At 31.6% G+C, this 72,089-nt stretch overlaps 2 protein-coding genes across 2 annotated transcripts; both read left to right on the top strand.

The window, feature by feature from the left end:
- The first annotated feature begins 13,937 nt into the window (after positions 1-13,937).
- Positions 13,938-16,210, top strand: LOC134694443 (chorion peroxidase-like). The gene is made up of 2 exons (XM_063555455.1): positions 13,938-14,227; positions 16,006-16,210. Exons 1-2 carry the CDS (start codon positions 13,938-13,940, stop codon positions 16,208-16,210), a joined length of 495 nt encoding a protein of 164 aa, XP_063411525.1.
- A 13,790-nt stretch (positions 16,211-30,000) lies between these two features.
- On the top strand, positions 30,001-46,704 carry LOC134695087 (uncharacterized). Its single transcript, XM_063556279.1, has 10 exons — positions 30,001-30,051; positions 31,700-31,813; positions 38,543-38,638; positions 39,616-39,738; positions 40,334-40,441; positions 41,932-42,096; positions 42,656-42,802; positions 44,576-44,623; positions 45,078-45,119; positions 46,137-46,704. The coding sequence occupies exons 2-6, from the start codon at positions 31,708-31,710 to the stop codon at positions 42,084-42,086; spliced, it is 588 nt and encodes a 195-aa protein (XP_063412349.1). The 5' UTR covers positions 30,001-30,051; positions 31,700-31,707; the 3' UTR covers positions 42,087-42,096; positions 42,656-42,802; positions 44,576-44,623; positions 45,078-45,119; positions 46,137-46,704.
- Positions 46,705-72,089: the final 25,385 nt, after the last annotated feature.

Raw genomic sequence — 72,089 nt, 5'->3', positions numbered from 1 at the left:
TACAGATTCATTGATTAAATTCAGGGTATTTGCATAATATATTTATTCATTTTTATTAAGAATTTCTGTGAAAGAAGCTTACAACAATAACACTCAAAACGTTTGAGGTTAACCTAGCCTTTATTTTAATACTAAGTGAGCAGTTTTCATACACTATACAACTGACATACTGTAGAACAATCGCTCAGGCACATATGTCTTAAAATCATGAGCAAGTATACTCACAAAATGTAACTTCAAATAAGTGAGGTGAAATCAAAGTGCAACATATGGAGCTGGAAGAAAATATGATGAAATTGTGAGACATGTTGTCAATGAGCCACAGAAAGAAGACAAAGCAAGCTCTTGTCACTACCTTGTTTGAAAGAAAGTTACTGTTTATTATAGTTTCTCTGTGATGTAAAACATGAAGCAATTTTATCAAATTATTTCAATCAAATATTGAAACGGAACTTTAGGTTGATTGCTGTCATAAGAGAAGAAGAATACATATGTTAGGTATTATAAATTGAATGTTAGGGTATGCAATCCAGTGGCAAATATCACATGCATATCAGAGCGAAATTCCCTGTAACGTATATACGAAAAAGAGGGATACACTGTTGGTAGTTAAATTGATATATGTGTGTAATACCAGTACATTAATTGTCAAACTGGTTTATTTGCTTCTTGTATTTGTATTTATACTAGACTGTTGTTGTTTCTTTATGTTATCATTTTTTAGGCCTTTTTAATAATGTATGATGCTCATTGTGAGCCCATTTTAGAGGAAATAAAACATCTACTTTTTCATCTGTCTCATTTCTTTTCCAAAAAATGATGTTTTATTTGTAAACGTAATAATTTTATTTGGTTACTTGTTTTAAATGGTAACACATTGAAAAAAATCTTCATTTAAACTCCCATGGATAAAACAGCATGGGTACTATTTAAACAGTGCTTGAAAATCAGTGTCGGTTGACTGTTCATAAAATCTATAAAAAAGAAGATGTGGTATGATTGCCAATGAGACAACTGTCCACAAGAAACCAAAATGACACAGACATTAACAACTATAGGTCATCGTACGGCCTTCAAAATGAGCAAGTCCATGCCGCATAGTCAGCTTTAAAAGGCTCCGATAAGACAATGTAAAACAATTCAAACGAGAAAACTAACGGCTTTATTTATATAACAAAAATGAACGAAAATCAAATATGTAACACATAAACAAACGACAACCGCTGAATTACAGGCTCCTGACCTGGGACAGGCACATACGTAGATAAAGTGGCGGGATTTAACATATTAGCGGGATCCCAACCCTCCCCCTAACCTGGGACAGTGGTATAACAGTACAACATAAGAACGAACTATAAAAATCAGTTGAAAAAGGCTTCACTCATCAGATGGACAAAAAGACAAGTTGACCTGGACGGGTACTTATACGTCCCGACACAAAAAGACACAATGAACAGATCTGACAGCTAGTTCAAAGCCACTAACAACTAATAGAAAAATCATGCAGTTGTATATTGAAATTTAAATAAATTTCACCAAACATCTCTCATCTATTAAAACTTTTATTAGATTTGACCCGATACTCAGAATTTGTTTTTGACAAACATGTTTTATAAGGCTGAGACACTAGTTAACTAGTTAACATAACAGACAGAAATCTGTTTAAGAACAATTTTGAGATATATTACTATCAATCGAGACTTATCAATATATATATGTACAGGTAATATGAATAAATTAGTATATCTACATTATTTTTTGTCAGAGTATACGACTGCGAAGTTTTTACGATTTTGCCTTTTCCAGAAACAACATTTTGTTTCTATTAATGTAACCAATTGAACACGTTCAACCTTAAAAATTCTATTGGAAACAGTTAGTGTAAGCTTGCATTATTTTTTTTAAGAAATAAATATGCAGTAATACATTACATGAGCACGCCAGAATATCCTCCAAATTTTGATGATTTTATTTATAAGAGGGAAGCCTCCTGATAGTCACAAAGAAAGTGTCGCCCGTTTTACATCCGAAAATTTAACATCTTAACACGACTAAACACGACAAAAAAAAAGAAACATATTTTTTTTATTTTGGTCTGATTTGATCTGAATGTTCTCAGAATAAGTCCCAATTGAACGCTTGAACGATGTCTTGTTTATCTTGAAATTGCTACACAGACTGAACACGATATTTCGAAACAGCATATGTAAGTCTGCAAAAAGACAAGAAATTTTCTTAGCGCAGCAAATTCATTCGATGAAGATATGATCAGACTACAATGACAGTTTCAGACTGAATGTCTGCAACTAGTGTGTTAATGTTTTGTTTTGAGCAATCAATAGTTTGGATGACCAGAATAAGCGTACTTACAATAACGTACTTAATTGTCTGTTCATGTACTGAACAGAACTTGTAAACTATCTGACTTACCTTGTTTAATTTCAGACTATTTAGATCATGCCATAATCAAAATAATCTGTTATCATTAAAATTCATTTATATGTAGGAAGTAGGATGTAAAATGTATACAAAGCATACACCTGTGTTAATAAGAAACATTTCAAATTCGTTTTTAGCGAAAAATAAAATATCTTTTTACGAACATTGAATATTCACAGAGGATTTAATGTATTTTTACAGATGAATAACCGAGAAATATTATTATAGATGCTGATTATGTATTAAAATATGTACCAGATGGATATAAACGTTATTAATACATAATGCCACATCCAGTATTTTGTCCTTCCTCCACATGATATAACATGGTGCTATATTTTTCTTCATTTAAAATCAAATTGTTTCTTTTAAAATCAATTTTGCTGTGTATGTTGAGGTGTCTTACAGGTTTAAAAGTAGTTATTTCTGTACAAAAATAGTCAGATATTAAAGACTTCAAGATATTTCTGTTAAAGTGATATTAATTGTATATATAATTCAATCAGATGTTAACTTTGGACATACTTAAAGAAATGGCATGTAGTTATCCTTAGAAATCCCCTATGATGATGATATAAAACCATATACCTACATTAAAAACTGTTTTCACAAAGTATGGAGTTGTTCAAACTTATCATGCTTGTTGCTTTGGCATGTTTTGTGTCTGCTGATATCGGTACGTATCTATTTTTTTCTTGATTTTTATCATTTATAATTATAAGCTTAGTGCCTTTGACAACTAGTTAACTATGTTTGAAAAACTAGCACAAACTTGTATTGCTACAATATTATGTACATTGGTAATACACACAACAAATCTGTTTTCTAATAACAATTTACTTTTGTACGACTGTTTGGTGCACATTCATAGTATTTCTGCTATGTCTCACAAAACAGGTAAAATCCAGGCGCTGTTTTGGCCTATTTTAAGTCAGGAGCCTCTGTCCTTGTTTTCCCTTTTTTTCTTTAAATGATTGGAGTTTAGTATAACCATGATAACGTCTTGTTTTACTGAACGAAAACATTTTTTTGTTTATGCGGAATTTTCCATCAAGAGTTGGTTGACCATTATGGAATAACCGTTTCACAGTTTATATCGAATATTTTTCTAAAGTCGTTGCTATAATCCGCGTCCCTTTTCATGAATGTGACCTACTGAATTGGACTATTTACCTAAACACATTTTGTTAGGAAGGAAAAGTTAAATTCAGCCATGGGCATAGATTTTCTAGATATTTGGATATTCCAATGGATGCTTTGGTAGTTAAACCTTAACTGACATGTGTTCGCTACTTTTAGTCTTTGTATATTTTGCCAGATGTTCGGAATCCTTTGGTTTGTTATTGTGGTATCATTTCATTATATAAATGTATTGCAGTTTTATTATATAAATGTATTGCACATATAATTTAAGCAATATTTGAACATTTTATTATATCCTTGTTATTTCTCTTGATTGCTTTAAAGAAAAGTTTTATCTCGAGTAAGATAATTCTTCAATTCATGCTCGTCATAAATAGTAACATGGAGAAACGTCATTTTTATAATATCTTTAAAAATATAATGTCTAACCATGATAAATATAAACAAAGCTTAGAGCATAGCATGAAAAAAAAAATCGATTTAAGATAAAAAAAAAAAAAAATATTTTAGTTTTACTTAAATTGAACTGACAAGACATGTAACCGATGCAATTATATTAATTAAACACAGCAAATATTTTTTGAAGAATAATCATTTGACAATAAGAAAATGTATTAACAATGGAAGAAAGACTTAATTTATGAAAATAAAAAAATGAAATAATGTATATACTTATCGAGCAGAAATGTTTAGTATTCATCATATTTATTTTCTTTACAGTTAACGTATACGCATCCAATGGTTACAGCGGCGGGCCTGACGATGACTGTGGTAATAAATCTTGATTTCTTTGTTTACATTATTGTGTTTTGTTTAAGCGTTGGGGAACATTCAAATCTGAGGACTTTTTCTAAGAATAAGCCAGTTCATGATATCTTCCAAATGTTCAAACCATTCTTCTGGAAATTGAACATTCACCGAAAACGTTCAAATACAACAGAAGCAATCAATTATATCTATTCACCAGTTTTAGAACAATAACCTTTTGAAATATGCGAGTGATACGTTTCAATTGATATGAGAGGGTAAGGATGGGGGTGGGGTTGCCGGGACTGTTATTCTTTAAACATTAAATTTTCACCGATTTGTTCTCTAATCTTCAAAAAATTAACCCTTTTTTTCTCTAACATGTCTTATCCTCAGAAAATTAGACCACGCGTTTTTCTAATCTTTATTGTTTGACCGTTATTCTCTTATCTTTTTTTTAAGGGCATTATTCTTTAATAATTTAACCCTATCTAAACTCTCATATGAGGTCACCGTAACCAAACTTGAAATAAAAAATCATTAACAAAAAAGTAAAATCACAAAAATACTGAACTCCGAGGAAAATTCGAGAGAAAAAGTCCCTAATAAAAGGACAAAATCAAATGATAAAATTCATCAAACGAAAGGACAACAATATTCTCAACCGAAGAGTTTGGTACCATTTGATTGAGCGATATAAATATATATTCAACCAGTTTTTTCCCTATTGTCAAATAAATGCAACAGTAGTATACCGCTGTTCAAAACTTATAAATCCATGGACAAAAAACAAAATCGGGGTAACAAACTTTAATTGAGTGCAACGCATTTGATATACGAGGAGAACAGCCTCACAACACAAAGTGTAAAACACACAGAAACGGACCAAGCATCAGACAAAATCCCACGAGCATAACAAATATAATATAAAAAAAAAATACATGAATTTGGAATAGACAAGTTCCGTGACACGTCATATCACAATGTGAATGTACACTCAAAAATAAGAGAAAACAAACGACGTAACGTAAAAATGTTACACACACAGGGCTATGTTCGAGGGAAATGCAAATTTTCGAGGGTAAGCAAATCATCATATCTTCGGAGGCCAAGGGACATAAACGGTCAATTATACTCCCTTTACATTGATCACTCCCTGATCATAAAATATTAGTTTATATTTTCAGAATTTTCGTATCCGCGAGATGTACACATTGTTTTACAATACACAAAAATAGTTAAATAGTTGCATAAACGTCTGAAATAAATCAAAACACACAAAAAGATTTACGCTATCGAAATTTAATTTAAAAAAAAAGAAAATGTTACGTACATTTAACTGATTATGTCAAACAGAAATAATATGGTTATGCAATACCTGAAATAAGTTCTGAAACTACTTAACTAAAAAAACGCAAAACAAATTTATCAAATTGAAACACCCATATACAAGTTTTTGATATAAACATCTGTATTTAAATTAGAAATATCTTTCGTCTACCCAACTAGCTCTTTCGTTGCATCAATTGTTTATCTACTAACATGTTATATTAAGAATACAATAATGTTTAATGAATGATTTTATCGTAAATAATTGATACACATTTGTTTCTTTATTAATTTCCTGTTGGTAATTGATATACCAATTAACCATTTCATTTGGAAATACAATGATTATATTTGATTTCACTTAGCCGCGCGTAACGTTGCACGATGTTTCCCCAGATTTTAGAAGGTAATGAGTAGATTTTTTCAATGACATGTAATCTGTCAATATATATAATCAGTGGAATAAAATGATATGTTATTCTAAATAGATAAATTGACTGTTCTCAATACACAAAATGACATATTTGATCATACTCTTGATAAAAAAAAATCACTTCATTTTTGTTTGAAATTTCAGCTGCGTGTAATTTGTATGCTAAGTACAGAACAGTTGATGGTTTGTGTAACAACCAGAAAAATCCAGCATTTGGAAAATCAAACTCTTTATATGCGAGATTTATTGATAAAAATGGAAACAAATTATTTGATTACGCGGACGGTAAGCAAATCAGTCTTTAATGTAATCTATTGTTGTTAACTTATATAATTCTTGTTTGTGTTTTTTTGTTTTTATCATTGGATGTTTTTTAACGACTCCTTTGTCTTAATTTTTATATGAATCATGCATGTAGTAACATTATACAATAATGTGACATAACAAAAATGGAAACGTATAATCACATTACTTGATATATAAACACGAATGCCAATGTTCTCATAATACAATCCCCTTCCTTTTTTACGACCTCCAAAATTATACTTTTTACCGGCTTAATAACAACATGAGCATCACTTCGAGTGCCACATTTGAAGCAGGATCTGTTCCGTCTCCAATAGCTCCTGACATCATCCATAGTTTTTGGTAGGGTCCGTATTTTTTTCCCCACCCGTATCTGCCACATTTTTTGTATGCATCATTGTCAATATAATGGAAATTGATGCGACTGTCGTATCAGTGAGAGTTTTAGTGCTATAAAACAGATCACCATTTTCTACATTTAAAAATATATGTACCAAGTCAGTGATATAACTGTTGGTGTTTATTAGTTTGTTGTGTTTTATCCTTTACTTTTGCCGTTTGATAAAGAAGTTTCCGTTTTGAATTTGAGTTCAATCTTTTTGTGATTTTACTTCATACTAAGTCTATAAAAATGTTGAAGTTTGTGCTGCTGAATATATACGGTTGATCAACAAATAGTTTCGTTTTCCTCCTTTAATTGAGAATAGAAATAAGGAGTGTGTCAAGGAAACAACAATCCGACCAAGGAGCAGGAATTTTCTTGACATGTACTACAAGAACCTTCAAGTTATTGAACTTCTTTTCGACAACCATTGATACATTTGTATTAAATCTTTTTATTTATCTAAACTATATTAATATGATGTCATATCTGAAAAAATACTACTACTCCATTTAACTGTCAGATATTGAACTGAAGCATCGTTAATCTTGTATCATCAGAATATTTGACTAAAACGAGAGTTGATATAAACGACTTAAAATTTGATAAATGTTTTTTTTTATAATTATATAGGTAAAGGATTACCCCGTGTTGCAAAAAATGGCGATGAATTACCAAACGCCCGTTTAATTTCACAAGCAATAATGGACGAAGATTTAGGACCACCTATACAAAGTGATAGAATCAGGTCTGCACAGGTTGTATCACATGGCCAACTAGTAGCACACGACATCATTAAAACGTATATACCATGTAAGAACTTAATAAGACTAGTGCTATGTCTTTTATATCTTTGTCTTTGACAACTAGAAACACATCTAATCAAATCTCACTTTCATTTAACATTACCAACTCTGAGTAGATACTAACAAAACGTACCTGATGCAAATATTTAATTGATGAGAAGTGAACTACCGAATTACACTATTTACCGGTTAAGTAATACAATGAGCAACAAGACGAGTACCACATGTGGAGCAGTATTGGCATACCCTTCTGGAGCACATAAGATCACTCCAAGTTTTAGTGTGGTTCGTGTTGCTTTGTCTGTAGTTTTTTGTTGTTGTGTCACGTGCACTATTATATGTATGTTTGTCTTTTTCATTTATATCCATGGCGTTGTCAGTTTATTTTCTATGTATGAGATTAACTGTACCTTAAGTATCTTTGGCCCTTCTCAAAGAAATTGATATTAATCTGCATGATATAACTTAAGGGAAGCGGTTTGCACAAATAATCGTGTTTTAGATGTCTATCTCGGTTTTACAGTTACACTGTTGGAAATTGTTGTCAATAATAGCAATTGAAAAACGAGCACAGAAATTAAATAATTGTGATAGATGAAAGTCATGCATTTCCATAACTTTTTATGACAAAGATATCGACTCATGTTCGATAAGAGAGTCCTTACGTTGTTTAATGTATTCACAACTGTATTGCAATCATATCAATATAGAAATTTGATAAGGGATAAACACGTAGCTATGATGAGTTTATTGTGTACGGTAGACGTCAATAATTATATCAAATTTTACAATGTTTTGGATTACCGTCATATACTGATATACTGGGAATCGTCCTGTATTCATGTGCATAACAATGAATGATTTGGACATTCGGAGAATAATTGTGAATACATTCAACAAAGGAGTAGGGGCATTAAGTCTTAGTTTGGTCAAAGAAAATAAAATGTTTGATAACCATTTCAAATTGGTACATAATGTTTAGAAATGCATCAGGTCAAGAAATATGAATAAAAAACATAATATTTTTTATTTGATGACGTCACAATTACGTCATAGTATGTACTGTGTTCACAAAAACTATGAAAAAATACAGAATTTATGCAGTTTTCTATCTTAATTTCCGTTGTGGAAACATCCTGTGCAGCCAAGAAACCAAATAATTTAACTGAAGTTTTATTATAACTATTGGCATAATCTCATCAAATATAAAGTGTTTCTTCGGTGCACACATACTTTTTCAACCTAAGATATACTTAAAATTTGATGAAAAAACAGGAAAAATCACCAAATGTAACATAATATGCAAATTAAGTCATTATTTGTTGCCATGGTAACTTGTTGGAAGTCAAATTTGTTTTGTTTTTTCTAAGTACCTTATACCTTAGTCAAGTTTTCAGTTATTTAAGAATATGTATGATAACTTTTAAATTTGCAGTAATTTTTTGGCCAAAGAAGGGCCTTATTGACCCAACTCAAAATGCAATGTCAGTATATGGCTTATCTAAGACAATTACATATTAGTAAAATTGAGAATGGAAATGGGGAACGTGTGAAAGAGACAACAACCCGACCAAATAAAAAAACAACAGCAGATGGTCACCAACAGGTTTTCAATGTAGCGAGGAATACCCGCACCCGGAGGCGTCCTTCAGCTGTACTACTTTTTGATAAATATTCCTAAAGTAATGAACTAGAGCAGATCTCGCTCGGACACACTAGTACACGTATGTGAGATTTAGTATCATTGTTAAGAAAGCCGGTTATTGCAACAACCAAAATTACTAGCTTTGTTATATAAATTCCGTATTTGTTCATATCAAGATAGAAACATTCCATGGGGACTTTAATTTTCATCAATTCCCTCACTAGGTTCATCCTTCACGCCGATACTTTACCATCACTACCGTAAATTATTGGACATAAAGTGCAAATCTACGAAAAAAGAAAAAGATGAATTTTAGCCACCTATGGATTATTTCTTTTTTTTTTTGCCATATCTCGATGTGTTTAATGATAAATAGTTGATCATAGGTACACATAGTCACTATGTATGTATGCTTTTTTTTCTAAGCATTTGCTGAAAATGACTGCTGTGAAAACCAAAACAAATATGAGTATGTATAGATAGAGCTTCCATTATTAAGTTTATATATTTACCATAATGGTATAATCAAACATAGTAGCATATTTTATCAGAATAGATTATTTAGAACATAATTTTAAAGCTACAGTAAATTCAGAGTTTTTTATGCTGTCTGTATGATTGCCAAAATGCCACGAGAAGTTGCACAAAAATTAAATATTAATTATCAAAAGCATGATAAGTACTTGTATGAAACATTTCCGAAATTGCAATTACTCATCTGTCATTTTTATGTATGGTTTTGAAACATCAATAATATTTACGCATCATTTTCAAATTCACAGTTATTTGTCTGTCAAGCCATCCTAAATGTTATGTTATGATTTTCGTATTTTTACTATCACCTACACTCACATTTATGAATTAACAGTTTACAAACTTTTGCATTTCTGAGATACTAAGGCATTCCTATCTCAGGAATAGATTATTCTAGCTTTATTTGGCAAAACTTGTAGGAATTTTGGTCCTCAACGCTCTTCAATTTAGTACTTTATTTGGCCTTATTAACGTTTTTGGATTCGAGCGTCACTGATGAGTCTTTTGTAAACGACACGCGAGTCTTGTGTAAATACAAAATGTAATCCTGGTATCTATTATGGGTTATTTGTGTCATGCATGTATTATAAGCCAATATATTATGTTTGTTCCTTTTAGTCGTGACATCTGCTTTTCACTTCAAATTCCTGAGAACGATCAAGATTTACCACCAGGGTGTTTAAACTTTGTAAGAGCAAAAGGCGAAATGGATAACAATGGAGGTAAGGACCTCGTTAAATACAGACTAAGCAACCTTGACTGCTTAAAAACTAAAAAAACCTGATTGATATAAAGAACTACTAGTAGATAAGTCATTAACATATAGATGGTTAATGCTACCGTTAAGATTGAAAAATTATTGAAAATCGTGTGTGTTTATAGTTTGGAAAAGGTTATTTATGTATTTGGTTTTCATGTTATATTTTTTATTCTCGTGGTGTTTTGGGTGATGCTTGGTCCGTTTCTGTGTGTGTGTTGCGTTTCTGTGTTATGTCGTTGTTCTCCTCTTATATTTAATGCGTTTCGCTCGGTTTTGGTTTGTTACCCCGATTTTGTTTTTTGTCCATGGATTTATGAGTTTTGAACAGCGGTATACTACTGTTGCCTTTATTTAACATTTTATTGATAATTGCCCAAATTTTTAAAAAGTGAAATAAAAAAAAAATGTATGAACTCTGAGGAAAATTCTAGAATGGAAAGTCCCTAATCAATTATCAAATTCCAAAGCAGGAAAACATTAAACGAACGGATACCAAACGTCATATGCCTGAATTGGTACAGGCATTTTCTGATGTAGAAAATTAATACATACTTCATTGGGACATGAATATATCGTGTTTTTACAACGGTTTGCCCTTTTTTGCGAATATTTCATTCCGAGCGATAGCCAAGAAGACACATACGGCAACTCTTTTCAATCAAAGCACTTTAGGTGGAGACATACATTTGCCATCAATAAACGCACTATTGAATTGACGTAAAACAACGGAACAAACTGAATTAGTGACATGTTTTAACTATTTCAAATAACGTTTTTAGATAGTGTTGGATTAATTTCAATGATAATTTACTTATATGTATTATACATATTAAAAAAATGGCTTATACGACATTTTTTATCGTTTGTTTACGTTTCCTTGTGTGGTGATTTTTGGTTTCACAAGCGTGTTAGTTCCAGTAAAATGCTTATATTCTTACGTCCTCGATCTATGACGTCGGGTACATCATTCATAAAAAGCATATGACATGGGAGTACGTTCGAAACAGCCCTGGTAATATTTTTATATGTTAACACAGCTGTATACTCATAGTGTTTGAAGGACGTCATGTTAGAATGGTTGATAAAATCTGAATTTAAGGCTTGCAAAACCTCTCTCTTATATGACAGTCATTATATGAACCGTTCTTATCGTTAATGCAGTACGGCAACAGATTAACCTCGCCACAGCCTTTGTCGATGCCAGTGTTGTTTATGGAAGTACCCCAGAGTTGACCAAATTGTTGCGTGTGCCTGGAAGTTGTGAGTATCTTCGTTTGTATATTTTAGTGAACTTTTATCAAACCATTTGTTATATTGTTTTTTTTTAGAAAATCAGAGGTAAATAAGACCACATCCGACTGTTATGCTCGTTACTCTTTAAAGATATAACAAGATGTGGTATGAGTGATAATGAGACAACTCTTCATTCAAGTCACAATTTATAAAAGTTAGCAAAAGTTTAAAGTATAGTCTTAACACGGAACATTGACTCACACCGAACAGTAAGCTATAAAGGGCATCACAATTAACAAATGTAAACGTTATTAGTGCAAAACAATATGATGACAACCTCAATTATTTATTTTCAAAACGTGACAATATTTATTGCATATCAATTGACTCCTTTGGGGTTGTTTTCATGAATTTCTATGACCTAACTACATATATGTATTGATAATTGGTATATCATAAAAAAGGATCCTGTCAGTAAAAAAAAAAGAAAACAAAGAACTCCAGGATATTATTCACACAGTATTCTTAAACCTTTCTTTCATTCAAAGAAACGATCGAAAAAAAACGTCATATTCCTGACTTCGAACAGACACTTTGCGAAGAAAGTGGTGTGATTAAACCTGGTTTGAAAAAATATTCCGTCGTAGTGTTTGATGAGACAAGTATAAAATAATATACTTATTATAATAGAAGGTTTGTACTGTTCTTCTCATCCAAACAAATGGATTTCTGATTTGCTTTTTTTCAGTTTTGTTAAAAACCGATGACAACCTTTTACCAACACCAGTGGGGGTAAACAATTGCTTTAATCCTGTTAAACCAAAGAAGTGTCCAGTCGCAGGTACTTCATATAGCTGATGTTTAAATTATCATTTGATGTGGTACATGTATCTTTATCGGTTTTTTTTTCCAGAAAATAATTTGACATGTAACAGTTAAAAATATATATTGGAAGTACTATGTTAATAAAATCCAAACTAAAATAATTAATATATTGGGATGTAGCTGTGATGCGTTAAAATTCAAAATTGTCCAAAAGACATATTGGTAAATATTTAATAATTATCTCATGATTTGCAGCCTATTTACATTTATATGATTACGCTTGTTTACATTAAAATGTTCACGTATGTTCAACAACATGATTAATCCATTCTCTTTCGAAAAGCTGATAGTTATAGTTATTTCGTAACACTGATATTCAATTTTACACATTGGTAAGATGTTAAACCTTCTTAAACAATTAATTGAAAATGCAGTGAAAAACAATTGTTAGTACCAAATATAGACTTAACAGTAAAAGTTATAATTTTCAAAGACAAATGCAAGTACACTATAAGACGTAGTTAAGATGAAAAACAACGTCAGTACCTAGAATCTTTGTTTTAATACCAGCGTGTGTTATTTGTGAAGTCACTACAGAATATTTATCTACAATGTCTTGGTATCTTCTAATGGACTGAAACGGTCGAGACGTTATTTCGCATAACCCTGGTTCATCAACTATTTGCTCAGACACTGGTGACGTATTATAAAGTTTGAGTATTAGCCGCAAGCTCTTGCATTCCAAATAGATTAATAAATAAATATCACAGGAGGAGGTGGTATTTTGAAAGAAAGAGGACATAAATAATTTCCCAGTTAGAAATCGTAAAATCAAATGATCGGGTGTCTTTCATTTTCTAATTTCTGATCAGCGTCTGTAGGAACTCTACCTCATACAGAAATAAGAAAAGGTAGACAAAATAAGGCGAACAGTTTGTAATGCCAATAATTTGTTGAAAAAGTCAACCTCCTTTGCAATTTGTGGGTACCGTAGCAAATGCATCAATGCTAACATGTACTTTTCGGAATCTACCTTAGCTGTAACATTTGTCATAAACTTATGCTGCATAAGAATTATATAGTAATTCTTTTTTGACTTTAGTAGTATATCTTTAATGATAAATACTTGATATTTGTAACTTGCAGGCGACAGTCGAGTAGCGGCAGTACCAATGCTTAACGTTCAACATTTAGCTTGGCACAGGGAACATAACCGTCTTGCTTCAGAATTGCACTTTATTAACCCGCATTGGAAAGATGAAACCGTTTTCCAGGAAGCCCGGAAGATAGTTATAGCTATGTTTCAACATATCACTTATAACGACTTCCTACCACTTATTATTGGTCAAGCTTCAATGGCGAGATTTGGGTTATTTTCGCGAGATGCGAATGAAGGCGTGTTCAGTGATTGTTATGACGCCGATATAAATCCACAGGTATTGGATGGTGTTAACGTTGCTGCACATCGTTTTGGTCACTCACAAGTAACAAACAATCAGAACTTAGTGGATGATAACTACAACACAGTGGCTATAAAAGTTGATGATGTATTTGATAATCCGCAACTTGTTCAGCTAAATAATGGAACCAATATACCATTAATAGCAAGAAATTTAGCGTGTTCAGCCAGTAACAGGATTGATAAGTAAGTTTAATGTAAAAAGGGTGTTTTCCTCCATCTTGGACTTGGAAATACCAAAGAACAAGGTATCGATCTTTAACACCAAGTAGTAAGTAAAAAATGTGAAAGAACTTACATTTCAATATAGAAAATGGCATGTTTTATTATATTTATGGTTGTATTGAAAAAACAGAAAAAAGTTTGTATGATTAAATTTTTTCCAACTTTGCCACATAAGGGGAGGCAACTCAAATGCAAGGGTAGATAATGCTGATTAATTATGTTCAACAACATAATGGAACCAATATACCTTTAATAGCAAGATATTTAGCGTGTACAACCAGTAACAAGATTGATAAGTAAGTTCACATGATGTTAATTACAAAGTATAAAATAGTGTAATAGCCTAAATACCTACTATTTGTTAAAATTATAAGATCCATTGGTTACACGTAGTTTTTATGGAAATGAAGTTGTAAACTTTCAGACGATTTGATCAAATTAACGCTTCAAATGACACAGGTTACATCTGTTAAGAACAATAGAACATCAGCATACCTTTGTGAAGTCAATCAGGCTTTAGGACAATAATTTCTATGTATATTGTGAAAGGGAAAATGTCTGTAAAAGGTGAATTTGTTTTTAATTTGTATTGCGTAGGAAGATCATAATCAAGAATCATTAAAACTCGGATACAAACGTGAGAATTCAGTTCGGTATCAGTCTTAAAACTTAACACGGTAAGACAAAATCACTTAATAATAGTTGCTTTTTCATGTCTTACACACGAAAAATGATATCATGTATTTCGAAGCCAAAACCAAGATGAAGGCAACAAAGGGATATTCCAACTCGTAAGTGAAAGAAAAAAACTGACAACACTATGACAACCGTATTAAAATCATGTTAAAGAAAACTAAAACAAAAATCCAAAACGTAAAATCGGTGGTTATTGTCAGAACTCCGACTCAATAATAGAATTAACTTAAATCCCCGAGAATAAGAAAAGCAAATACATTTAAACCCCGCTTCACTTTATACATACTTGTGTGTATTCTCTGTCCGTAAATATACTTTAAATTTAGAAGCTTTTGTGTGGTTTTTATTATTGCGACTGGGTGAGTATAGCATTGATAACTCGAGTGTTGCTATCTGTTACATATATCTGTATACATATTCTCAAGAAATGCCAATACTAAATGTAGTATTTAATATCCCATTATGTATCATGACATTTCTGCAAAACATGCAATATTAAATTGACGAAATTAATTTCTGAATTTACATCACTAATTTTCTGCAAATAACATGTTAAACCTCTTTTGTCATGTATTGACTTTTTTGGCTAAAAATACTTTTTGACACCAATGGTATGGGCTTGCAGAAATCTTTGGTATTACATAATAGCATGCAGTTAGGCCAATCAAAATGTGTGAAATAAGACATATTACAAAATTGCCAATGTCGGTTGTTTGTAAAGTTTGCTTCCAAAATGTTGTATGAAAACTAGAAAATCGTTGTAGAATGGCTTTTGGCCAAAACAAATTGTACATTTCTTTATTTCTGTGAAAATAATTTAAGTTCTTGGATAATCCAGAAATTTCAAAAGTTTTTATTTCACTGCTTTTTACAAAAATGTTCAAGTTCACATACAACATTTTGGAAGCATGTATTTGCCAAAATTTTCAAAGCCTGTTTGTGAGATATTTTTTTCTTAAAAAATTTGTAATGTACAACATTTTAGAAGCCCAGCGACGCAGTGTATATCTCCTTTATTGTTATTAAGTAGTTTGTCGTTACAGTTTTATTGTTGATGGGATGAGAAACAGATTAGAACGTATACCGGAACCACCAGGGTCTGATATTGTCGCCAGAAACATACAGAGAGGAAGAGAACAAGGAGTTTCGGGATACAACAAATGGCGGGAAACTTGTGGCCTCGAACCTATAAAATCATTCAAAGTGTTTGGAAAGTATTGGAAAGCACTCTCAGAATTGTATAAGTGAGCAAAGAATGTGAAATTAAGCGTAACTCGTTATTTTTTAATTCTAAACTATTCTCCACCTTTGTATTCTTATTGTTTTTGACTTAGTATGTGTGTTTGATAAGTGGTTGTACATGTTTTTGTGAAGGCACATTTGTGTTTTTGTGTATTGGCTAACAAATTATTTAGTAGTTTAGCACATCTTAGTATAGCACAAATTGTAGAAAATCTTTATGGTTAAGCAAATATTACGAGCAAAATCACAGTTGACAATACTTCAACTTTTATAACATGGTGTTACTAAAAAGGGCAGTAGCTTTGAAATTTATGTTTATATTTGATTTAAAACAATGTATTACATTTATCCAAACATATAAAAAGTCTATAATAAGCAGTTTAAAAGGGCATAGGCTCATTAATAATTAGCTTCGTTTCATGAGTATTAAAGTCTGAACACCCGATAGATTAACTATAGGTCTTAACTCCGAAGACCTTCGATGGTCGTATTAGCGATATACACATACATATATATATACATATTAATAGATTTCGAACTCGTGCAATTAGATTTTTCTAGATCTGTTTAATTTACAGTTAAAGTTAGAAGACATATCTGTTTAACATCGTTTTTACTTGTATTAGAATAATATTATGGGGATCGAATCAGTCAATTAAATGACTTACCTTTGAGTCATTTTTATTAGAGACATTCTTTTCCTTAAAATAATAAACACGCACAATTCATGCGTTATCCATCTCTTATTAAGGGGTTACATTGACGTTCACCTGAATACATCTTTAATGAGGTCGAATTATTTACTTTCAATTGAACTATTCATCGTCAACGATTCTTAGCTTATTTTTGCAAAGTCGGAACAGGCTGACTGCTAAAATCGAATTACTACTCTCTTTTTCACTTTAATATATGACTAAACAATAAAAATCACATTTTAGATTTTTCAAATATCTCGTAGCTAGAGACCCTTTAAAAAAATCTCACTTCAAGAATTAAAAACATAATTCAGTCTTCTTCTCTGGTTACACAAGGCTTTAAATTTCTTTCGTGAATTCATTACTTTGTATCTATGTAACAAGTAAAATCACAAAAATACTGAACTTAGAGGAAAATCAATTCGGAAATAAAATTGAGAATGGAAATGGGGAAGTGTCAAAGAGACAACAACCCGACCAAATAAAAAAGCATCAGCAGAAGGTCACCAACAGGTCGTCAATGTAGCGAGAAATTCCCGCACCCGGAGGCGTCCTTCAGCTGGCCCCTAAACAAATATATACTAGTTCAGTGATAATGAACGCCATACTAATTTGCAAATTGTACACAAGAAACCAAAATTAAAATAAAACAAGACTAACAAAGGCAAGAGGCTTCTGACTTGGGACAGGCGTAAAAATGCGGCGGGGTTAAACATGTTTGTGAGATCTCAACTCTCCCCTATGGAAAGTCCATAATCACGTGGCAAAATCAAATAACAAAACGCATCAGAAACGAATGGACAAGAACTGTCATATTCCTGACAGGTATTTTCAAATCTAGAAAATTGTGGATTAAACCCGGTTCTATAGCGCTAACCCTCTCACGTTAATGACAGTCTCATCAATTCCGTTATATTAAAATTAATGCGTTAAATAAACAGACACAAAAAATACAAAAGTCAAAATATGGGTACATCAGTCATCATCGTATAACAATTTTAAGAGGGACAATTAAACAGATTTAATGCAGGTTTGATTATCAAACTATTTGGACAATATTATACATGTGTTATATGTATGCGTTCAATTGTGTTGCCAATTATTCATTTATATAGTCTATCCACCATTTGCTTTCAGTCATCCTGACGATATTGATTTATTTGTGGGTGGTCTGTTAGAAAAAGACCCAGATTTTAATGTTGGACCAACATTCCAGTGTTTGTTGGGATTTCAATATCAACGAATGAAACAAGGCGACAGATTCTGGTATGAACGGCCGGACCAGGTCTTTTCTTTTACAAAAGGTAAACGTATACGGTTTTCTATTGATTTCAATAATACATAGATGTGATTTAACATACTTTCATTCAATTTAAAGGCAAACAAAATGAACAAGAGAGTTGAAAGATAACTGAATAAAATCTTAATCTCTATTTGTTTGGTTCAAACAGAAATTGCTCATGTATCAATTTGGACAATTAGAAATGTTTTGATTTGTAGATGGGGAGTTGATTTCCTTTTTAATCTCCTGACGATGTGCAATTATATCGGAAAAATTACATATCCCGGCTTAGTGCTTATAAAATCTAAGCCGTGAATGCCACAAATATACCCTGACTGAGACCTGTCATAGGTCAGTCTAAAATGCAAAAGCGTTTGGATAGAACTCTTTCATTTTTGTATTTTTAATGCTTCTCTATAATTTATACTTCTCTGTTCTTTTTTTTAACACCTCATCAGGATTTTTTATACAATTTTTTTAATCATTTATCTCTGTACTTTATCCTGTTAATATTGTTACTCTTTTTTTCTATTATTTATAAAAAAAAAAAAAGAAGATGTGGTATGATTGCCAATGAGACAACCATCCACAAAAGACCAAAATGACACAGACATTAACAACTATATTGTTTAAAACTCTTTACTCTCTACTTTTCACATCCCAAATCACACCTTCATACAAGACCAATACATTTATGATAAAATGAGTAAAACATAATCTAACCAGTGTTATTCTTTTTAAGTGTTTGTTTTTTCCAGAGCAACTACGATCTATAAAAGAACATGCACGTATATCTAAAATATTGTGTCGTAATCTAGGTTTAAATAGAATACAGAAAAACATGTTTCTTCTCCCGCAAAGAGAATGGTAAGTCAGTCAACATTAGAATATAGTGAAAACTTCACATTTCTGTTTCAAAAACATATCTGAATGACATTTAAGGAAGCTGGCTTGTCATGTTTGAGATTTGTCAGATTTTATCAATTTGAATGCCTTGATAAAATTTGCCCAGTGACCCCCATTTTTTCTTTTTGTAAATCTTTTACGTGTATAATGATACGCCATCTGTAAAAGTCTTTTAAAACTTTAATTACTTTTTAACAGTTTTAAGAATTTAAACTTGTCAATGATAAAGCTATGAAAAGTCAAGACAGAATATTTTCCCGCCAAAATTTAAATGGCTAATATCGAAAAAAACAAGCACATTGATTTTTTATATTTTTTTGCTCCATTTGGATTCCTTTATTAATCGCCTATCTAAATAAACTAGTGTTTTGAAAAGTTAACTACTTTGAAATTAAGAAGCGAACTCCCTTAAGAGCGTTTAGGAATCTTATCGCTTGCATAGATGTTGCCTTACAAAGAGAAATAAACAAAATCACAAAATGTTTGTGCAAATGCTATTATCATTTGAAGGTAGAAGGAGCAGATATTTGGAAATACAATCGTCTAAGTGTAACATGTGTAATACCACTATTTGATTTTGCCATATGATTAGGGACTTTCCGATTATATTTATTGATGTTCCACTAATATTCTTTTTTAAATTTGCACTTTTCAAAATTTTTTGCAGAATTTATCTTTGTTTAAATAAAATAACACTTGGCACGAGTAAAGTATTATCCTGTCCAGTACCATAGAAAAAAATGCACATACCATTTCATTGCATATGAGAAAATAACCATATATATATAGGAAGATGTGGTGTGAGTGCCAATGAGACAACTCTCCATCCAAATAACAACTTATAAAAGTAAACCATGATAGGTCAATGTACGGCCTCCAACACAGAGCATTGGCTCACAACGAAAAACTAGCTAGAAAAGGCCCCAAAATTACTAGACGTGTAAAAAAATTCAAGCGGGAAAACCAACGGGAAAAATCACTGGAAGTTAACCCATCAAATGTCTCCACTTTATTTAAACTGTGTACAAACTTTGGTAACCATGTAACCTCAAGTTTACAAAATATCCTGAAGAAACTCCAAATAACAAATTAATGGTGCAGAGATAAGTATATAAGTATTGTTGTTCTTTTTCAGTTTTACTTCTAACGAATCAAAGAAGTTCTTACATTTTAAGCCATTTCTTTTATACAATTTTTTTTTAATCAAGGTCATATATCTTAAAATAATATAATAAGAAGATGTGTCATTATTGCCATTGAGACAACTGTCCACAAGAGCCCAAATGACACAGAAATTAACAACTATAGGTCACCTTACGGCCTAGCTAATATCAACTGTTTAAGGCCACAAAACGACAACTTTAAGGCAATTCATATGAGAAAACTAACGGCCTTATTTGTACAAAATAAAGATGATTATTTTTTGTATTTTTTTTTCTTCATATTTTCGTTGCTGCTAGGAACAGGATTATTCCATGTGACGAGCTACCAGACATAGACTTATCGTTATGGAAAGAGCAATTAAGTTATTCCTACATGGTATATGAGAATAATAATCTGGCATTCTCTGATTATAATATACATGACATATTGAAATAAATATTATGTTTGTTCATAGTTTATTATATCTGCAAAATTACTAATTACAATGTAACTATACAGAAGTCGGTTCACACAAAAAAAAAACTTAAAATTAAGATTGATCTTAAGTCTTGAAAAATTCTTTTTTGTGAAACCGACTTCTGACTGTCAAATTTATTGGGCACACGTGTAAAGCAATAGTCAATGTCAGTCAACAAATAGTTTTTATGCAATCTAGATACCTTGTAACGTCATTAAAAATTTGTATAGATAAAGCATTAAAAATTCAAGTGGATTTCAAAATCAAGACAAATATTATGCATAAAAACAGTTGGTATTTGACCATTTCCGATGATCAAAAACAGTTGTTTTGGATTTCCTCTGTTATAATTTTGGTCAGAATTTAGTATATTTTTTTCAGTTATCCCAACGATGAAGACTTTCTCAAAATACATTTACATCAAAAACATTGTCGTTTTATCAAAAGAGGCATCACGATTATCAAGTTAGTGTACTTTTCCTTCCTTGTGTGTGTGTGTGTGTCTTTTAATGTTTTTAAAAATACTGTCCTATTAAATAACTCATCTTAGATACTAAATTTAGTATATACGCCAGACGCGCGTTTCGTCTACAGAATACTCATCAGTGACGCTCGAATCCAAAAAAGTTAAAAAGGCCAAATAAATTACGAAATTGAAGAGCATTTAGGACCAAAATTTCTAAAAGGTTTGCCAAATACAGCTGAGGTAATCTATGCCCGAGGTAGAAAAGCCTAAGTATTTCACAAAATTCTAAAATTTGTAAACAGTAAATTAATAAATATAACCATATCAATGACAATTCATGACAGCACAAAAAAGGGCTACTGGGCTTGTGATACCCTCGGGAAAATAAATCTCCACTAGCAGTGGCAATTAAGTTTCATCATTGTTATTGTTCATGTTTTTCTTAATTGATTTTGTGGAGGTTGAAATCGCATGCTTGTTTTCCAAACCCATAAAATGTATCAATGTCTGATACACTAGTAGTAAGTTTAAACCATAAACATAGTAATAAGGGATTCCTAAACATACTAAACAAACACAGAGATTTCTGTTATTACACATTATATACTTAAAGTCGAAAACATTTTTGAAATCGTATAAACGACATAACGACCCACAGTAGTCCATCTAAAAAAAATCTGGTCTACTACACCAACCACACCTAAATCCAAGAAAAGGACTTTATTTTTTTCTAAATGATGTTGTCAATAGATGTTTAGACAACTCGTCTAAACATCAATTCACCAATGTTAGATCTGTAAATTTGCTTTCATAAATTTTTGGCTCTTCCCTAGCCGGGATTCGAACCCATGCTACTGTGATGTCGTGACACCAAATCGCCTGCACTGCAGTCGTCCCGCTAGACCACACGACCAACTGGGCTCTAGAATAATATAGTTTTCGCTGGCCGTGTGTTACCTTTCCACGTCAGTTTTAATCTAGCGGCGTACTACAGTACATGATATATAAGGCATGAAGACGTTATATATATATATATAATTTACAGATCTAATACTGTTGGGTTGATGTTTAGATGAGTTGTATATATATTAGACCCTTCTACACCGAAATTTGTTTGACATGCACACGTATAAAAATTGCGGTTTTTATCCAACGCAATCATAGGTTTGAACGTAGTTTTCAATTTAGACTCGTTTATATATATATATATATAGTTATCGACATGAGCATCACTCGTATGAAGTTTTCACTTAATTTTAATGTGTGGTGGTCGGTCAAAGAATAATGACATATAAATATAAGGAGATGGGTATGAATGCCAATGCATCAACTATCAACCACAGAACAAAATGACGAAGCAATTTACAATTATAGGTCATTGTATGGCCTGCATTTTTAAGCAAAATCCATATCGCGTTGTAAAATATTAAATGCCCATAAATGACTAGTGATGAAGACAGCAGTGATGAGCCATACAGACCACTCTTACAGACCACAACACCATGCATACGGATACGAATGAAAAACAGTTCAAAGAAAAAACATGGCATGATCGATTTTCAAACCATACTATTATGATCTACAACATACACGATTACCACTGTGTTGGGACGGGCACATACAGTATGGTGTTGGATTTAACATGTTTTACGGGCGACAATATTTGCCTCTAAAATCGGTCAATGGAAAACAAAATGAGTTAGAAACGACTTACATAAACACAAAAAACATAAGAAAGAAACAAGTTGAGTCCGGACATAATATAATAGGCATGCATTCCTACAAAATAAAAATAAACAGACATAAAAACACACGCAATAACTGAAAACTAGGTTAAAAGCCAATGTTAACTCACAAAAAAAAGTAAAACAATAAAAATGCCAAACTCAGAGGGATAATCTTAAAGGAAAGTTCCCTCAACAATTGACAAAATCAATAGCTGAAACACATCAAAGGGATGGATAACAACTGTCAATAACACAATGACTTGATGTGGAAGTACTGTGCCACGGCAAATGATTAATTCCAAAAATAGACCAAACTGTAAAGTAATAACTCACAAATACAAGATGTGAAATAACTTCATTATCTATAGGTTGCACTTTGTAAGTTCAGCTGTTGCTCAAAACACGCCTCTTTTGGGGAGAAATTGAATATTCATAGATAATTAATTTTGTTTACATACTGGTTCCCAGTTATGCTCTCTGTGTTCCATATCGAAGAAACAGAACCTGGGAATGTTACCAGTAAATAAACACGTTCGTATTGTTTACATTGAAATCTGTGGTAACCTTTCATTCAAGGTAGGGGTAGTTAAGAAAATTAGTGTAAGTTTAAACTCTGAGAAGTTCAGGGCATTTAAACGTCGAAAATATGCCGCACAGCCCTATATTTTGACCTTTGAAAATAATTGTGGTGCATATGAACTTTCAATTCTAGGATATGATTTTTTTCAAAACTTCATAGTAAAAGTGGTACAGTTTTAGCCGTAAAAGGAGTTCCTATGGGAAATTGCATTGTCAATATTTACAGATATGCAACCTATAGTTTTGTGTTTTATTTATGAAGTTGAAGAGGTATCTTCAAATACACGTTTTTGTGAAACAAGGACGAGACGTTCTTTGACATATCACTGTGTTATTAACAGTTTGCTTAGTCACTTTTGACGTTTTAAAAGGTATGAATAACAACTGGAAGCTCTTGATTACCGACTTGGTTGAAAAATGTTGATATATAATTCATATATTGCAACTTAATTGGGGAAATTGATTATTTAAATTCAGAGTTGTCTCGTTTGTCATCGATTTGAGTACGTAAATGACCGTGTATGTCGAATTCGAGGCATAATTCATAGAACGGGAGTGATCGCAGGGTCGGCTGTTGTTTCTTTAAATTCTAGTTCTAGTTTTCTACTAAAATTTATCAATGGAACCAAATCAGAAACGTTTTGATTGTTAGTCGGTAGAACATCATCAATATAGTATAATGTATTTGAATGTGAAATAATCATCGGCGCTTTGTATCTACTTGTTTTTAACAAAAGACTTTAAGAAAATAAGAAGAGGTCGGTAAGGAGAGGCGCACATTTCTTTTCCATAGGAATGCTGACAATTTTTTGAGAAATCTACCTCGAATTCAGCAAATATACTGATCACTTATTCCTCTGTGTATAGCAAAAAGAAAATGTGGTATGAGTGCCAATGATACAACACTATTATAGGTCAAGTAAGGGTTTCAACACAGTGCCTGGGCTCATACAGTTAGCTATAAAGATCTCCTAAAATGACTAGTGTGAAACCATTAAAATGGGAAAACCAATCTACTCTATAACAAAAAAAGAAACATTCACGAAGCACTTTTACAAACGACAACCAATTAAAATCACGTTTCTGACTTAGGACAAGTGCCTTAGCATGGTTTACCTTTTTGTTCACCATTTATAGAATATGCCGTATGGGTTCTCAAAGTAATAACTACGATCTTAAAAAAGATATTAAGGTAATCATTTTGACAAACCAGCAGATATTGAAGTATTGATTTCATATATCTAGTGTACACTTATGGTATTTTCATTGTCCTGTTTTTTTTATATCAGTGTGAATTTAGAGGAAGAGGATTTGTGGTTTTCGAAACTCCTTATAAGATGAATAACGTAGGGTTAGATGTGGATTTCTTCAATTGCAGCGAATTCCAAATTATTTAATGGGACATTCCAAATATTGATTTTTGAATTTTTATTTGCAAATTGGTCTACTGAATCAACCATTTTTTTTGTCATGATTAGAGTATTATACAAATACGTGCATTATGTTCATTGCACATCGTAGATTTCAAGTGAAATGCTGTATGCATGACGTCACCGCTAGAGTCTATTGAGAGATTGAGTCCATCGTTTGTACTTTCGTCTCGCTCCCATTTAAATATAGACTTATAATAATAATATTGTTAATAATAATACTATCTTTATTTAGAAAGAGGCTATCTTAAAACAATAATAATTACTTAAGAAAAAACCAATACGAATTCAGTATCGATAAACAATTTAAATACAATATTATATGGCATTAAAATTCAAATATCATGGTAATGTTAAAAGTACATAGATTTGTAGGCATGCTTAAATTCTAATACTGTGGTAGTTTTCTTCAATCTAATCAGGAAGATTATTTCATACTTCTTGTCCACTGTACGAGTTACTATTCCAATTCATAAGATCTGAAACTTAGTATTTCAGGCATTTTGGCAAACAACTGTTATATTGTTATCCAATGTTTATAATGCACGAGTTTTAAGTAATGACATGATCAGTGGCACTATATATGTATTAAAACTATGCATTAAAGCAATCAGATAGGGTAATCAGAAAGTATGAGTCTCTACAGGAAACAATGTTGATAGAAAATATTGCTATTATCGATGATGTCCACAACCGTATTATCCAATACTCTTGTTAAAAAACTTTGCATTACAATCTTTGCAAATATGCTGGAACAGCAATGTTTTCCATAAAAATGCGTATGTTTGTTTTATCATCTTTGTAAATAGGGATGAACAACAGTTTAAATAACGTATATGTTGAAGATATAAACCTAAGTTATAACATTATTCTAATGTCGTGATAAAAAGCATGTCCTTGTCAGCTCTATAGGGTTTTGAATATGTGACCCGCATAGGAATTTCAAGGCTTCTATGAAGGTAGAATGTCATTGTTATAAAAAATGACGTAAATTATTATAAATTTTAAATTTGATTTACATCCAGATTAAATTTAATTATCGTCTGAAGAGAACAATATTTTAAACTTTCTTTTTAAATTTAAACAAATTACAATTATCCGCTCTATACATTTAAATAAACGGAGGCCAACATGTTGATGATAAGAGCTCCATATCAAATGTAAAAATGGGAATTAATACTTTTGAACTGTTGCGTGTTGCTTACTATTGTAGAGACATTAAACATAAATTTAACCTATAATACAATTAAAAAACAGAATTATGAAATTAAAGCTTTCTTTGGAAATTATTTATTTTAATTTCATTTGAACAAATTTGAATTACATTTTTCTAATATACAGAACATAAATTTGTTGTATGGCATGTATGATAGAAAATTTAATTAATTTGAAATTTGATTTACAGAACACTGTTGAAGGGTTATTAAGATTCAATGATTTTATAAATTATTGCCTGCGATAATAAAAAAAAAAGGAAGACGTCTTGGAATAGTCTTGGAATAGTTTCATTATAATGCTGGTATTATTTTTATTATAAAAAAGGCCAATAAAACGGGACAGAAACTTTTGTTTCAGAATGCCCCCGATAAATATATAAAAAAGCAGTTTTAGGAAATAAACTCATCATAGATATCAGGATTATTTTTTTTTATTTCCCCAGGACACGCGGTTCAGCTACAAAATACTCATAGGTAACGCTCGAACAAAACAAATAAAAAAAAATCTTGCATGAAGATGGTGGGCATTAAGAACCAAAAATGCCAAAATGTTTTGCAAACTACAGCTAAGGTTATCTATTCCTAAGGAAAAAACAAACTTGGGACCCTAGAAAAAAACTTGTTGCTCCATTCTTTTAAAATATCGTTGTTCAGTTAAACCAAATCTCTTTCGTTTAACCTGTGGTTTATCCGATCCCACGTATGACAATCAATGTAAAGCTATATAAAAAAGGATATAAATGTATGGGCCATTTCTCCGGATTCCTGATTGTAAAAAATGAAAAAAACACGTTCTATAGCTCTATTCTCAATTCCCTTTAGCAGGAAATTTAAAAGCTTAATCTTTGAAAGCAAATGTGTCAATAATTACCGTATATGTATGTTTCATTATACACATGTAATACATTATTCTGATTGGCTAACTGCACATCACGTGTTATTCGTCAAGCAATTGCATCAGTCAATAAAACTTTCCATTCATGATAACAAGTGGTCCCACAATAAAGTGCACAGGTGAATTGAATAAAAAAGTTATAAAATTCGTGTTTTCATGATCATAGCTTAAAAAATGTAATTATAAGTATTGAATGCTTCTTTTTGTAACTTCATAGGGTTGTAAAAGCGTTGACCGTGCGCACATTTTTAGAATGAAGCGCTTCCGGGCTTCATACAAAATGTACTTCGGTCAACGCTTTTACACCGCAATGAATTTACAAAAAGAAGCATTCAATTCTTAATTGAATGATTGATTGATTTCAAACCTATATTTATTTAAGTATTGCCGGTGGTCAATTTTTCGGGTGTGCACAAACATTTATAAACATAATGATTTTCATACTTAAGATTTAAACCATTTATACTTTGCAAACGAAAAGGGTCAGTTTTTTATGTAAATATTGGTTATGGCTACCGTAAGAAACGTTGCTTTTAAAATTGGATAATTTGACTGTTTGTCTTACTAATCGATAGTGCTAAAAAACATGAATAGGGGCCTGCAGAATAACATGGCATTCTGAATCAATCCCTTGAATCGTCAACTACAATTTATATTTACCACCCAGTGCATTGTTTTGTCTATAAATGATGAATTTGTATTTGGTGTTATTGAAATACGAAGTCAAAATACTTCAGAAAAAATTATTATTGTTATGTATTACAAATATGTCTCTTAACACTGCCGTTTGGGTTAAACGATGGTTCCACTCGCCCTAAATGAGATAATCAGTGTTATATTAACCCAAAATTTGTTCCAATATTTATAGGAACTGTTCCACTTTTGGCACTTGTCGTGGTTTTTTTTTTCGGAATAAAAAAAAAACGATTATAGGTCAAATTCACCAATGTGGCAATCAAGAACATTCTGAAAGGAGATAGGGTCTAGAACAAACTATTTAGGGTCAACATAAATTATAATAATTTACAAGAAAATAAAATCTTGACTAAATATATATTAATTTTGATACATCATCTTATATAAAACTACTCAACTGACATGACCATTTCTGTATTCATTATTGTGTTTGGACAGGTGTCCACCTTTGATTAATTAAAAATGACACAATAACAGAATATAACATGGAGTATAACATGTCTTTTTTTCTGCATTTTAATCATAATCGCCACAAGTTTAATGAAAAATATTTACCTTGTAAAGTTTATCTATGGATGTTTCTTTTACCACCTTCTTCTATGCTGTTTTATTTCCATGTTTTTCCTGTCATGTACGCTTCAATCGCAATACGATCCGAACTCAGTTCACTTTTTTTTTATAATATACTAGTCAACAAAAGAAATGTTACACGACTTTGGAATAAAATTCATCAAACAGTATTTAGTTTAAAATAAAACTGAGATACACTATTTTAAAAAGCTTTCATTTGCAATGGATGCACAAATGATAATGAAAACAAAAACCTGTCGGAAAGTAACCAAATTCTGTGTAAACGTTCTTAGGGTGCAAATTGTTTTTGCGGAAAATTGAAGAAAAAAAAATGACACACAATTTTCAAAGAACTACATGAATTTTCAAATTTGTTTAAAAATATTTTATTTGCTTATCAAGTCATGTTCATATTGTATCTGATGGGTTGAAATAATTTTTTTTTTTTTTTGTAAAAAAAGTTTTTTTAAAATCTCAAAAAATGCAAACAAAGAAAAAATGTTTTCGTCTCAAATCAATTTGGAACCTTTTGGATTAGTTTATATATATTAATATTGTATTTTTTAATTTCACTTTAGACATATTGTCTATGATAAATCAATGCATAATGTAGACATGTTAACGATTATTTGTGAGGCCAAACTTTGCTTTACAAATAAACAAAGAAACTGTTTGATTTAAAAAAAAAAAGATTTGATGGCAAACATCGTCTTAACCTTTCAATGAGATGTTGGAATCATTTGTTGGAACTTCTAATTTTAAAATTGTCGTTTTATGTAAACTTTGTAAAAACAAATTTCGCCAAATGACGTCATGAAAGCAAATATTCTTTTTTTCAAACGGATTTATATTTCCATGGTCATTAAGTTTTACTACTTTCAATAGTAGTCCTAAAAACGGAAAATTCATCTTGAAATTTGAAAAAAAGTCGTGTATCGTTTCTTTTGTTGACTAGTTTATCATCTTCAATGTATCGGCAATTGTTTGATGTGGTTCTGTATTGTTGAGTTTATTAATGCCCAAAACATTTAAAAAATAAAAACCATGATAATTTTGTTTCAAGAGTATAATGACCGTTCTAGTTTCTTTAATTAAAACAAAGGTTTTTGACAGTATTACACAAAGTTTGATATTTCATGACAGTTACAATATCTTGAAGGGATACAACTAGCTCTATCGTTATACATTGTCAATTGAATATACAACGTATTGTCCCATTAACAAGAGGATTAGAGAATAACTGGTTTCCAACACTCAGGCCGTCAATATAATTCAATGGATACAATTTCTTCATTGATAATCGAGGGGCTCTTGATATGTCTATCCTATTTTAAATTTCTCATAATATGATTTGTAATCAAATGTTAAACGATAATTTTATGGTAAGTTACATTTGCTTTCTCATTTAGATCCCTTATGGTCATATATCTTCTAACGTATAACTGTATTTTTACATCTATGGAGTAATAGTTTTGGGTTTGAGTTACCTCAGTGTATTACGTGTTATTTTTATTGTAAAGTCATCAACATACATACGTGTATAATTTTTATGCACAATTCAAATGCATAACTTTTATCAATTCTTTTGTTATTCTGCATTGATCCTTTGATTGCATTTAAATATTAAAATATTTCAATATCAATAAGTTTAAAAACCATGCACTACAATGCAAGTATATCATATTTTTTCTATACAAAAGTTTAAACCCGTGTCAACGTATTTGTACAACTGATCACTAATTTAAAGGTGTGTCTGTTAACATGTAAGTATTTTGTTTTCAATAAGACTTTTTTTTTACTATTAGGTGTTTTCAATTGATTCTGAAAATATTATTTACTATCCTCTTTTTATTAAAAGTTGTATATTAATAATTATTACCAATCTCGTGAACATATTGTATATATCCATTTTGTAACGTAGTGTATCGCTTTTATTTTTACGCTTTAAACCTGTAACTTTAAGGGTGTTTTTTTTTTAAATTATGAATCCTTGATACAATCTAAAATGTACTCGGGGATCAATATACATTTTTATGCAATACCAGAACAGATTGAAACATTTATAAGTTTCACGAAATCTTTTATTTTTCCGGGTAATACTTGTTTTTAAGTGAGGTTTAAGGTGAATAATATTGGTCTGGAGGTAACTTACTCAATAACAGACGGTGTTGTCAAGTCCACAACTCAAGTTCAATATGTCCAATATCTGTACCGAAATTATATAATAAATTGTTCAGTTTTTTAAAGAAACTACTATATATATACGTGATAGCAGATGAAAAAGTAGTCAAACGGACTCAAAAATATTTCAGAAAGAAAATATGTAAACAATAATTAGCTCCCGACTGACAGAATATAAACATAAAAAATTTACCTTTACATTCGAAGCATAAATCGAACTCTACCAAAGGTCTATGATGTGTTGAAGAGCTGAAGCTCAGGAAACTACTTATGATAACTGGACTAACGCTTAATATTTGAAGTATGTATAAACATATATAAGAATATGCAAAAGACGTTTAACAAGGATCTTTTTGTTTGCTAGTGACATCATTGTTTCCGAGTTCAGCTCCACTAAGCTAGATGTTAGAAATGCATGACATGTATAAGAAAATAAAAAAGGACAATTTTGTTACCTATTATCGATATTAACAAGAATGTGTCCCTAGTACACGGATGCCCCACTTGCACTATCATTTTCTATGTTCAGTGGACCGTGATATTAGTGTCAGAACTCTATTTGGCATTAAAATTAGACAGATCAGATCATAAGGAACATGTATACTAAGTTTCATGTTGATTAGACTTTAACTTCATCAAAAACTACCTCGACCAAAAACTTAAGCATAAAGCGGGACAGACGAACGATGGAACAGACAGACGGATGAACGAATTGACGAACGGACGGATGATCGGACGAACGAACGGACACACAGACCAGAAAACATCATGCCCCTTTATTATCGTAGGTGGGGCATAAAAATGAAAGAAATGCAAGTGAAGTTTAAATTATCGCCTTTAACATTTCAAAGACCTGCGTACTGTCGATATGTAATTGATAAATCTTATTGTGGTTTTATTCGGTTTTGTATACCTCATCACATAAGGAACTTTAACAAGATGTTTAGACACATTCTTTAAAATGTTTTCAATAATATACTTTTATAGTTACATTAAGCTTAATTGAGTTCTAATCTTATTCATACTTGATGGGTTCTGCAAACAAATGTGTATACTGACTATTCACCATTGGTGGTAGTCAAACATGTCCTTTGGTTTAATTGCTTTGAATTATATTAACATATGTGCATACTTATTAAATTTACCTCCTTCAATATAGGAAGATAATTACCTCTATTCTCGAGACAAATTAATATTGAAAAGTTTATGTTCTTTTTTTAAATATGAAAGACTCAGTAATGAACAGAATTCCTCCTCCTGGAAACTACCAAAATAGAAAATATCCTGCTGCTTATCAATCTGTTGATAACAGAAGACATAGGTCAATCAGTGATTTAAGAGCAGGTGAGTTTTGTTTCAGCTATTTTTACTGCAGTTGTTGAAAGTAAATGGTTCTGTAAGGATACCATAGGACAAAAACAAAGATCTAATGTATAAGTCTGTATAGGTACAGCCAGAAAATAAATGTAAACATCTGCTTTCTTTGCACATCATACTAACTCATTCAATAAACAATTCATTTCAAAAAATTGTCTGGGAACATGTTAAATAATGTCCTTAAGGGTTAAATTCCTTGACATTTATTAATGTCCTTGCTCAAAAGAATTTTGGAATTCGATATAATGATATTATAAGAGAGAAGACGTTATTAAAGTCAAAATATATTTTATTGGCGAAGTAAGATCATGGCTTCTGTCGGTTACCAACCCACAAACAAAGGGTCTTTGGGCAACCGTAAATAAAATGCAAATAAAATAGATAAATAAAATTCAAAATTCAAATAAAAACTAAAATGAAATGAAAATTTTGAAATAATGGGGTGCTGAATTGAACCCTGGCAACAGATGTCCAAAATCAACATGAGAAATTTCGTTTGAGGTGAAAATAAAGATAACATGGATTAATGTTCTAAATGAAATAATAATACAGTGATAAATCAAGTTCATCGGTACTGGTGCAGCCTATAAAGTCCGCCCTAGTGATGAACTCTTCTAAAAGACTGTCATAACATTATTTATCGGTTCGCTATGACTGTTAATCCGTTTTCACTCGTCAGATGGACGGCATAATGTGGTTAATTGTGTTTATAGACTGGCGAAGAGTTGTAAATCCAGAAGCCGTGACAGGAGTTCTATGTTGAGGTTAAAAACAAGCAGAAATCTGTAAAATAAGACATAAAACAGCAGTATCGAAAAAATATAAGAGGAGGGATGGGTGGGTTTACATTAATTATGCGTACAATAAACTCAACAATCTGACCTTAGATATATATAGTTACTTCCTAGCAGACCGTGCATTCAAAATATTGTGAGGAGTGCTTTAGCTGGTAAAATTGATATGCCGTGTAATCGCATTAAGACATGCGCGTTACGTTGACCTGTGCATGAACTGTAGCAAGTCTTGTCTTCCTCTGATAACGTGATTTAACGGTCAAGCCCTTTAAATCGAATTATAAGAGAGAAGACGTTATTAAAGTCAAAATATATTTTATTGGCGAAGTAAGATCATGGCTTCTGTCGGTTACCAACCCACAAACAAAGGGTCTTTGGGCAACCGTAAATAAAATGCAAATAAAATAGATAAATAAAATTCAAAATTCAAATAAAAACTAAAATGAAATGAAAATTTTGAAATAATGGGGTGCTGAATTGAACCCTGGCAACAGATGTCCAAAATCAACGTTTGAGGTGAAAATAAAGATAACATGGATTAATGTTCTAAATGAAATAATAATACAGTGATAAATCAAGTTCATCGGTACTGGTGCAGCCTATAAAGTCCGCCACTAAACAAGTTCAAAAACACTCATTTCACAAAGAATGTTTTGGAACTTGTTACCGCCAACCAGTACCATACATTGAGAGTCGATATAACAGAGAACTCTGATTGTTATATTGTGTAATAACAAGAATCTGACCGCAGTAACTACTAGCTAACAGATTCCCGAAGCCAATAACCTACTTCGCCGTTTGATAGACAATAAATAGATGAAAATAGATAATAGCATAAATTAAAATTGTAATTTGTAACTTGTATAAAATTAGATAGCTTTCAAATCTGACAAATAACATATTCCTTCTCACTGTAGTTTGGTTCAATCACTTATTTGAATCTTGTGCTTGTATTGCAATCGTGGTAACATTTGAACAAAGCAAATTTGACTAAGGTAACAAATCTTGGAGAAAATCAATATCGCTTATAAGTTAGGACCTATCGTATAGAACGGTTGTCCGATGTCATGTTCATTTTAGTGGATTACTTAATATTGCAGGGCCCTTCAAAAATGAGCATACGATTAGTTTATCTCTTTACTTAAAGTGCCCCATAACACTTTAGCCTTGCTAAAAAATTGTGATACGAAAATGTATAAGAGAACACAACCATAAGGAACTACAAACTTCCGAGCAACAACGAAGTTTTGGTGATTGAAAACCCCACTTTCCAAGCACGCTTTTGGAAACATGAAATATCTTAAATTGACAATCAATCAATAATCAGCTCTAGATTGGTAATTTATAATATAGAAAAATAAATAAAATTGATATGATAACAGATAAAAATAGTTGACTTGTATGTTTGTAATCAGATCTATGGTTGATACTTTTTATATTACCATTGGCTGAATTCTACTTTTACTATCAGAAAATATATAAACTAGAAGATCTGACATGAACTTTTTTTAAACTTAATAGCGTGGTCGTAAACAGCTATATACCACCGTACAGCCTTCACCATTAAACATAGTCCATACAGTATAATAGCAACAAAGGGTCCCGGCAAACAAGAAAACAAAGCCATATTTAAGTATAAATCAATTTAAACGTACAAGTATAAAAGACTGCGACACACAACAAGTTTGTGAGAATTAATTCCTACCGTAACCGGGGACATCGGTTAACAACACAAAATAAAACAAAGTTGAGGTAGGTTTGACTCATTAGTTAGACACAAAACACAATACACAACTAACAAATAGACTAAAGACATCAGTCAAGTACCCACCTAAGAGTACTCGCAGTTACTGAAAGCATGTTCAAAGTCAATTCAAACTAGTTAATCGTGTTGCCCAGACAAAAACTTTTAAAACTGAGGTGCAGTTAAGACCCCACAAAATTGACTCTAAAAATAGCCGATGGAATATAAGCCGTCTTAGGGGCGCTCGTCAATACGGCATTAAAACTGGTATCGTGTAATATTTTGTTTTGTTTTTTGTTTTGTTTTTGTTTTTGTTTTGTTTTTGTTTTTGTTTTATTGCATATCATGAGTATGGCGTTCGACAACAATTATTATGTCAAATCATTTATGACTGCTTACAAAAACTAGTATTCTCTTATAAACGTATAAAATGCCATGTATAACTGTTCACAGTATTTAACCCAATTACGTTGTTTCTCTTTCAGATAACAAAATCGTAGTAATTAGCAATTTTATAGTCTGAGATATACGCAACTTTAATATCTAAACTACAAAAGCAATAAAATCAATTCATCACCTAACTTATTTTGACTTTTCTTGACCTCTGTAATGATACACATAAGATTAAAGAAAACCATTAACCCAGACAAAAACTCGCTTAAGTTGTAAATTTATATCAACAATTTTCAGACGATAATTTTATCAGAGATCTACGCATCTGGTAATAAAGTTTGTAAACGTAACTTGCAGAAGTGTATACTATTTCTGCTCTATTCGTTATTAGTGTTAATTAAAAGATTATAATTGCCAGTGAGACAACTATCCACTTGAAAGTGCAAATGAAGAAATGTAAGCAAATATAGTCAACCTTACGGCTTTCAACAATGAGAAAAACCCATACCGTATAGTCTGCTATTAGAGGTCCCGACATGGAAAATATAAAACATTTCAATCGAGAAAACTAACGGCCTAATTTATAACAAAGCAGTTTACGAAAAACAAGTATGACAGACATAAACCAACGAAGCCCTTTTCCAAGTATAGTAGTAAAAATACCTTGCCTTGCTGATCAATTTTCTGAAATTTGAGGCTAATGGAAACTTTAAAGTCAAAAATGCGCAAGTGGATCCCGGATTAATAGCTACTAGTTCCACTCATATGAAAAATCCAATAAAGCTAGTTTAAACAAACCCCGAAAAAACCAATAAAGATTCGTGACTTGAACAGCAAACACATGGCAATACTATTTTCAGCTTATGTAAATAATTGAAAAACAACATTTGATTATCTTGTCCATTACATGTAGCATTTTATTTTTTCTGGGCACTATTAAAACGTGCGCAAAAAAGCTTTGTGAGTAATGACGGTTTACCCTTGTGCAAGACCTTAGTTTTTATCACAATATTTATACATAATACAGACAGGGCATGAATGATTTGTTGTGATCATGGTACATGATTAATATCCATAGATCTAAATCAACTGGTCCCCAATTACAAGACTGTGAAATTGCTTTCCTTAACAGAAACAGCTCGTTTCCAACTTATGACCTGAACCCTGCTAGCTCCAAGTCTTCTTTGCTCTCTTGCCTAATCAAAATTGGTTGTCAAATAAATATCTGATATAAAAATGCATCAGTTAACTTACGATATCATTGATATTTTGTTGATGAATTTTTATATAGCTGCGAGATACCATTTATTTTTATATATATATATATATATTTCGCACAAGTAGTGCAGATTTAGTTTCTGAAATTAGTGAAATGATTCTCTCTTTTATAAAGATGCGTTGAAAATAAATCAAATTTAGGTATACTTGTGGTCAGAGTGATACAATGAGAAAAATGTAAAAATTCCTTCGTGATATATACACATACTAAAAATATGCACTAAATATAAAATTACTTGCGGGACTATACCTTCTCAGGTAATTATAAAATAAATCAATGTTGAAATGATATATAGATAAGAAACCAATTAACTAAATCAATCTTATTCTTATTCGTGGTATGGTCTCTCATAGTAAAAAGCAATCCGGATCAATATAGTATCCGCCATTTAGAATCGTTTTCTTATTAAGCTCGAAATGTTACTACTCAAATCAATGCTAAAGCTAAAATGTCATGTACTGAATTAGTTACATTAAAATTAAAGAATAAAAGAAGTACCTTTTTTATTGATGTATTTAGATAAGGCATACTGCCACTTCTCTGACTGACATACATACATAAAAATGGTCCTGCTGGTGAATGAAATAATCCTAGATAACAAATATTCAGTTTCTGTTTCCGATGCGTAGCTATTTTGACCTCACAGGTGGCTAAAGACGATTTCTTTACCCCAATTATAACACCTCTTTTAACGCCTTTACTTCTCAGGCATCATACACCTTACAATAAATGTCAACATGAACAAATATAATTAAAATAATATACAACTATACAAAACCTTGATTTTATACACTAAATAAATATCAAAATGTGTGCAATGAAATTTGGATAAGCGATAAAACAATCGGTTATAAAGACATTACTTCAAAACATGAATGAATATTATTTGAAATAAATATTAAATATAAATATCAGAGTCATATTGTATTATATGTCGCTGTATATATATGTGCAACGCAATTTGGCTGACTGAAAAACAATCAGTTATAAAGACATTACTGTAGCTGTCGTATCAAATCTTATCAACTAGTTTCTTTTTAACGGATGCTCAACTTTGAAATATAATTTACGATTTACTGCTGTCCTAAACACGCTAAAGAACAATAAATGGTACCATAAATTAATTTATTGTATTTGATGGTGTTAATGTCTCACAAGACAACCCCATTATTAAATAATAGTTAAACATACCTGATAATGACACATTACCATTTTAATCTGCATTACGAAATGTAAATTGAATAGAAATACCTGGAACCTAGTTTTCATATTTTAATACCTCGATAAAAAGATACAAAAATATTAATAACAGGAATTAGAAATTATGCGAATCAAAAATTTATTATACAATCATAAAAATAAATTAAAATAAATTCGCTCGTATTATAATAACTTTAGACAAAGATTTGTATACTATAAATAAATCCTTGCTTTAAGTAAATTGTCCAATAATTTATAAATTATCAAATTGAATGTGACCGATTTGAAATTAATTAATCAATAATCAGTTGAAATTGAAAAATGATTAAGATAAGTATTTACATTAATTATGTGTACAATAAACTCAACAATCTGACCTTAGATATATATAGTTACTTCCTAGCAGACCGTGCATTCAAAATATTGTGAGGAGTGCTTTAGCTGGTAAAATTGATATGCCGTGTAATCGCATTAAGACATGCGCGTTACGTTGACCTGTGCATGAACTGTAGCAAGTCTTGTCTTCCTCTGATAACGTGATTTAACGGTCAAGCCCTTTAAATCGAATTTTATTTGACATTTGACAGTGAACAACAAAGTTTTTCTCATTATTTTTAACTTTGACCTATAATTGGTGTCTTTATTTGCTTTTCAAAATATCAATTTATACCAGATATATCCTCTAAAAAATCAATTAAAGAATAAAAATAACTAAATATACAAAACCAAAATTCAAATTAGGAGATGACTGTAATGTATTTTAAGCTTGTCCTACGTATAACGTAGATTTTCCTGTCGCAAATTGAGTTCTACTAGCGACGCGTAGCAAATATGTTGACGTAAAATGACATTATAAATAAAAAAAAGTCGTGAATCTGTTGCATTATATTTAGGAAATACACAATGTGACTTCATATGTATAAATAGGACGTTAAACATAAAACTTGTATTTATACCTTTGGTACGCTACACAACGTTGACAAAAAAAGGACATTTGCATGCTCAAAATGTGACTTTTATGATTATTTTGTGAGATTTTACATACCAACAAAAATGAAATTAAAAATGATAGCTTTTTTAGTTACGAATTGGTAGAACGTGGCATGTACCCCTTCAAAATATTTGTCAATGTTCAATGAAAATTGTCGTTACAAACAAATTGCATTATAATGTTCAATATATGGGGATGGGAATATCTACAGTTTCATGATCATGACGATAACACTTGTATAAGGAAGAAACAGTAATGACAAATCATACACTTTTACAATATACTATTTTGGTAGTTAACACACCTATTCCTCCAGAGGACTATCCATTAGAAAAAGAACATGAATCCTTTTACAACAAAGGATACAGACAAATAAAAAGCTCTCATGTTGGTGAGTAACTTTTATATACTGTAACTGACCATAAGATATCTTTAAATACCATAAAACTATCAAATTTGTCTATTGCTGTAGATTTCAAATATACTTTTACGTTACGTATAATTGCTAAAAAAAGAATAGGTTCATTTTGACGATAAAAGAATAATTTTAACTTCCAACAGCTGTTTCCTTCTAGATTTGAATCATGTTATATTTGCGACCATATATTTGGTTTTAATTTGTTGTCCACAAAACATATTTTAGTCGACAATGTCAAAGATTTGTTGCAGGGTAAACATAACCATACCTTTAAAAAATATCATAAATGTGTATAGATTTTAAATAATACAATGCTAATACATTGAATTGATGCAATTATGCACTGGGCAAAGGGCTTTTGTCTAGGTTATGAAAAATAAAATCACAAAAAAAATGAACTCCGAGGAAAATTCAAAAAGGAAAGTCTCTAATCAAAGGACAAAATCTAAAGTTTAAACACATCAAACGGAGCGATGAAAACTGTCATATTCCTGAATTGCTACAGGCATTTTTTTATGTAGAAAATTGTGACTTAACCTTGTTTAATAGCTTGTTTAAGCGAAGACATGAATGACAGTGGCAACAAATTTCATTATATTGACAACAATGTCTGAACAAAACAAACAAACATTATTTGTAAAAATGTTAAAAAGAAGGGTATAGCAGTCAACATTGTATACCTATCTTAACAACTATAAAACAAACAACACTGTAACCAAAAAACACAAAATAGGCATATATTTTGAAAGGAAACATACTGATGTACAAAATTGCTTACGAAATAATGTTTTCAGAACTAATGTCATCTTGAGAGTAATTCCAACATTTTCTAAAAGATTTATGTTCTTTGACACAACGTTATGCATGGTTATTCTGATATCTTTATATTATAGAAATACTTTCAGAAGGTTGTTTTTATTGGGTTTTTATTTTCTAAACAAATGTTTCAGCGAGAACCACTGACAAAAAAACATATTCCACCAAGACCAGAAGGGCACCCGAACCTCCATTAAAACCTCTTGGAAGAACAAAACCACAAAATCATTATACAAATGTCAGTTCAAGATATGAAGGTACAATGTATCAAGTTTAAACGAACCAATAAATAGTTGTTTTCGACTTCAACTAATCAAAATAAGCTACCGAATTTAAGAACCGTCGTACATATTTTCAAAGTTCTAAACTGTTTATGCCACAAACAAACACTAAGAGATACCTTAATGAATTAGTTGTATCAAATGTAAAACTGAGTACAGGATTATTAACCATAACCAAGAATGGGATGAAAACATGAAACATTAAAGCCTAGTACTACCAAAGACTCCAGTTACAGAATGCCTGCGCTAAGTAAGAACAATCAAGTTCATATGGTTTCGATGGGGATACGTTTTGTTAAAGAAAATAGTCAAAATACATTTTAGTTATACCTTGAAGTCAAATATGTTTTGAAACGCATTTGCAGATGTATCGTCGTGATATCAGCGCACAATAATATTGACTGTAATGTTAGTCGCTTCGTGGTGTATTAAAGCAGTATAGCGTGTTGTTGTACTAATGATGTACGGTCATGTGTTGCCTTGTGAATAGTTATGAAGAATGTAAATGTGAATAATCTAAACAGCTGATCAGAAAAAATATGTACTTTTAAACAGTATTCATAAATTGTAGGTGAGAAGTTTGAACCCAATGAAGATTACCCAATTGAAGAAATCAGGGACTATGATGTTGTTTCCAAGACGATAAACTACACATCAAACCTCGAAAATGTTGGTAAAGGTAAATTTGATGTCTAATATATGTTCATTGACATGGTTATTATAAAATCATATGCCAATTAGCAAACTCAAACCCACAACTTTGTACAAAGAATTAATCTGTTTACGGTAACATTTCTGTATGTTCGTCTCTTGCTATAATCATACGAATATAAAGACTGTCTTAATACTTCGTGAACAAAACAAAAAAGCAATGTCGGATGAGAAATTGTACTGATCAGTTTAATATATGAACACATTGTACTAATTCTGGTCATGCAAATGGCGGTCCTTTAATCATCTCGAAATAATGGTAGGAAATCTGCAAATATAAAAGTGTTCAATCAGGAAGAGAGATAACGCTGTTTAATAACATATCATGAACACAAAATATACGTGTCGATCTGAACAGTGAATTTTCTCGAAAAAGAAGAAAACGCGCAAAATCCAGATATATATGTATGAAAATCAAATATTTAATGTATTCATACGTCAAATTAAAGAAGGAATTAATTGATTGATGATTGGAATGTTAACAAATCGGTTTTTGTTGGTAAAAACAACAAATTTGTATCGTCCTTTAGCGTATGTCATAATTACCAATACTCACCGGAATCTGGTTGATAAGTGTAGTCATCGTTTTAGATGTGACTTTATGTAAAATAAGACTCTATATAGTAAGTTTTTTGTATTTGCAAAATCTGAAAATCAACCTATCATACAAAGAGTCAGTTTCTTTTAATTATTATTAATTTGATTGTGAATTGGGTAACTTCCGCCTCTTTGTTATAAACCAACTTTTAAGAAATGATCAGTCAAATTCTTTCAATTAATTATTGTAACAGTTATAATTAAGAACTGTTGACGATTATTGTGTTAAGCTCTTGAGGAGGAGAGGTTGATTCGCAAATTCAAAACTTAAATCAAGACTTTGCCATAAAAGTGTGAGGTTTGTCCAGCCACAAAATCTGGTTCAATCCACAATTGTTTTTTTTTAAATATCCTGTGCCAGGTCAATAAAATGGCAGTTTTCATATATAATTATCTTATAGTTCGTTTATGTTTATGTTACATTGTCGTGTGGTCTTTTGTTTCACTTAATGTTCTGTTGTTTCGTTATTTCCCTCGATTTTGGTTTGTAGTCCGTAATTGTTTTCTCTCAATCAATTTATGACTTTCAAACAGCGGTATACTATTGTTGCCATTATTTGAATACTTTTTATTCTTGCTTTTTGTGTATGTGCATATTTACTTAAAGACTAAAATAGAAATCTAACGAACAGATAAAGAAAAGGAAAAATTGAGCAACGCTCATCTCCAAAATTATCTGGTTAATGCAGGACCTCCAAAACTGTAAACATATCTGTTTGGCTTGTCTAAACTTATGTTTGTAATTTTTTAATGATGAGAAAATATCCCTGTACAACGTATAAAAATATCAGTGATGTATAATGAAAAATACGTTTTGTTTTGTTTTGTTTTATCGTAATTTATAAACAACGTACATTGCAGAGACCTCACATAACGTCAAAGTGCCTTCATCAAAGACCACAAGAGCACCAATGCCACTGCTTCACAATCTTAAAAGATCAGATTCGACTCTTTCTTTTGGAGCTAAATCCGTCTCTATCAACCCTATGCGATCAAAAGGAAAGCAATATGAGTAAATTAAAGAAGGTACTTACCGTTTACATTTGTTTCAAATTAAGATAACCACCAAAACTTGAATACATTGCATAATTTCGAAATACATTTGTAATACTTAAAAGGTTATGTTTCCTTCGATTTTTTTTAAAGTGTGTGATATATTGATACGCATTCATATCCGAAGACGTTATATCCCACGATACGCATCGCGAGTGATTAATGTTCTCGGTAACGATTGCAATATATATATATTCGCCTGTTTCAGGGAAAAGTTTGGCCTTATCAAATAATGTAATGTTTTATTTCTTCCGGTAGTACAAATAATATGCCCTTATACGTTGGAACTGTATTTACCTGTTAAATGCATTGCACCATAATAAATAACAAACGCTTACTACATGAAACAGTCAAGTGTATATTTCAAAAGGGACAATATGTTCTAAACCTAGTGGTATAAATGGTATGAAAACAGCACTTTGAAATAGCACGCAAAGTAGGTTATTCGGGATGCACGACATTGTTCATGATATTTCGTCATAGAAAGAACAAGATATTCTAATTCTTTAATGAAATATATAATTCTTTATAGACAATTCCACCACAAGGTCAGATTTTCCATTACATGAAGGAGATATTAATGATGCAGTGTTACCATTTACGAGAGACAATGACTCTTTGTCACAACTAGGTGCTGAAGATTTATATGGCATTTCTGCTACAAATAAAAGAACGTCTAGTGAGTACCTCAATGATGAAGTTTGCATACGTACAAACTATACAGAAAAGTGTGTTATGAAAGATGATAAATCAGCACTGTTTTTGTTAAAGTAAACCCCATGACAGATTTTCTAAATTTCCTTAGATTAACGCAACTCATTAGTAAGAAATACTTGATAAGAGCAACCGTAGTAGAACGCTTTTCAAAAGTCATAAAACGGCAGAATAAAAATCTAGATTACAAACTAAGTTAAAGCAAGAGAACCGTGGTGCATCGGACTACTTACACAAAGGTTCCTGGTTCGATTCCCGTTCCGGGATGAAAATTTCAATGACTGAATTTTCGGCTCTCCCTTGTTATTATTTGCGAGTATTGTCTTGAGTAAATGATGATAGTCCGTCGGAATGGACGATAAATGGCTGACCCGTATTAAGAGAGAGCCATATCTCTTGCACGTTAAAGACACCCTTGTAGATTTCGAGAAAGAGCAGGCTAATGCCTCTACAAGGCAGCACTCGCACCAGCAAAGTGGAAAGGGATTAATATAAGTTTCAAAACTTGTTTTTTCAATCCACTATTAATAAATATGTTTCATCTAACTAAAAGCAACAGTAGTATACCGCTGTTCGAAATTCATTAATCGATTCAGAAAAAAAAAATCGGGTTACAAACAAAAACTGAGAGAAATACATCAAATATGAGAGGAAAACTACGACACAACAGAAACACAACATTAAAATTTAACACACACAGAAACGAACTATAATATAACAACGGTCATTTTCCTTCCTCGGTACAGGGTATTTTAAGGAAAAATGGTGTGTTGAACCTGGTTTGTGACAATCCAAACCTTCTTGCTTTTATGGCAATCTTAAATATACATAACAATGACAACATTACATGACTGGACTACAATAAAAATAAATGGAAGAACATAAAGGCCAGAGGAACACACAAATACTAGCTAACAAAGGCACCAGGGGTACATGTAATACCGAGGAAAACACTCTAAACAGACTATGAGAGAACAACAACAGAACAACAGAAACATTTAAATATAACAAAAACAATCGTCAATGTATCACACAAAGAAACGGACAATTAGAAAACAACTGCAAATGAAGTGTTACTTAGCCGCAAAAAAAAAACTATTTCTACAGTTTGCTAATCGAGATTTTATTCCAACGGGCCAACGGGTAGTATATAATTCAGGAGTTCATTTTAAACAAATGTTTTTGAAACGTGTGCTAATAAAATTGGGAATTGAGATGAGGAATATGTTAAAGAGACAACAACCCGATCAAAGAAGCGTCTTTTAGCTGAAACACATAACAATGTCAACAACAACCGAAGGCCCCTAGTGGTTCTTCAACGCAGTGAGAAAATCCTGTATCCGGTTGTGACCCTCAGCTGATCCCTGTATACAATTGTGTAATAGTTCCGTGCAAAATAACGTCAAACTCAATTTTTGGTAACTCTTAAACATTTAAATGAACTCAAATTTAATAAAAAAAAAAACATACAACACTAACAAAGGCTAGATGACCCAAACTGGGAACATGCGCAAATATGCGGCCGGGTTTACATATTTTGTAAGATCTCAACCCTCAGCCTATACCTCTAATATTTATAGAATAAAGAAACACATAACAAAACGTGTTTGCATTCAATCTCTTTTAAATGTAAGTAACAGATGTGTACATGTATGCAATATGAGCATGTCAGAAAAACGTTCATATATAGGTATTTCAAAAGTGATGGTTTCTGTTAACACTTATTTTTCATTAACAGTTAGCATTGGCAGTAGTGGAAGAACATCAATAGGAGGAACTCATATTAGTAAGAACTTAAAGTAAATTACTATCCAAATACAAATTTGATTTGTTTAGCATGTCAACAACCCGTCCTAAGTGCGGAAGAAAGGCCATCAATATGTCTTCAATATAGATAGAAAACCACTAAACAAAAGGTGAAATTTGTTTTCGTATCCTGGTACAACAGATTACTGTAAACTCAGTGGTAAAAATAATGGTAGTTTCCAAAGAATAACTACGAGTACAACCCTGCTTAATATATTCCGACTTTTATTTTAATTTGATTTTGTTTGGGGGTAGGGGGCTGATTGTCTATCATCTTTTACTTTTTCGGAGTTTTGTCATTAATACATTATACTTTTTACAATTGGATTAAATCATTTATAGCTCAGATGCATTTGTTACTTGTGTTAAGTCGCAATTGACTAACAGTTAATGCACGATTTATCTGAGAAAAGTTTACTCACTTTATATTTCAGGTATTTCTCAAACAGAGAGTCAGTTGATAGAAAATCTAGTTGGTAAATATTAAAATTGTAGGAATAACTTGATACGTTTCATATAGGAGCAATTACCTTAAATCTAGGTAGATATGTCACTCTTGCAGAGCGCCTTAACTTTTATGTGTTCGCTACGGCAGATGTAGCATGAAGTGTTACCTTCAACCGTAAACACGTTTATTTATTCGTCCAAAATTAGTTGCAGTTTCGTTTACCTCAACTCAATGGAATCACAATTATACATACTGCTTATAAAAACTAAGCTTAAATCAATGATGACTCTTCTTGGCGTCACTTTTACTGTCTCGCGTTATGCCCCTTTATAAATTAAAAATTTGGTGAAGTGTTCGTTTAAGATCCTTTTCCTTTAGTTTGCCTCAACCAAATGTGATAAACATACACACAATAATCAATATAGACACATCGATTGTCGAAATGCGTATTTTGTATGGTACGAAAGTAAGTGTAAGGGTCAATACCACTGCTTGTCGATGTCAGTCCCAGAAGGTATCACCAGCCAAGTAGCTAGTTCTTTCGTACTGACATGAACATACGATAATTATGTATTTAGTGCCAGTTATCCTAATAGTCGGTCCTATAAAGGTATTTTTTTCAAAAATTGTTCGAGTAAAGTCACTGAGTATAAATTGCTAAAGTTTTGAAAGTATAAAAGAAAAAGGAATACCTTTATATGTGACTCATCCTCTCGCTCATTGAAAATTTAGTGAAAAGGAAATAGATCGGCTTTTTAAAATATTTCGAAAAAACATTTATGGGTTAGGGCTGAAGCCAATGTATTTTGCTTAGAACATGGACAGAAATTTAACCATGCAAAGCATCATACTTTCACAAAGACCACAACAATCATGACGTAACTCCGTTAGGCTATTTATACACCCTTAAAGAGTAAATCATGACCAAAAAATTGATGACGTCACTACCACATGATAACATTAACATCTTTGAAAATTGTAATATTTCATTATAAATCCTCGGGTCACATTTATTATACCTTGTATGTTGTTTTTTTATTGTTAGAAACATCCAAAGCTTATCTGATGCAATATGAAAGCCATAAAACATTTGTTCAAACGAGTGAATGGTTGGAAGCTATACAAAAAATTGATTATCATCGAAAGGTAGTACTATCCTCAGGACATGGAGGCGGAAAATCATTTTTTGGGACAGAATTGTTACTACGATATTCCAAGTTGAGAGACCAATTTAACAAGCCGAAAACACCGGTCATACTAAGATTCCCACGACATTGGGAGATGGTTGTTAATCCCAAAGAGGACGTGATAATATTGTTGGACGATATATTTGGAAAAGTTAACGTTGATTTCAAAAAGCTTAAAGAATGGGAAATTTTGTTCTCTGATATACATACCTGTATAAATGATGAGAGCTGTTCTGTATACGTGGTAATCACAATAAGAGATAATATTTTACGACAGGTAAAAAAATTACTCACTAGACATGAGCTTTTTCGAAATATAGATAATTTTCTCGTAAATATCTCCATGGACAACGAAGACGACAGAAAAATGATACTTAAAGGATATTTTCCCCATGCACTGTCAAATGACAGAAATATGACGCCTATGAATACATATGTCCCTAAACTAAACAACTAAACAGATGCGTGAAATCCTAAATATTCATACGCCATTTGCCTTTCCATTATGTTGTGCTGAATATAAAAACAACAGAGAATACTTCAATCAAGGAATCGAGTTTTTCAGGAATCCATTAGAAATTCTACCGCCAGAATTTCATTCTATTTATACACATGATAAGTTCACATTATTTTTTCTTGCCATCATCTTATTCTCACCTTACCAGTTTGTGCAAATTGACTCAATAGATAGACACAATACCAAGCTTAAAACTCTTTTGCAGGACGTAGCCACGATATGTAATATAAATTGTACCTATCCTTATCTCTTAGGAAAACTAGAAGATAAAATACAAGAATTAGAAAACATTTTTATATCAGAAGACAACGGAAGGGTTTATTTTATATCGGAAGCGATCCTCGGTGTAATGATACACATTGTAGGTGAAAACCAAATACACTATCTGATAGAGAATCTCGATTTTCCTCTTTTACTTAGATTTACTACTCTCAATCAAACAAGGAATAAACGGTTTGTCATTTCTCCGCGATATTACCATGATTTGGTTGATCGATTCCTAGTAGAAATAGAAAAAGGTTCACTGAAAGATGTTGTAGGAAGTGAAGCAATGGAGACAGACAGTTTTGTTAACAAATTTGTCGAGCAACTAAATGTTACATTGCATTACAAAACATGGCTAGGCAAGGGAAAACGCGTGGATAGTATACTTTTACTAGCTATAATACATTACCCACCAAGATACAAACTTATGAGAGACATTATGAAACATGCACCACAGAAAGAAAAGGGTTTGTTATCTAAGCACAAGGTTTACCCGAATTGGTTCAGAACCGAAGTGTACAACGTCTTGAAATTGGCTCTTGAAAGAAATGATATGGATTCATGTCTTATGTTGTCGTGTTTCTTCAAACATTTACCAGATGAAATATTGTTATCAAGTGCTAAATGCAATAATAGGAAGTTGTTTGACCACTTTGATGAATCGTACCAATGGTCAAGAGAAAGCAAATTAAAAGCTACGAAAATACGCAAGGAGCTTCAGAAAACAGAAAATACTACCGATTATTTCCACCTTTATCCTCGATTACTTGAAAATGACAATATTAACAATCAGCAGCAGCAGACTTATCAATTTTCTACCTCCCTATTCTGAGAGCATAGAAATCGATCTATGAAATATATATTGCTATACTTCAATAACATAAGACGGTAATCTAGAAACAAACAATTCGTCAACATATAATCCCTGTGGCAATGTTCTATGAGGGAACGTCAGTATCGTTAAAAACCGAGAAAAATAAAAAAATAAATAAACTGTAGACCTTAACCGACAATCCACTGTAAGGAATAACGTCAGATCATAACACATATAACGTTTCGGCAATAATAAAAAGATAAATAAAAGTTAAGTATTCGTCGATATCTATTATTAACAAACATCTTGTACTCGCATATAGTGTTGTGTGTGCACCGGTTTTTACAATGAATCATATTATAGAAAAAACAAAATAATCATTTTCGATCAATACAAACATGTTTATTAGTTGGATGAATAAAGATGAAAACGTGCAATTAATTGTCATTCACAACAACTGTAATGGCAAAAACATCAGTCTACTAATTCGTTTTAATTTGATGTTGTTCTTGTCTTTTTTTTTTTTTAATTTTTGATGTTGGGTTTCATTCCAATCTATAGGTTTTATCCTTTTTAAGAAAGATTGAGAGTTAAGCTCTTGCAATTATGTAACACTGTCATTTTTTATATGTTCTTGCATTTTTGTTCTGTCTGGAGCTTTGTATTCAGTTTTTTTTTGCGTGATGTTGTAAAAGATCAGCCGCAAGCAAAAATGTGAAACTTTGAGCTCAACAAACGAGATAAAATGCTTTAAATGTTGTCGAGTATTTGATATTTGACGATAACTTTGACGAAAAAAACAATAGATTATCTGTTAATCGTTTATTACTGGTCTCCTCCTTCCTAAGACAGTTGAACGCTTGACAAAAGTAAGATTGATAATGTCTTATCACTTTTCACACAATGATATCATGTATTCATGTTTTGGCATCACATAAGGTCATACAGTTTTCATACAATCAATGACGACTATTTAATAAATCTGTGAGATGTATCCGGAATTATATTTGTGTTCGTATGTATTCATAAAAGGTTATAGTCCTTAAAAAAGCATTCGGTAACTATTGAATTAACACATTGTGTATGGTGTGTTTATGTTAGGTGGCACATTGTGTGCATTATACCAATATGATAAATCGACTCATTTCATATTTCGTTTTTATGTTGAGATTTAACACAACTGGTAGGGGAAGGTTGAGCTCTGACAAATATGCTTCACCAAAACATGTAATTTGGAAGTCTGTCAAAAGTCCGTTTCTGTAGCCTGTGCGTCAGTAGTTTATGTTTGTTCCTAAATCATAAGGGAATGTTATTTTATTTGTTTCTTTTATATTTGTCATAAGTTTTGCAGCCGTTTTTTTTCTCCAAAGCTTTTTATAGATATCTATATACGATATATCTTCTGTTTATTGTTAAAGATCCACAAACGCGGATTCTAGCTCACATCTAGGTCATCCTTGACTCTAGTTGTATTATTGGCAATCATATCACATCTCTAATTTTTATAGACTTGCACAGATGATTTTACAATTATCTGAAAATACCATCAAAGCCAACTTCATTTAAGATGATTCGACGTCAATTTTTCTTCGTGGTTTCGTTAGCCAAAAAAGGGCGCCACGCGCTTCGTGCACTCGGTCACGCCTTTCTGCCTTGATATCTTTTTCAGAAACCTCGTAATGCCGTTTTGGCTATGCACTAGTAAAATTGTCTTTTGTGTCATTAGATTTCTTATCAGAAAGTTAAATTGCCTTTATGGCACCTGAAGATTGCCCCGACGTTAGTCGTGTCATAATAATGAATTACAGTGTGTAAGACGTCAAAGGATTTAAGGAATTTTTTTTAAATTCAGGTCTTTTATAAATTTAAACCAAATTATCTAGTCTTGTAAGATTGAATAAATTCATACGATAAAAAATATTACATTAACCTTATTTCAAACCTGTATATGTACATGTATGTGATATTTGCTGCTGTACATTATGTTTTGTTATATTATCCTGACTGCAAGCTACTAATATTTGATTTACTTACTCTTAAATTCAGTGTGTATAGCGTGTAACAGTAAAACATATATATTCGCACCATCCTTCTATACACATGGTAAAAAGTATTGCTTTTGAATTTGTTAAATTTAAAAAATAAGCCTCTTTTTTTGGATGAAATATTATAAAATATTTGTATAATATTATTGAAACATATTTTAGAATAACATTGGCATTTAAACGAACAAATCATGTTTGAAAAAAAAAAAGATTTATGTAACAACAATTTGAATAACAAAATGAAGTGTTTTTGGTACAAAAAAAATCAATTTTACAACTTTTACTGTAGTCGAACTTTACATTGTCAGAAATTTCAAAATTATTCTCCAGATGACTGTGCTAATCATGTTCGATCGTTAAACGCCAAAGAATTGGTTCTTTGTGCGCAGCCTCCATTCAAACGGATAACCGCATCTTAACGTCGTCTGATTTCTGACATAAATCGACTAATTTGTTGCTAAGGTAGCAGCAACTATTTCTGATGAAGGGCATTGTTTATTTCATGATGTGCTTGAACTGGGTGTCCTTTCGCGCACTTCCCATCCAATAATGTCCCATATATGCTCCATATGGTTCAAATCCGGGCTACTATCGGGCCAGGGAAGATGAACCGAATTCCATTGGAACAATGGAGCTACCTTCACGGTGCTTATTTCAAACTTTGGCGAGCTCTGCACTACATTGGATACGGAAAACTGTGTGTCTGTTCGTAAGCAAAGGTCTCCGAAATTGTCTTATAGCACGATAACCAGTAGCGATGAGTCGATCTTGAACAGTTCTTGTTTAAAGGATTATGTATGCACATCACTCTCTTTCTATGATTGTATTGTATGCAGTGGGTTTTCTTCTGACCAAACTTCATTATGCTTGATTTTCCTTAGCAAATGGTAAAGGGGGTCTTATTTATCTCGGAAGTTCTTTAACATCGTTTATTGCCTGATTTTTATTCTCAAAACGACTTATAGTGGAATGGTGATGACCAACAATACGTGCAGTTGTTACAGTGACCTCCCTGCTTCTCTCTTGCTGATAATCTGCCATCATGCTGCAGTTAAGAGTTGTCGAAGACCCATTACAAGGTGTCAAACACATAACTTTAAAAACTTGATTGTTTAAAGTGTTGAAAACAATGAGGATAAAAACATCTGTTTTGCTGTTTACGGATACAGTAGCTGCATGTGCAGATAAGAACTTATCGAGTCGATAATTATTGATTAAACTCATGTGATACCTAAATAATGTTTAACTAGTCTATTTTACCGAATTTGATCATAAAAAATAAAGAGTGTTTTTTTAATTTTAATTTCAATTTGGTGTTGCAATACTTTTTTCCATGTGTATATCTAGGTTAAAGTTGCTTTTATTGCAATACCATATATTCGATATTCTTTCAGTACCAATACATGGAACTAATATCCATAATAACAAGCAATATATGAGTGTCATGCAATCGAAGAAAAAAACAGCACGTTAAAGACTGCAGGATTCAGAAACGCATTTCTGGATTTTTGAAGGCCGATGATTTATAAGAACTGTAACATGTGTAATGATAGTTTAAAATTAAAAGCTGTTTGGTTAAAATTGTACACTAATTTTTTTTATGCTGATTCTTGTATGATTTTAAATAATAACACATGGTATATATAAAAAAAATATAGATAAAAACAAATATGAGGCAATACACGTGTACTGAGCCATTTGATGCCTTAACGTACAGAAGAAAATATATCCATATTCAACCCCTAAAATACTATTTGGCTTACTACATGTTGATCAGTTTACACTGTTACTCCTGAAGGACGTGCGTTTGGAAAACATCAGAAATCTGTATGTTTTATAATCTTTAACACGATTTCTGCATACCATAATCAGAGTAACAAACAATGCTGTTGCAGTTAACCACATATACAGTTGAGTTTTATAACATTGTTCTGTGATAAGTAATTTTAAAATACTCAGATAAAATTCTACTAAATACTAGTTACGATCATCTTTAAAAAGTTACGACCATCTTGTGTCACTTACGACCATTATTCAAAATACTATACTTAACGTTACGACCATCACAAATTTAAAGCAACGACCATCATGCTCCATTTTTTTAAGACCATTTTACGAAAATTCGAATATCTCTAGAGTTGTTTTGCAATTTCGGCATACAGAAAAATTACGTTACTTCCAGCCGCCTATCAACAGTGACAATGGAAGATATTTCATGACTTTAGAATAGATTTTTCTGTCAACAAAATACAACAGAAGATGTTAATTACATGACTTTAGAATAGATTTTAAGTCATCATAATACAACAGGAGTTTTTAATATTTCTATTACCTCATCCTTTGGTCATCAATGATTTGTGAATTTAAACGTGTTGGAAATATTTGTTTGTGGATACTTCCCTTGTTTTAGCTTATTACAAATGTGTGCCCCTAAATTATTATCTATTATTGAAAATAATATAAAAAAATTGTATAAAAATGTTACCTTTAGTATCAAAAATTTCTTTAAACTTTGATCAAAGTATTTCCACATACATTTACGTCTTATCATGATATGAAACAAAATTTTACTTTAAGAGAGCATACTTTGAAGTGATGATTTTCTTCTGTCGGATTGATAACTGCATGAAACCCATTAACCGATTCTAACGGTCATGGAAACCTCTTCTATGAAGACACCGACAGAGTAATGAGAACAACTGAAAACTGCTGGACATAGGTTTGACGGTCATTGTCATTATCAAGGAATGAATGAGTAATACGATACATGGATATTTAAATACATGAATTGTTGTAAAATTTATCATTTTACAATTATGTCCTTCATCTCATTGTGCAATTTAGATTAAGTGAGGATTCACAGTACGATTGATGCATGCATTGTGGAATACGCTAACCAGAGATGACTAGGATATTGACAAGCGAACGAACGAAAGCGTCACTTGGCGATTCGTATGAAACAAAAGTTATAATGGTTTGTACATCATGTATCTATATACATAGTGCATTGAAATATGAATCCTACATAACAAAAATCATGTTGAACTTGAGGTAATTACATCGTTTGCGAGTAGTTTAAATGAAACATTTCCTTTCAAATTGGATGTTTTATAACGCAATGTTTTATACATTTTAAAAGATGCAATCTATATACAAGACTCTGCATTGGAAAATGTTATCCAAAAGGTATTGTTATGAGTTATGCAGGTAACAAAGGGTGGCAGCATACTATTAGAGCTTTTGATATAGATAGTATTGCTGTTCAATTTCAAATCAGTTTTGAGATGCAACTTGTCTTTAGCATCTTTTTCTGTATTTTACTAGTAGTTGACAGTCTAAAAACAACAACATTGTATAATGCTCAATCTATCAAACATACTCCGTCATAAGAGTTGCATATTAGTTAAGGGTATTTTTGCTAAGACCAAATTAACATAACTCCATGAACGTTCGACCGGCATGCGTTCAGATATATCTATAGTACGTTTCACCTTGCTGAGTATCACATTATGGTTAAATCTGACAATTAGGAAGAAATTTAATTTAAAACAATCTTATAACAACAATTTGCTGTGACATATTTCAACCTACTATTGCCTTTGTTGTACTCGTGTGGAAATAGACAAATATGCATTCGGAAAAAGTTAGAGTTTTTGATAGTTACAGCATAGTTATTTGTTAACAGACATTTTATTTTAACCACTTTATAAACTATATCAAAAATCTTTTAACTAGCCAAAATGGTTTTAACATTGCAAACGTTAACAAAAATTACGGATTAAACGAAAAAGTTTTATTATTGTGAGCCGAGTAGCACGTAAAGGCAATAAACACATATATATCAACATTTCGAGATAAAACAAAGGTTGATTGACATTACCAAAAAACTATCAATTGTCGATCACATTTAACATTTAAAATTGAAATTCTTAAATAAGGAAAACAGTTTATCGCCAAATTAAACAACGAAAAATGTCAGAAAAGATGCAATGCTTATGTTTATACTGGATATGTTTATTATAAGAAGGTCCCGTTGGTAGACGTAAGGGCTAAAATTAGATTTTAGTCGTATTCGCTATTTATATACCCTTGTGTCTAGCTAAAATGCTAATTTCCCTTTATAACTTCCCTTATTTTTCTTACTGCTAGTGTTTTATTTCGTCGGATAGAAATCGACCTTATGCAACTCGACGTCAAACCGAGTAACGTAAAGACAAAGTTTCACAAGTTTGCATACAGGTAGTTTCTGACATTATAAAAAAAGATAACATGTCGCTATCTTACAAAACTACGTTTTTTCGAAACATTATTGTGGATACATTTCTGGTCCGATTTTAATGTACTAGGTACAAATAGAAGCAGAATTTTAACAGTTATATTTGTTTTTTTGTATATATTTTTGTTGTGAAATGTTTTTAATTTTTGGTAATATAACCAGTATTGTTTTTGTTCAGAAATTTCTTATGTATTTCAACGAAAAAATGTTATACATGTTCATATCATAAGAAACAAAAGAAATGGACGACAAAACTATATCAAATTAAACTAGTATACTTTAGACGATTCTACGTCTTTTAACTCCGTATTTGTAAAAATCCAACATAATATGCTTTCGCAAATTTTTTTAAGTGGGGTTTTATATGAAATTTGTAAAAAAAAATATACGTGGAAACCATACAATGTCAATCTGATTAAATGGGGCCTTTAGCTAACGTATTCCATACATATAGGACAATAGTATTTTATTTCTGATAAGTTTAGTAAAAAAAGCCGATAATCTTTCACCGAAACCGCTTTATCCGGTCCGACATAAAAATTTCTAAATTATCTGAGAAGCGTCAACTGCGTGTCGAGTGTCGTCTGCTTGAATAACAAAAATATTCCTGGATCCTGTCCTTATCTTTACATTTTATACAAAGTGAAAGTACTATCTATTTTAGTAAAATCTATTTTCATTTCGTTCAGTGGCATAACACCTGACTTAAAAAATAATTGTATACTTAAGCTTGACTAAAAAACTAAACTACTGAAGTAATATTCTGAAAAACTATTTCTGGTAGTTTAAAACAAAATGTGTGCTGTTTTGAAAAACTTTGCTACACACAGTGACACACGCAAAAACAAAATTACGTCAAATGTTATTCATATCATTAATTGTACCGTTGCATTTTGGAAAATCTAAAAAGAAACAACAACACAAATATACAATATTAAACAAAGACCAAGACATGCTCTAGGTGGATTTTTTGTACTATTTGCGTGCAATTTATCTGTTCTTATATATTCAGAAATTTAGAAATTGTTTGCGTGTAATTTATGTTCAATGACATTTCTATTTAGAAATTGAAAGAAAGAGGGAAACATTTGCAAAATACATGTGAACATTTAAAACTTTAAAATTAGTATCGGGAAATAAAAGTCCCGATCTATGCATCCGTGGGTCTTACAATTTTGCGTCCGTCCGTCCATTTGCGTGAAAGATGTAAACTGTGATGTCGGATTAATAAATAGTAAATCAAAATGTCATCTTAAAAACCCGTTTATTTTGAAATTTGAACTTCTATAATTTAAATAGATAGTATTTGAGATTTTAATCTATACCTGTCACAAATCACTGGTGAACTCTAATCATGCTTATGGAGCAAAGCGCGACAACCTGTCTTATAGAAAAATTATCCTTGTGCAATTTGTCTTTAATTTCGTTCCTTTTAAATGTTGCAGTAAATTTCTGAATTGGTCTGGTTCAATAACATAGGATGCGAAGAACTAGAAAATGAAGCAGTTGCCTATTTTGAACAATACATAGAGTCAATACCAGAGGTTTTGGCGTCAAGCAATACTGAACTGAATGTGTCTGATAACAGCGATTCCGATGTTGAAAATGACGAATCTGATATTGAAAATACATGTGACACAATTCAAGATAGGGCCCGGGAATTTTATTCCACTTCCGTCATTCAAGATCAATCGGAAAATGCATGTTCTCTTAATCAAAATGATGAATTAGAGGATATTTCCCGACTTTGAATAAATGCTAACGACTGTAATTGTACAAACCAAAAATACCCCTCCTATTATTCTACCTTGTAGCAAGAGCAAGAAATATGTACACTCCAAATATGTTAGTTCATGCGTTAATTCAGAACAACAATATGTTCAACTAACCGCATTTAAAGAAGTTTGGAATACATGTGTCCCTCATATTCAATTTATGAAACCAAAGACAGATCTGTGTAAAACGTATACATATACTGGTTAAAGTTGGATTGCAAACTTGAGAATCATGAATTGCTTCATTGTAACAATGTTATAAATTAAATGAAATATTGTATACAAATGTATGTTTTCATGTCTCTCTTTATTACGAGAAAAGGACCAATACAGAATAAAATTAATGCACGATAACGTTAATTTCACGACGTTGTCGTGAGATCTGATGTTAAATATATGTATATATATCCGTCAAAACTTCGAAATGGCGAAACTTTTTAAAAAGAAGGTTAGAGTAAAACGGTTTCTTGTATTCAAATTGTATGCTTATCAACATAATTAAAATGAACAAAACTCAAATTGAGATATTTTTTGCATAAGGTCGATTTTTATCCGACGCGGCTCAAGTTTTAACCATCTTTAAAGGTTGACATATGATTAAAAAAACAAGAAAAGCAACAAGAAATCATCTGATTCAACTGGTTCAAAATAATAGTGTTTTTTCCGATACATTTGTTCGTTTGCAACTTGAATACTGAATTTGTTTATGGTTTGTTGCTTAGCGTCTAGTTGCAAAAAGTTGATGTTTATATCGTATAACAACGAAAATAGAATAATATTATGGAGTAGAGGCCGGGTAAAATTAGATGACCATTATAAAAGTAGGATATTGAATAGGGAGTAAATCTTGCAATAAATCACTTAGGTTAACGCACTCCACATGTTATTTTTGCAAAGGTTCTTCACGTGCAGAGAGCGTGACAATTTCTCTACACAAGACATCAGAGTAAACGTGGTTGAGTACATGATCATACTGGATTTCCAAACGAACGCCCCGTCATTTGAAGAAGACGTGGACTGCTATATTTCTATTCCCCGTTCGCCCTTGCAAAACATTTTATTTAAACATTGCGAAAGTTACCGATGTACTCGAGCATGTTTTTAACAAAAATAACCACATTGCATCGTAATATATGTACAACTTCCGGAGACTTTTGAACGTCTTTCATTTATATCAAAATAACCATATTGAAAACGGTTTATTTCAAATTACGTGTTTCTACAGATATCTTTTACCATGATTACATACCATCCAATGTAATAACATATTTAAGTGTAAATGCATTTTTTAAACATACATGTACAATACCACTCCGATTACGTTCGTTCGTCAATATCATGGTCATCTCTACTATGACGACTAATCAGGTTACAATCCTTTATATATCATAAGATTTCCTCTGTTTGTGCTTGTTATCTTGATGTGTTTCGGTAATCGAGTTATGCAATTCGCACAGGTGTTAATTTCTATTGGCTTTGCTTCCCCCTACACGCCAAAAAAAAACACACTAAATGCTTCCTCTTAAGCTCTTCTTGGTAGTGTTTTGTTGAAGTAGATCTTACATGTTGTTCTACCTCACATCATAGTTCATTTTAATACTACTGCAATGTCAAAAAATAGATAAACCAAACTAGGGTCTACTTATTTGTAATGGAGACCCCAAGCACAACCAGGACCAAAATTAGAATAGAGGAAAATTTAGACCTTGACAATCATTTCGATCACAACAATACAACTGTAATTGCACGAATACGGTAAATGCGGTATATGCTTAACTCAACATGCAGACATCTTATACGTTAAGGTATTTCACATCCAACTTTTTATGGTAATATTCTTTACAAAGCACAAAAATGGCATTATTCACCTCAAAAGCTTACAAAACCTTTAAACAGACCTATTAAGAAGGAATATAGTTACGATACTGTTGTCAGGTCATTAAAGATTGCATATTTTGGCTTTTATATTGATTCACTTATAAGGTCTTTGCATCGGAACTACACACATTTAATTTTTAAAAATAGTTGTTGGCATGACACGGGTTATGTTCTTCTCCTGTATTTGATGATAGTATGATACTAAACCCCTAACGAAAGGGATTGTGCCTGATATTCATATTATGAAGACATAATATTTCAATCAGTTTAATTGAGGTCTGGAGCTGGCATGTCAGTTAACTGCTAGTAGTCTGTTGTTATTTATGTATTATTGTCATTTTATTAATTTACTTTTGTTACATCTTTTGACATCGAACTCGGACTTCACTTGAACTGAATTTTAATGTGCGTATTGTTATGCATTTACTTGTTCTACATTGGCTAGAGGTATATCGGGAGGGTTGAGATCTCATAAACATGTTTAACCCCGCCACAATTTGGCGCCTGTTCCAAGTCAGGAGCCTCTGGCCTTTGTAAGTCTTGTATTAATTTTAATTTTAGTTTCCTGTTTATAATTCGGAGTTTAGTATGACGTCCATTATCACTGAACTAGTATACATATTTTTTAGGTGCCAGCTGAAGGACACCTACGGGTGCGCGAATTCTCGCTACATTGAAGACCAATTGGTGGCCTTTCGGCTGTTGTCCGCTCTATGGTCGGGTTGGTGTCGCTTTAACACATTCCCCATTTCCTTTTTCAATTTTATTAATAAAACGTTTTATTAGTTATGATAGGAATTTAGATAAAGATATGGGATATAACGATGTAAAGTTCTTCCAAATATAAAACTGTTTACTGAACTGAAAATTCTTGTAAGGTAATTTTGATCTTATAATTATCTAAATAGTCTGAACAATAAAATGTTAAGTCATTTTCATTGTTTTGTTTCAATCAGCACATTCGTCACCCTGTTATCAATGAATATCATGTTGCTGAAAAAAAAATTAATTAAAATATATAATGTGTTATATGTGTCTTGTTTAACATGTTTAAGTTCTTGAAACAATTTGAATTCTCAAAACACAGATGAAACAAAACCAATTCATTGGTTTCATATTTACATATCATGTTAGAATACTTGTGTAACATAACATAAAGGTGTAAGTTTTAAGTTGTTTCTACATGTATTTGCTGAACAAAACATATATCTTTCTGATTTTTGTTTGATATCTATTTTTATCCAGCATGTATTACACAGCAAAGTATTGATATCTTTTTAAACCGTCTATTTGTATGGTAGTTCTGAGATCCATGTGAGAATATAAACGAGGTGAATATTTATTTGCCGGCAGTTACATTACAATTTTGTATGATTTTCTGCCTAAACAACTTGTATGACAAAAAAATAACAAAAGGAAATATGGACAATTCTATAAAATTTGTAGGAACAGAAGAAGCCAAAGGAGATATTCTTAAACTCTCCATGGTTATGTTCAAATGAGAGATATATATATATATATATATATCAGTCTAAAGATTTGCACAACGGTACTGGTTGGTCCTTTTTATAGACTTTTATATATATATATATATATATATATAAAAGTCTATAAAAAGGACCAACCAGCAAATTTACTATGTACCGGATCGTCTAGAATAGGCGATACTATGCAGATAAGGAAAAAATTATATCAGTCTAAAGATTTGCACAACGGTACTGATATAAGGTGTTATTAAACGAAAATGTTGTTATAAAATCGATTTTATAACAACATTTTCGTTTAATAACACCTTATATCAGTACCGTTGTGCAAATCTTTAGACTGATATATATATATATATATATACATACAACTCGTCGAAACATCAACCCAACAATGTAAGATCTGTAAATTGGCTTTCGCAAATTTTGTTTTCTTCCCTCGCCGGGATTCGAACCCATGCTACTGAGATATCGTGACACCAAAATCGCCTGCACTGTCGGCGCGCTAGACCACACGACAACCTGGCCTTCATAAAACAATGAAGCTTTTGGTGACCGGCTGTTACATTTCCTCGTCAGTTCATATCTAGCGTCGTACTACAGTACTTGATATATAAGGCATGAAGATGTTATTTTTACAGATCAGCTCAATTATTTATAGTAAACGATCCTAAAAATTAATGTAAGATACAGTCTGCGTACGTCTGAACCAGTGACAACTCTACAACAGATTTATCCCTCGTATCACCAGCAGTGATTGCGATACATGGCTGTGTACATTCTATATATGCAACCCGTCTAAACATCAACCCACAAATATTAGATCTGTTAATTTGGTTTCGCAAATTATTTGTTCATTTCTCCCCGGGATTTGAACCCATGTTACTGAGAAAAAAATTAAGAAAAATTACATACATTTTTTTACAGGAACATAGTTTACATGATAAATCATTGCTGCTAATTATTATATAAATGGTATATTATGTTTGTGTCAGCACAAGAGGTATCTTTGCTTTTTGGTGTTCTAGTGGATAAGTCAACGCAAATAACATCAAATTCTACATGCGTCTGGTATGAAATGCATGCTATTACATAAGCAATAACTATTTGCTCTTACTATTTGGTGTTAAAAGTGTACTGTAGAACTAATATCAAAGAAGAGATTTGGTATGATTTCCATTGAGATAACTATCTATCCGAGGTATAATGCGATAGGTGTAAGTTCCTCGTAAGAGTCTCGACAATTACCAAGATTCTTACCGTATAACAAGTAACAAATAGTTCAAACACGACAAAGAAAACAAAAAACATTTAAAACGATAAATTTGTATATACGTACGAAACAACAAATGACGATAACTTAAACAACAGCTCTTGACATTGGACAGGTACAATGCAGGCGCCAATAATTCACAAGTATCAACACCATTCATTGGTTAGAAGAAATCATTACACAAAATAATCAAAGCCAATAATATAAAAATGGTGATGGTGATGTGTAATTACATTTATAACTTATGCAGGATGTTGACATAATTACAAACTATACTATACTTGTCTTGGATTACTTACATCTGGTTTGCGTTGACAGGTTCAAGGTGATCTAAAACAAAAATGACATTAATTTAAATTATCGTTCAAAATTGCAATAATTTAGGAAATTTATATTATTTTTAATTCACATCTTCATGTCAAAAGGATCAAGTAAACCATTGGTGTTCGCACGTTTTCAGGGTAAAAAAAATGATAACACTGTCATGACTTTCATTAATTCAACAATGTATAAAGTGACCAAATATGTCAGTGTTACTTGTATAACTACATATGTTCAGATACCAGGTTATTTTTATCTCTTTATCTTTTAAGTAATACACATGGACAAATTTCTGAAAAAGAAATGAAATGATCATTCCGGACACATAGCTGTATGATAAAAGAATCTATATACAGTATTAATTGTAAACATGGTGTCTTTCAAATAATCCATGAAATATTTGGCACTTGACGTTATGTCTCTCGTCCGTGTGTCTTTAGTGATGCTCAAAAAATGAAAAAATTTTTTAGCATGTAACAACTGTTTAAATAATTTTGAAAATTTTTGTTTTTAAAATCGAACACGTTTCGGCTCTATTGAATATTTAGGACACGTGTGTGGAAATAGACACGATTGAGGGAATCCGACACGTTTAGGAGGATGGACAGGTTTTAGAGTTAGACATATTTTTTTTTAAACTGCAACAAAAGCTTGTTCTATTGCAACTACATAAAAGTTATTGATTGTGACTGTTTATTTAACGCATCATGTAAATGTAACGGAATTTGATGAGACTGTTATTAAAGTGAGAGGGTTAGCGCTATAGAACCAGGTTTAATCCACCATTTTCTACATTTGAAAATGCCTGTACCAAGTCAGGAATATGACAGTTCTTGTCCATTCGTTTTTGATGCGTTTTGTTTTTTGATTTTGCCATGTGATTATGGACTTTCCAAATTGATTTTCCTCTGAGTTCAGTATTTTTGTGATTTTACTTTTATTTATGCTAATGACAAATTGGATCGGGAGACACACTCATCAGCAAGTTTTATATAAAAAAGATAAAACTTTGTAACAAACTGTAAGATGTCAAATGCGTACATCCCAAATAAAACGTCAGTATGTTTGAAAAAAGTACAATCAATATACAAATTATATATATATATATATATATATCTAAGAATAGATTGAAAAAACAAAACCGAAGAAAAAGATTCAAAAAATAATATTTGGACAATATGCATGTATTTAGAATTAAAGTTCATAAAATTAGTTCATTTGTAAACTTATTTATATATTTAAAAGTAAACAAAAATTAAATGTTTAGGTGAAAACTGCTACAGTATATTATTCATTCAAAGCAATAATTATCGAACTATGAAAATGTAAGAAAGCCGTGGTGTGCATCGGACAACTAACACAAAAAATCTGGTTATAATCCCGTTTCGGGATGAAAATTTCAGGAATTGAATTTTCGGCTCTTTTTGACACCATTTGCGAGTATTCAGGAACCGATGATAGTCCGTCGGAAGGAGACGATAAATGGCTGACCCGTGTTAAGACATAGCCATATATCTTGCACGTAACAAACGCCCTTATATATTTCGAAAAAGATATGGTTAATGCCGCTACAAGGCAGCACTCGCACCCGCAAAGTGGAAAAAGGATTTATATAAGTTGCAATAACTTGTTTCCCAATCCACTATAAATAAATATGTTTCAATTAAAAAAATAATTTTTTTTGAGGATAATTAAATATATTTCTTGATAAAGAAATTTTTAAAGGGGTAGCAGACTTGTGAGATATAAAACAACTTTTTTTTTTCTAATAGAAAAGGCTGTAAGCTATGAAAACCATTAGAGCTGAAACCGTTTCACTTCTATTTAAACGATTTTGCTACGTTATCTCACGTTATTCTGCTTTTACACCATGTACACTAATGGACTATCTATGTATTTTAACTATATGAATTTTCTCATAATGATATCATCGAAGGGCGACAGCCCTATATTGAGATGAGAATGAGAAAATGCATCGAGTTTAAAAAAAAAACATCAATAATTTATTTATCGCTATTTTGTGTATATCCAAAATGGTAATTAATACAAATTCCAGCAAAAAAAATAACCAATGCGGTGATAATGCATTTTGTTTTTGGTACTAAATATTTGGCGAAGGCTTATGTGATATACATTTGTAGTCACACAGCCTGTTCATAAAAGATGTTTTAACTGATCATCCAGCATGTTCAAGTATGGAAAATACAATTTTCATCGTTTCAAAGTCAAGCATGTCAATGCTAGGTGGTAAATTGATGATGGATTAATAATTTGAGTTGGTTTTTTTTTCGTTTTTTTCGATTCAGTAGTGTAATGTTTACTAATTGTCCTGTAGTTGATAATAGAAATGTCAAGTTAAAATGTTCAAAATTGTTGTATACAATGTACATACATTTTCCTGAAATTCAATGTTTTCTAAGTTCAATAATTCCGATGTATTCAAGACTAGCATTGGGATATACTTTTAAAGCAGACGAAGAAATATAAATGTTTGCAAAATATATACATGCAGACAGACCGACGTTCATTTGTAGTAGATTTATTTACAAATAGACATTTTGTATTTATTAGAAAAATAATTTAACTACTTTTAATAACTACAAAATTAAATCAAGTAATGCAATTCACGGTATTAGTCTTACGACAAATATTCTTTTTTTTACATTTCAGCACAGTCATTAAATACCGTTTTTTTATAGTTCCATCTAAACTTTTCTCCTTTGCCGACACTCTAGCGATTGGATATTGATTAAACTGCTGTTGCTAAGGACCTTATAAACTAGCGATAGTTTTCAATCACAAAAACATATCAAAGGAAAATTACAGATAATAGCGAGAATAGTAGTTCAAATGCCTTAACTTGCAAATTGATCATTTTCATTCGGGTATATTAACACTTTAACGTTCCTATGACCCGAATTAGCACTTTTTTTGCGTACAATTTGGGTTCAAACCTTAAGTTCTCTGTGATTTAACTATTAACATATTTCAGCAAGGGTTTAAATGAAACCTGTGAGTGTCAGCTACACGTTGAAACGCCAGTTGTGTATTTTGGGGGTTGATCTTTATGGTCAAATAAAGCTATTAAACTATCATCGTTTTTTTTTAAATCAGCTTAAATTTAATAGAAAAAACTTTAGAATTGTGTAAATCTTGAATTATCAAAACATTGTGTTTGGTTTCTATAAACCGCAAAAAATCGGTTGATTAAGGATTGTTTCCTTTCAGTTATTTTGTGTTGAGCTTTATAAAATGATGGTTCGATAACTTTTTTTAGATAAGTTCTACGGAAATCGAATGCAAACAGTAAATATTGTCAACATGTCAGTAACTTTCAGGAACTGTTTCTTAGAATTTTTGCTCATACCAGTAAATACGTGCATATTGTTGTCTCAAAGGCCAAATAGTATAAATAAAATTGATTTCTTACTACTTTTGTTACTTGGTTTTGACATTAAATCATAAGTATCCTCCCTTTCCACCCTCTCCCCTATTTTCCACTGGTTTACACACCATTCCATATAGTGTGTTATTTTAAGAAAGTAAAAAAATAGCCGTTTTTACGTCTTTCTAAGTATCTTATTATAATCTAATATTTGTATGTTAATGATCAACTTAAAAATAAATATCATGATTATCATTAAAAAAAAGTATGAATTTAATCAAATTTATCCGTCTGCTTCCATAGCTGAGGAGATGCATCTAAGGCTAGTGATCAAGCGATCCGGGTTCGCCTCCCGCAAGGGTGAACGTACGGTTTAAAACAACCAATATCAATATTAAATATCTTCACTTGACTTTAATTCAATTCTAATTCCAAATTGAAAATGTTTTTTTCCTTGTGACAAAGTTAATTGTCTGTCTTTTGACTATAGTCGTTTATTGAATAATAGAGACATACGTGTTAAGATAATCTATTAAACATCGGTAACTAAGGGATGATGAGGCTGCCAGACTTTTGGTATTCTGTCTTTTAAATGATTGTAGGGATGAAAGTGTGGATGCACTTCAGTTGCACAGTTTAGCTACGTTGTTTACCAAGAATTTTGACCCAAATCACCACATAGCATGTTAGGCTATACAAATTGCTGTGTCTCACATTAAAAGGTCATTGAGGGTGGGTTTTTTTCCGTGGAGATGTTATTCATAACATTGTATTTCAATGCTCTGTTGATACTTTTTCCAAAAATAAACTTCAAAAGAGGACAGTTTGAATCAAAATTTTACAATTTTTAGATTTTGTTGTTGTTGTCACGTGACATTAAACTGATTATCACGTAATCAAAAATGATTAAAAAAATAAAAACCTGTCATTGATATTACTGAAAAACTATTTTTTATAAAAAGTCTCAGTTGATAAGTCTACCAACAGTAATAAGAAAGTAATGAATGATTGAAATTTGATCGTACCTCTGCGGCCAACATAGTGCAATTTTTGACGATGGTAAAGAGTTAATAGTGGGGTTCCGCTCACTATGCAGAAATCATTGCCATTTAAAAGGTGAAACAGTTCATTAATATAATACTAAAAATCTAATGTCAACTTAAAATTTAATTTCATTCACACCAGAAGATTTAGTATTTAACTTTTTCTTATGTGTTTAACTCTTGTGTTCCTTCCATAAGCATATATAGAGATGATACTAATTGGTCACCTTTAATCTCTATAGTGTCGTAGATGTTTAAATGTTGGCTCGGTGTTACATTGTTCAGGGTTACCAATAATTTTGTACTTGCATAAGTACAAATGCTATTTCTACGTCTTTCCATTTGAACCGACGAATTCGGAACAGAATGTACACTGTTATAAATGTATACATAACAACCATATCTATAATACTAAAATTACGAAGTCCAATTTTTCAGCCGTCATCACGTAAAAACGACGAATCAAAGAATTCAACTTTATATATCACTAATATAGTACAAAGGTGTAGATTGAAAATTACACCACTCCAGGCCCTTTTGTTTTCCACGTAATTAATATTGCCAATAATTAAGAAGTTCCGGGTCGAGTCCGATACCGATACCAATAGTATATTCACCTGTTACCTATTACCTAATCTGTACGTTCCGCATCTGACAGGCGCACCAACAAACGGTGTATTCAGGATAAATATGCTATATACACGGGTCATAATCACAGGGTTGACACTACTAAATTGTCAAATTGTTACCTATTGTAGTATTTTAATCAGTAAGACTTTCTAAGATAACAATACGAATACTAATAAGGCTTGCGCATAGTTATATACTTTAATTCAGCCACGGACCCGCGATATCACGCCGGGGTGTGTTACCTTATCTGTACGTTCCGCATCTGACAGGCGCACCACCGAACGGTGTTTTTTATAGGATATTGCTATATACACGGGTCATAATCACAGGGTCAGATTGTTCCCTATTGTGTAGTATTTTAATCAGTAACACTTTCTAATATAACAATGTTATGAATTCTAAAAATCTGGACTTGAAATAAGGCGTATAGGTACAGTTTCAATTTGCACCACCAAACGGTGTTTTTTTATAGGATTTTGCTATATACACGGGTCATAATCACAGGGTCAAATTGTTCCCTATTGTGTAGTATTTTAATCAGTAAGACTTTCTAAGATAACAATAAGAATACTAAAAATTTGGACTTGAAATAAGGCGTAAAGGTACAGTTTTCAATTTGTTAGCGGACATGACGTTAAACAGCGAATATAAGAATTCAACTTTAATTATAAATAATATAGGACAATGCTGTTGATTAAAAGATACTCCATTCCAAGACCTTTTGTTTCCCAAATAATAATTGATAAGTTTCAGGTCGACGGTTTCAAACAGAAAAGCAGAGAAAACTGTGTATCTTATAATCGGTATGACTTTATAAGATGACAATACCAATACTAAAATAAGGCTTACGCATTGTTATATACTTTAATTCAGCCACGGGGCCCGCGATATCACGGGTGTGTTCTAGTCTTACTAATAAACCAAAAAAAATGTAAGTCGGTATTTTTGTTTGAACTTATTACGCAGAAAAAAAATCTGCTTAGTCATCACTACGGTAAGTGATGTATCGGCGTTCAAAATTACTGCTGAATACGTTTTGTTTTTCTCTTATAAATTAAAAACAAATCTACTCTTATAAATTCTAAAAAAAAAATCTACTCTTAAGATTTCTAAAAAAAATCTAAAGATATGTTTTTGATGTTATTCAAAAGAATTGTACAAACAAATCTACTCTTTAGATTTCTTGAAAAATCTAAAGATATGTTTTTAATGTTATTCAAAAGAATTGTACAGAAATGCAAATTTGATAATGGTCGTTTCTAACCTGACTTCCAAATGCCTAAAAACCATTTCAGAACTTAACAAAGTCACACTTCCGGGCTCTATTGCTTTGTGTTCATGTCTTTCAGCGTCGTGCATGGTTGTGGCAGGCTTAACAGACCAGGATAATCGTATTTGTAAGAATTTGAAAATGACAAGCACTTTGCGTCTTGCTCATCTTTTACCTTGAAAAAAAACATCCAACATGACAGGAGAAATTTGGAGGAAAAACCATGTTCATGCCATAACTTTGTTCAGGGAGTAGGTTAATAAAAACAATATACATATATTGTTTCTTGAAATAAAAATGATTCAATTAGAAAGATCCACATTCTCACCATCATGACCGGAGGTATATTTTTATATAACATTTAATGTATGTCCAATTTCATAGCTAAGATTTAGGTTTTCTATGGAATATAACCCCAGTGTATATCAAACTATTTCAAAACAATATCAAACAAACAAGTAATATACTTGCATAACACCTTGTTTACACTGACAACGAAATTGAATCGATCTTTTGTTTCGATCGAGCTTAAAAAGACCAGTTCGCGTTTTCATTGCATAAGCAAGATCGATCGAGATCGATCTTATTTAATCAAGTGCTTTTACACAACAAAGAAAAAAGAACTGTTCTGACCTTTATTTTCATAACTAAATATAACAAACATCACTATCGACCTACGTGTTTACAGATGGGTGCAGTCCTAACATGTACAGCAAGTTAACTTGATAACCAGTCATTTGGACTGGTCAAAGTTAACCTGTGACCGAACTTAGAACTGCTCTGACCAGTCCTAGGACCAAAATCTAGTTAACTTAAAAAGCGGACTTGGTCCTAGAATTGTTTTTATGTCTGCCAAAATATTAACTTGGAAACAGGTCCGCTATTGATATAAATTAACTTCGGAACCAGTCCTGTCATAAAGTTAACATAAGTTAACTTCGAAACCAGTCCTGCCACAAAGTTAACATACGTTAACTTTTCCTTAGACAAATCCGATTAAAAACAGACCTGTTCCCAAGTTAACTTTTGACTGGTCTGCTCAACACTAAGTTAACTTGTAACCAGGACCGCTCTATACGATTTTTTTAAATATTTTTAATATCTTTGTTTCGTAGTGTAAACATAGAGAATAAAGTAAAATTAATATTTCCGTTTTATAAACAGTATTAAATACAAAATGATTTATTAGAAAATTAAGTACGCATAAAACTTGCTTGTAACACAAATTTATCTGTGATCTGACTGTCTATCAATTATAAAAACGATCTTGGTTACAATGATAACGGGCACTAAATATATATATTCCATTACCTATCAAATTCAATCATATTTGCACTTCATTTTGTATATCTTTGGAAATAAGTTTATGTGATGTTAGTTGTATACGTCCTTGTTAGTAATACATCCTTGAACTATGCAGTCACAATCTGCAATAGTTTAATTCATTTACACACATGACAACAAATTTTTGTTCGCATAAATTTCGGGTGCCAGCATGTCCTCCTTTTACTCAAAACATTGATACGTAACAAAATTTCAGTAGTTTTGATACCTCATGCTGACTTGTACATCAAAATTATTTGACCGCATTGACCAGAACTGACCATATGTGTATTTTAATTTGTAAATCTCTATACCCGCATAGTAAATAAGTCATATTTTTTTTTATGTCAGGAGTCAAAGTAGAATACAATGGACAGTAAAATTGCAATAAAATAAGAACAAATTTTTGTTCGCATAAATTTAGGGTGACAGCATGTCCTCTTTTTACCAAAAATACTGATACGTAACAACATTTCAGTAGTTTTGATACCTCATGCTGACTTGTACAACAACATTATTTGACTGCATTGACTAGAACTGACCATATGTGCACTTTAATTTGTGAATCTATATACCCGCATAGTTAATCAGCCATATGTTTTATGTCAGGATTCAATGTATAATACAATGGACAGCAATATTGCATTATAATAAGAACAATTTTTTGTTCGCATAAATTAAGGGTGTCAGCATGTCCTCTTTTTACTCAAAATACTGATACGTAACAAAATTTCAGTAGTTTTGATACCTCTTGCTGACTTGTACAACAAAATTATTAGACCGCATTGACCAAAACTGACCATATGTGCCCTTTAATTTGTAAATCTATATACCCGCATAGTAAATAAGCCGTATTTTTTAAATCAGGATTCAATGTATAATACAATGGACAGCAATATTGCAATATAATCATGATAAAAAGAAAAAAAATTTGTTTGCATAAATTTAGGGTGCCAGAATGTCCTCTTTTTACTCAAATACTGATACGTAACAAAATTTCAGTAGTTTTGATACCTCATGCTGACTTGTACAACAAAATTATTTGACTGCATTGACCAAAACTGACCATATGTGCACTTTAATTTGTAAGTCTATACACCCGCATAGTAAATCAGCCATATTTTTTATGTCAGGATTCAATGTATAATACAATGGACAGCAATATTGCATTATAATAAGAACAATTTTTTGTTCGCATAAATTTGGGGTGTCAGCATGTCATCTTTTTACCCAAAATACTGATACGTAACAGAATGTCAGTAGTTTTGATACCTCTTGCTAACTTGTACAACAAAATTATTAGACCGCCATTGACCAAAACTGACCATATGTGCACTTTAATTTGTAAATCTATATACCCGCATAGTAAATAAGCCGTATTTTTTAAATCAGGATTCAATGTATAATACAATGGACAGCAATATTGCAATATAATCATGATAAAAAGAACAGATTTTTGTTCGCATAAATTTAGGGTGCCAGTATGTCCTCTTTTTACTCAATATACTGATACGTAACAAAATTTCATTAGTTTTGATACCTCATGCTGACTTGTACATCAACATTTTTTGAGTGCATTGACCAAAACTGACCATATGTGCACTTTAGTTTGTAAATCTTTATATCCGCATTGTAAATCAGCCATATTTTTATGTAAGGATTCAATGTATAATACAATGAACAGCAATATTCCATTATAATAAGAACAAGTTTTTGTTCGCATAAATTTAGGGTGCCAGCATGTCCTCTTTTTACTCAAAATACTGATACGTATCAAAATTTCAGTAGTTTTCATACCTGAAGCCTACTTGTACAACGAAATTATTTGACCCCATAGACCAAAATTGACCATATGTGAACTTTAAATTGTAAATCTATATACCTGCATAGTTAATCAGCCATATTTTTATTGTTGGGATTCAATGTATAATTATAATCGACAGCAATATTGCAATATAATAACAACAAGTTTTTGTTCGCATAAATTTAGAGTGCCAGCATGTCCTCTTTTTACTCAAAATACTGATACGTATCAAAATTTCAGTAGTTTTCATACCTGAAGCCTACTTGTACAACGAAATTATTTGACCCCATAGACCAACATTGACCATATGTGAACTTTAAATTGCAAATCTATATACCTGCATAGTTAATCAGCCATATTTTTAATGTTAGGATTCAATGTATAATTATAATCGACAGCAATATTGCAATATAATAACAACAAAGTTTTGTTTGCATAAATTAAGGATACCAGCATGTCCTCTTTTTACTCAAAATATTGATACGTAACAAAATTTCAGTAGTTTAAATACCTCATGCTGACTCTACAACAAAATTATTTGACCGCATTGACCAAAACTGACCATATGTGCACTTCAATTTGTAAGTCTATACACCCGCATAGTAAATCAGCCATATTTTTTATGTCAGGATTCCATGTATAATACAATGGACAGCAATATTGCATTATAATAAGAACAATTTTTTGATCGCATAAATTTGGGGTGTCAGCATGTCATCTTCTTACCAAAAATACTGATACGTAACAAAATTTCAGTAGTTTTGATACCTCTTGCTAACTTGTACAACAAAATTATTAGACCGCATTGACCAAAACTGACCATATGTGCACTTTAGTTTGTAAATCTATATACCCGCATAGTAAATAAGCCGTATGTTTTTAAATCAGGATTCAATGTATAATACAATGGACAGCAATATTGCAATATAATCAGGATAAAAAGAACAGATTTTTGTTCGCATAAATTTAGGGTGCCAGCATGTCCTCTTTTTACTCAAAATACTGATACGTAACAAAATTTCAGTAGTTTTGATACCTCATGCTGACTTGTACATCAACATTTTTTGAGTGCATTGACCAAAACTGACCATATGTGCACTTTAGTTTGTAAATCTATATACCCGCATAGTAAATCAGCCATATTTTTATGTAAGGATTCAATGTATAATACAATGAACAGCAATATTCCATTATAATAAGAAAAAATTTTTGTTCGCATAAATTTAGGGTGCCAGCATGTCCTCTTTTTACTCAAAATACTGATACGTATCAAAATTTCAGTAGTTTCATACCTGAAGCCTACTTGTACAACGAAATTATTTGACCCCATAGACCAAAATAGACCATATGTGAACTTTAAATTGTAAATCTATATACCTGCATAGTTAATCAGCCATATTTTTATTGTTGGGATTCAATGTATAATTATAATCGACAGCAATATTGCAATATAATAACAACAAGTTTTTGTTCGCATAAATTTAGGGTGCCAGCATGTCCTCTTTTTACTCAAAATAATGATACGTATCAAAATTTCAGTAGTTTTCATACCTGAAGCCTACTTGTACAACGAAATTATTTGACCCCATAGACCAAAATTGACCATATGTGAACTTTAAATTGTAAATCTATATACCTGCATAGTTAAGCAGCCATATTTTTATTGTTGGGATTCAATGTATAATTATAATCGACAGCAATATTGCAAT

This window comes from Mytilus trossulus, chromosome 13, assembly GCF_036588685.1.
Source record: "Mytilus trossulus isolate FHL-02 chromosome 13, PNRI_Mtr1.1.1.hap1, whole genome shotgun sequence".
Taxonomy (NCBI): domain Eukaryota; kingdom Metazoa; phylum Mollusca; class Bivalvia; order Mytilida; family Mytilidae; genus Mytilus; species Mytilus trossulus.
Note: the sequence above shows the minus strand (reverse complement) of the source record. Positions and strands in the feature narration are given on the sequence as shown.

Bases quoted from the DNA above. Each gene is read 5' to 3' on its own strand.
- LOC134694443 (XM_063555455.1), top strand. From the start codon at position 13,938: ATGGCGAGATTTGGGTTATTTTCGCGAGATGCGAATGAAGGCGTGTTC. The intron at 14,228-16,005 runs GTAAGTTTAATG...TTGTCGTTACAG, and splicing joins GCCAGTAACAGGATTGATAA to TTTTATTGTTGATGGGATGA.
- LOC134695087 (XM_063556279.1), top strand. From the start codon at position 31,708: ATGAACAGAATTCCTCCTCCTGGAAACTACCAAAATAGAAAATATCCT. The intron at 38,639-39,615 runs GTGAGTAACTTT...CAAATGTTTCAG, and splicing joins AATAAAAAGCTCTCATGTTG to CGAGAACCACTGACAAAAAA. The intron at 40,442-41,931 runs GTAAATTTGATG...CGTACATTGCAG, and splicing joins CCTCGAAAATGTTGGTAAAG to AGACCTCACATAACGTCAAA.